The 71,821-nt window shown below is 42.3% G+C and overlaps 2 protein-coding genes across 4 annotated transcripts in view; one reads left to right on the top strand and one right to left on the bottom strand.

Moving 5' to 3' along the window:
* Window positions 1–6,988, bottom strand: part of CUNH18orf63 (chromosome unknown C18orf63 homolog) — a 45,045-nt gene extending 38,057 nt beyond the window's left edge. Inside the window, exons 1-3 of the mRNA XM_017527546.2 lie at window positions 6,916–6,988; window positions 3,737–3,901; window positions 1,160–1,238 (exon numbers count right to left, since the gene is read on the bottom strand). Of these exons, the coding sequence (XP_017383035.1) occupies window positions 1,160–1,238; window positions 3,737–3,870 (213 nt within the window). The 5' untranslated portion in view covers window positions 3,871–3,901; window positions 6,916–6,988. The remainder of the gene's footprint in view (window positions 1–1,159; window positions 1,239–3,736; window positions 3,902–6,915) is intronic.
* An 18,807-nt stretch (window positions 6,989–25,795) lies between these two features.
* On the top strand, window positions 25,796–62,582 carry LOC108303614 (cytochrome b5). 3 transcript variants are annotated; one of them, XM_017527545.2, is made up of 5 exons: window positions 25,796–26,060; window positions 52,746–52,874; window positions 55,251–55,280; window positions 60,439–60,473; window positions 62,216–62,582. In XM_017527545.2, the coding sequence occupies exons 1-5, from the start codon at window positions 25,932–25,934 to the stop codon at window positions 62,295–62,297; spliced, it is 405 nt and encodes a 134-aa protein (XP_017383034.1). In that variant the 5' UTR covers window positions 25,796–25,931; the 3' UTR covers window positions 62,298–62,582. The 3 variants fall into 3 exon arrangements, with proteins under 3 accessions (XP_017383034.1, XP_017383032.1, XP_017383033.1); XM_017527543.2 differs by lacking the exon at window positions 60,439–60,473 and having other exon boundaries at window positions 25,814–26,060; XM_017527544.2 differs by lacking the exons at window positions 25,796–26,060; window positions 60,439–60,473 and adding an exon at window positions 33,488–33,689.
* The last annotated feature ends 9,239 nt before the right edge of the window (window positions 62,583–71,821 follow it).

Genomic DNA, 71,821 nt, shown 5'->3' with positions numbered 1-71,821 from the left:
TGGCTGTGCATGTGGCTCACGCCTGTAATCCAAGCACTTTGAGAGGCCAAGGAGGATTGCTTGAGCTCAGGAGTTCAAGACCAGCCCAGGAAACACAGTGAAACCCTCTCTCTACAAAAAATACAAAAAAATTAACTGGGCATGGTGGTGTGCACCTGCAGTCCCAGATACTTGAGAGGCTGATATAGGAGGATTGCTTCAGCCTGGGAGGTGGAAGTTGCAGTAAGTCAAGATGGAGCAACTGCATTCCAGCCAGGGAAACAGAGTCAGACCCTATCTAAAAGAATAAAATAAAATAATATATAAAATAGAGGGAGGGAGGGAGAGTGGAAAAAATTGAGGAAGGGAGGGAGGAAGGAATGAAAGAAGGAAAGAAGGAGAGAGGAAGGGAGGGAGGAAGGAATGAAAGATGGAAAGAAGGAGAGAGAAAGGGAGAGGGAGACAGGGAGGGAGAGGAGAGGAGAAAATAAAAGAAAAAAGAAAAGAAAAAAAAAGACAAGATGGACATATAACCTAGACCCAGGAGAAAAATAAAAGAACTTTTAGATTATTTGTCAGCATTGTTAATAAATGTTGATTTCACTGGATTCTGGGGAATTAAAATATCAGAGAAACAGAGTTTCCAGAAAGATTGTTGATGAAAATCTCAGGATAATATATTTTTTTCAAAAGATTTTTGGCACTTCATTATATTCCCAGTTACATATAGAATTGGGAAATGTTTCTAATACTAATTTTAAATTTTTAAGTGTAAAAATATTTTTAAATAAAATGTTCTATTAGAAGAAACGTTGATTCAAGTTCTTTAAAAACAGGAGGAGATTCATTGAAACGTCAAACTTTTTCCTTTTAGTCTAAATAAAATATGATAAAATGTATCAAGCCCATGCTATTTTAAAAATCATATTGTAGCATGTTTTATTAATCACTAGTCTTTATCTTAGCATTAATAATGAGAAAAATAAATGTTAAATTAGAACCACAAAAATGGATTTTAAACATCAGGCATATCAATGTTAGTCAATAATCCAATTAACCTGTAACACATTGTGATTAATCAATTAATCCTCATAAACAACTTTAGCTATCATACCTAAATTATTATTTGTCAACATTGTTCTCAACTAGTAATATTTCAAAAAAATGTTAAAATACTAACCGACATCACCACCCAAATTTGGTTTAATATTCCAGACACAGGTGATGTAAGAATATCTTCATGCAAAAACAGCAACTGCCTGTGGAGATGAAATATATTACAAAGTGAACTTGCTCACGGATATGGATGGTTTGGTTCTATGTTCCCACCCAAATCTCATGTTGAATTATAATCCCCAGTGTTGGAGGAGATAACTGACAGGAGGTGATTGGATCATGGGGGTGGATTTACCCTCTGCTATTCTTGTGGTAGTGAGTTCTGATCAGATCTTGTTTAAAAGTATGTAGCACTTCCTACCCTCAACTCTCTCTCTTGCTGCCATTAGAAGAAGGTGCTTGCTTCTCCTTCAGACTTCCGCCATGAATGTAAGTTTCCTGAGTTCTCCAGCCATGCTTCCTGTTAAGCTTATGGAACTGTGAGTCTATTAAACCTCCTTTCTTCATAAATTATCCAGTCTCAGGTAATTCTTTATAGTGTCAAAACAGACAAATGTACTCACTGTCGGTTTTTACTTTATTGGAACATTTTAAACATTTGGTTAGTTAAAATGTTAAGTTTCTCCTAGGCAACAATCGTGTTAGAGACTTTCTTTCCCCATACTTAGCATAGCACCTTGAACAGTGTAGGTTTAGGTACGCAGCCAATATTTGAATTAAAATAATTAGGAAGTTTTAGATACTAATACTAATATGAGACCTTGTCCCTGCATCTAAATTTCCCAACCTCTTTCATCTGTTAATCTAATATTTTAGAATTCAATTTTTGCCCTATATACTTGAAGACATCTAAACACTCTCTCTTTTAACTCCTATTTCTTCCATTTTTCCTTGTAAAGAATCTCTCTTTTAACTCCTATTTCTTCCGTTTTTCCTTGTTAAAAAAAAAGGGCGGGGTGGGTAGGGGGAACTAGAGGCAAAAGTCTAAGGATTCACCTGTCAGTGAAGTTATCAACCACTTAAATATATAGAACCACTGACTAAATTCTTTTCCTTCAAAAAGGAAATTCTTCCCAAGCCAGAAAGAACTGGGTAGTGGTTTCAACAGCCAAATGAACAACAAACATCATCACAATCAAATTACCATTAATAATTAAATTTCAAGGTTCAAGGGAAAGATAGGAAAAACACACAAAGAATACAATTGGAAATCTGAAAACCTTCAATGGTACTAATCATCAAAGAAACAAAATAACCATTAGGATGTGTATGGGGTTACTTTAAAAAGCAACATGGGCCAATCTGTTTCTGGTGGCTTCATATTTGTTGGAACCCAGGTGGATCAGGTACTTGCTTTGGCAAGGCCTGCCGTTATCTGACACAGCCAGATGTTAACAGAGAGGGCTCTGCTCTCTTTATTCAAGACTGGCTGTCAATTACTGGGAGGGTGAGTTAAGATAACCCCACTCTGTGGGCATGGCCACCTTCAATTTGAGGGCAAACAGAAGAAAAACCTCACTTTAGGTTTTCCACCTAGTTTAGTATTTCCAAAAGGAGTCACAGATTGTCCTTAATAGGTATCAAATTATACTTTAGCAGGAAGGGTGATGCCCTTGGGTGGGAAGATATGCAATGGGGAAAAGAAAAACTTTGTAAATAAGAGGAAAATGAAGGACATCCCAAAAGTGGCTTTCTTATTCCTTGCCCCTGGCCATCTTCTAGTTGTTTGTTCTTCTCTAAGTAGTCCATTTAAATACATAATCTTCTCATGTATTCTATGACTCTTCCTTTGAGTGCCTCAAACAATTTAATCACAGAATCATGGAATTATACTTTAGGCTTCTCTAAGCTGTTTTTCTTTCTTTTTTCTTTTTTTCTTTTTTTGAGATGGCATCTTGCTCTGTTGCCCAGGCTGGAGTACAGTGGCACAGTCTCGGCTCACTGCAACCTCCAACTCCCAGGTTCAAGCGATTCTCCTGCCTCAGCCTTCCGACTAGCTGGGATTACAGGCGCCTGCCACCATGCCTGGCTAATTTTTTGTATTTTTAGTAGACAGGGTTTCACCATGTTGGCCAGGCTGGTCTCGAACTCCTGACCTCATGATCTGCCTGCCTTGGCCTTCCAAAGTGCTGGGATTACAGGCATGAGCCACTGCGCCCAGCCCTCTAAGCTGTTTTTCAAAGACTATGAGGGATCAGATATTTTGAGACAGATCCTAGAGAAATACTCCTCAGTGTCTCATACTGACTTGAGAATTAAGAAACTATACTAATCTAAAATGTTTATATTATTTCTAAGTGCCCCATAAACAGTAGGTATTCCATAAATATGGATTAATTAGGATCTCTAAGTTTTTGGGAGCCTGATTTAATTCATGAATGTCTGTGGAGATTTTAAACTTTTAAAAAGCATGTAAGAGGTCACAAATATAAAAACTCAAGAGGGAGATATTCTATTGCAAGTATTTTAAGTCCCTCCTTAAATGTAATCCAATATACCTGGTTAAAACAAAATTGACTGCCTTTATTTTAAAATTATAAACACAAATTGAGTGAGTATTTTGCTGTATAGAAAATTCCTCTAAGACAGCTTTTATAGGTCTTAAGTTTTAAAAGTCTTAGTTATAAGATATATTTTTTACCTGCACATCTTCATTTGTGTAGTCCTAATCTCAGTATCTGCCATTTTATTACTCAGTATTATTCGGACGGCACAGAGTTTGTTTAAATCTGGAAGTGTGATGAAGAACAGAGACTGCTGCCTAGAATTATTCATATTTTCCTCTTGACTGTCTCAGAAATCAGACCTTTAAAACTAAACAGCAAAAAAAAAAAAAAAAGGTAGTAAATTATCTTACCAATAGAGTTCTAATACCAAGTCAGCAAACAATATTTGATACTGTGTTAGAGTAGAATCATAGAAACAAGTTAGTTTGCAAACTTCAGCAGTTATGTATCACTGCTATTTACCTTTAAGATCTTCCAATGATTTTCTACGATTTTGGGTACAAGTTTTACCAAGATACAGTTCACATAACATAAAACCCATTTAATATGTACAATCCACTGTTTTTTACTGTATTCAGAGTTGTGCAACCATCACTGCAATACATTTTAGAATATTTTCATCACTCCCTTTTCTATAAAATAATTATTTTTTGGCTGGGTGTAGTGACTTACGTCTGTAATCCCAGCACTTTGGTAGGCCAAGGTGGGCAGATCAACTGAGGTCAAGACCAGCCAGACCAACATGGAGAAACCCCGTCTCTACTAAAAATACAAAACTAGCGGGGCATGGTGGCACATGCCTGTAATCCCAGCTACTAAGGAGGCTGAGGCAGGAGAATCACTTGAACTCAGGAGGCGGAGGTTGCAGTGAGCTGAGATCATGCCATCGCACTGCAGCCTGGGCAACAAGAGCAAAACTCTATCTTGAAAATCGAAATAACATTATTATTATTTTTTAAAAGTCAAAGTGTATAGCAAAGTCTTCTGTTGTTTCAGATTTTTCTGTAAAGCACTTCAAGGTTGAGGAATATATCATTTTTCATTGTACACAAAAGAAAGTGTTCACTGAAATCTCTAAATTGTTGTGTAGTTTTTGTTTCCACTAAGTTACCCAGCTTTAAAATTCTATTGGAGGCACAGTGCACAGTTGATAATTCACAAGGTATACCTTTGAAGTCTACATTATGTTTTACTACAGAAATGAAAACTGGAATATAAAAGCAAAGCAACCTAGGGAACCTTCAGTACTCTAGCATGTACAAACACATGGGGGAAAAGTAAGCTGGACTCTAGTTACTTCCAACTTTTCAACATCAATATGTTTTTTCTTTTTAAGAAGGAATAACATACTGGCCCAGGAATGTGCAGTGTGAGTAGCCTTCTAATCACTGAAATGAGTTTGTGGTGTCATCTGAGGAACACTGGTAATGCCCTTTGGCTCCAACATATCTTCCTCATTCTAGCATCACAGCGTTTGAAATTTTCATCATGAGAGAACAAGATGGTTCTTTTAAAAATGGAAGTACTCTTAAAATGGTTAACACAAATTCATACGAGATGTTGATGAATTAAGATGATTCCTGGTTTCATGAAAAATAAAAATACTCCCTTTCTTATTCTACGTTTTGAAAAGTGAAAAAAAAAAAAAAAAGGTACCAAGTTCCAAGGTAAACACTGCTGACTTCACACTTTTAATTCTCTTCACCTGAAGTTTTCTAGTAGATAGCATCAATAATGATCAGGGTAAAATATATGGCAAAAGGCTGATTATGGTTGGCTCAGGACAAATACATATTTTAAAGAAAATAGGACAAAGACGTGGGTGAAAGTTTGTGGGCTGTTACCTTCATTTCTAACACACATTTCCAACTAAAATTACTTTCTTTTTCTTTTGCTTTTTGAGACCAAGTTTTGCTCGGTCACCCTGGCTGGAGTGCAGTGAACGCTATCTTGGCTCATTGCAACCTCCGCCTCCGGGGTTCAAGAGGTTCTCATGCCTCAGCCTCCAGAGCAGCTGGGATTACAGGTGTGTGCCCCCACACACGGCTAATATTTGTGTTTTAGTAGAGACGGGATTTTGCCATGTTGGTCAGGCTGGTTTGAACTCCTGGGCTCAAACAATCCACCCACCTCTGCCTCCCAAAGTGCTGGGATTACAGGCGTGAGCCACTGCACCCAGCCGATTTCATTTTTCCTTTAAATTATAGTAGAAAGGTAAATTCCGGGTCACTGAAAAGTTCCTGGGTGCAAGTCCTCCCGTTTTGCCGATCTTCAAATACTCACGGATTGGAAAATTGTATGTAAACAAGAGTGATCTGATCAGGGATAAGCATGGATTTATTAGAATCACTACTATTTTTTAATTTTGTGAGTTCCTAGTTAGCAAAATTTTCAGATTCAAAAAGGGTGTAGTTTTCTTTGGCTAGGCTGTAAAGAAGTATATTGTGAAGCTCAAAGCCTGGCCAAGCCTTGTTAACATCTACGGATGCGCTATGAACATCCTGTCCAGAGGGTCGCTGCACTACGTTCCTGTCCCGGGATTTCATCCTTGTTCCGAATCCCCAGCAGGGCAAGGAACAAGTGCTAGGAGCGCACAACGGGAACCCACACAATTCCGCACGCGAGGACTCGCAGAACCCCCAAGGACCACGCCCTGGGAGCGCCCGGCGCGTGCAGTGCGGCGCGAAGCCTTGGGACCGTGGCCCCATCGGGAGCCCCACTGGCCTCTGCCCACGGGACCCTTCCTAAAAATCAGCCTGGGCGCGGGGTTCAGGGCGGCCCCCAGGCAAGCGCCCACCCTCTCCCGGCCTGGCTGTGTCCACAGTCACGGACATGAGTGGAAACGAATCTAAGGTCTTTGTTCTGCTAAATCCGTTTTAAAAGGTGATTCTATAAACTTCCAGTACATAAAATGCCAGAACAACTGGGGCTCATGGGTCTTTGGAGATGAAGACATTTTTTTCGTGATCCAAACCAACGCCCTCAGGGCACAGGTACTGGGATCCCGCGCTCAGAACAGCCCTGACCTGCGCCTCCCCAAGCGTGTGGAAGAGAATCGGGAAAACCGCCTGACAACTGGGAAGGCAACGCTTCCAACGCCCACTGGCTTCTCCTCAGGCGGAGGAAAGGGCGGGTGGGCGGCAGGGCCTCCGCGGCCTCCTTCGCTTCCACTCGGCCTCCTCCAAGCAGCTGCGGCCCCAGGCCAAGCCTCCTGGCCTCCGCGGGGCATCGACTGAGAACCCGCGTGCGGCAACTCCCTCCTCGCGGCCCTCGGGAAACGCCCCTGGCTCCCAGCTTGCCCAGCGTGCCCCACCTTCCTCAACGTGTCCCTCGCACCCTCCTCGCGGCCCTCAGGAGACAATCTCGGCGTGTCCCGTGCTCTCCCAGCGTGCCCCGTGCTCTCCCAGCGTGCCCTGCCTCTCCCAGCGTGCCCTGCGCTCTCCCAGCGTGCCCTGCGCTCTCTCAGCGTGTCCCGTGCTCTCCCAGCGTGCCCTGTGTTCTCCCAGCGTGCCCTGCGCTCTCCCAGCATCCCCGGTGGTATCCCAGCATGCCCTGCAAGCCTTGCGTCCTAGCACGCAATGAATGTCAACTTTTCCCGCCAACGCAGGAGTCCACCAAAGCCGGCCTTGTAGGACCCAGTGATTCCCTGAGAGCTTCTCTCAGCCCCAGCTAGCGTGGTTGGGACGGGGCACAAGGTTCTGGCCGCCCTCGAAGGCGGGAAAGCTGGATCAGCGAACACGAATGACTGCCGGGAAGCTGCCGGTGCTGAAGCCCGGACGGACTGCGTGCTGCTCAGGGGCGCCCTGGCCTCTCACCTCCGCACATTTCCCCTCAAATTCTCATGCCCGACTTGACAGCTTCTCCAGTTCCTTTAGTGGTGCGGAATCTCCATAACTGGAACATCTTAATGCCTGGTGTTGAGCAGAAGCATGGTGCAAGCTCGTGGGAGCAAATGCAGTAAGCGCCTACCGTGTACAGACGCATTTCTAGGGGCCGCTGCTAGAGCACTAAGCAAGCAGCATTCCCGGTCCGCCTGGGACGCACATTTTCCTAGGGAGTTTGAGAGAAACAGGTAAGCAAGATAAATGTGCAAAATCTTAGTGTGGCAGATGGTGATAGGTGCATTGGAGAAGAATTAAGTAGGTTAGGGAGACGGGCGTGCCAGGGAGAGGTCGTTACGTTTGATCGTGTGGTCAGGAAGGCCTCATGGAGAAGGGGACATTTGAGATAGACATGAAAACGATGACAGTGGGCAGCCTTGTGCGTGTCTCGGGGGAGAACGTGTGTTATGAGAGAGGGAATCGTACAAAGGCCAGGGCAGGAGGGGCACCAGCTGGCTGCAGCAGAGCAGGAAAGAGCTGGCTCCTTGAGGCCGAGGAGTTAAAGAGAGCCAGACAGGGTTAGGTCGGATAAGCTATGAAAGTGTTAAAGGTGCATCCAGTCTGCTGTGCTGAGAATGGACGGAAGGGGACCGGGAAAGGAAGAAAAGCAGTTAGGAGGCAATGGCAGTAAGGAGAGAGGTCGCTTGGATCATAGTAGTGGCAGTGGAGGGGGTGGGATGGGATTGGATTCTGGATATACTTTGAAATTAGATTTAATAGGATTTGGATACGGATGTGGGGTTTGAGAGAGAGAGAGAGGAATCAAGCATCACTCCAGGGTTTTTATACTAAGAATTCAGAAGGATGGATGGGATTGCCATTCATTGCAAAGGGGAAGTCTAAGAGGAGTAAGTTTGGGGATGAAGATCAGGAGGGTTCGTGTCAATTTGGGACTTGCTGACACTGAGACATGAAGAGGAAGAATAAGAGTTCTGGGGAAAGATTTGCATGTAATAGATGTTATTTAAAACCCGAGACCAGATTGGATCTCCAAGAGAGTGCGTGTAGGAAGAAAAGGAACCCTCACACTGGATCCTGGGACACCCCAATATAAGGTCAGGGAGATGATGAGGAACCTTATGGGTGGAATGTCAGGAAATTTTCAATGAGTCAGAGATTTGCTACTTTTCAATCTCACATCTTCCCAGCTCCCAGAAGTGGTATTGTCAAAGAATTAGATTTTATATTGTGTTTGAAGTCTAATCAGTTAGTCATTTACATATTTTATTTGCAAAATAATTTTTGGCAAAGAGGAATGTTTTCAATATCCACCTATTAATAAGAATATGTTCAATATTTACAATTGTTTGGTTACTTATGACCCCAGATGTGAGATCATAGTAAGTGATTATCACAAGATTGTTGAAAGAAGTCAGCCTCCTAAGACAAATATACTTTGTATTAATTGAACAAAACACAATCTTCTGAAATAGTCTAATGAATGTAATATCTCAAATTTAACATTTATGGTTTGAAGGTTTTATGTCACAGTCCTTGGAATTATTAAAACAAATCTTTCAATATTACAGAAAATCTCTTTGTCCTATTTGGTATATACACATGGGGAAAAAACCCTCTGTTTTGTGAAGACAGGTAGAAAGTAAATATAGATTCAATTTAAATTTTGTGGTAACAGTGGATATCCACTAGTCTTGCCTATCTATATAAACAAAGGGAAGCCAAGTGATCTTTATTTGAAAAGCACATGTATCAACCCTTTATGTTCTTAATATCTGTGCTATTGAACTTATAGCCTCTGGTTTCAACAATAATTTTAACCAAGGCAGAATTAAAGACATTTGAAGTTTTAAATTATGTTCACATTACCAAATACCCAAATACAAAATAGGCCATTTCTAATAACATAAAAGGTGCTTAACAAATATTTACTGAATGCTTTCACAAGTAGATCTCTCCCAAGCTTTTATATTATGCCTATGAGAAACTGGTATCATTTTATGTCATGAATTCTGAATCTTGTTACCATCTTTGATTTAGCCAATAAGAAGCAAATTTGAGATCCACTTTGAGCAATTGTGCAGGACTTAAGGAAATGCATCTTTATATGTGCATGAGAGGAGCTGTGGTTTAGTGGTTAGGAACATGGTCTTTGGGGCCAGACTGCCTGGATTTGAATCCTGGGTCTGCCAATTACTAGCTATGTGATGTTAAGGTAGGACACTTAACCTCCCTGTAGTGCAGTTTCATTACTTTAACAACAGGGATTATAATAGTACTGTTTAGGGTGATAATATACCCCTTAACATAATAAAGGAGTTAATGCACATTAAATACATAAAATACTTATATCAGTGCTTAATGTAAGGACAATTTAAGTGTCAGTTATAGTTAACATTAAAACCATAGGGAAGAAGTATAAAACAGGCTATGAAGTCTGTATCTTATACTAGTATGTTTTAATACTAGTCACGTTTACTATGTGTCCTTGGGCCTGATATTTTGCTTCTCTAAGATACTATTTGACCATATGACACATGGGAATGATAGTAACTAGCTCAGAGTCTTCTTGTTAGGATTAAATGAGATAACACATATGAAATGTTTGGAAATACTTCTAAAAAACAGACACTTACTGAATGTTAGTTCCTCTTTTTACAAACTTAACTCTTGTTTTAATTTACCGCCTTGGTTTTCCTTTGCTTTGGTTTTTATTTGCTATAGATTGAATCATGTCCCTCCCCCAATTCATATGTTGAAGCTTAAACCCCGATGTGACTATATTTGGAGACAGAGCCTACAAGGAGATAATTAAGATTAATGAAATCGTAAGGGTGGGGGCCTGATCTAAAAACAATAGTCTTCTCATTAGAAGAGACACTTGTGTGCATGTGCAAGCTCTCACGCACGCTCTCTCTCTCTCTCTCTCTGTCTCTCTTTCTCTCTTTCTCTTTCTCTCTCTCTTTCTCTGTGAGAAATTAGCAAGAAGGTGGCCATCTGTGAGCCAGGAAGAGAGCCTTCACCAGGAACAGAATCTGATGGCATCTTGATCTTGGACTTCTAGCATCCAAATAAATGTCAGCTGTGACAGATAAATGTCTATTGTTTAAGCCACGCAGTCTGTGGTACTTATGGCACCCCTAACAGACTAAGGCACTATATATTTTTTAAATTTTATTATACTACATGGATATCTAAGAACTATCTCAACATTTTTTTAGAAAAAAGATTTTAAATAAGTTAACTAATTAAAATTAATGAAAGCAAATCAATGAGGGCCATTGTTTTATTGAAACTTGATGATGGCTTATGAAAAGAATGACGTATCTATTTCCCAAGAGTTTGTGTACTAAAATAAAATGGTAAGAGAAATGGGAGATATACAAAAGTCTTAAAAGCTGTTTTCCCTAAAGGTTAAGAAATGGGGATACTCAATTTGCGTAACATCAGTGTTGTACCCATACTAATGGAAGAGTTGGGTGGTACAGTTCATTATTAAACATTTTAACTGTGTTAATGGAAAAACTAGAAAAGAATATACTTAGCAGGCATTGACTCAAGATACTATTTTCTAGTAGGATACACAAGGGAGTGGGATTTTAGAAATGGCTGCCTTTCCCTATTCAGTTTAATCACATCAGCATCCTGAACTGGTAGGAATTCTTTCATTTCAGCCCTGGGTGGGGGCTGTCCTTCCATTTCGGCTCTGGTTGGGGGCTGTCCTTCCATTTCGGCTCTGGGTGGGGGCTGCCCTTCCATTTCGGCTCTGGGTGGGGACTGTCCTTCCATTTCAGCTCTGGGGGCTGCTCAGAGGTCCACTCCTCTCTTGGTCACTAGATATCCAGAACCGGCCTCTTTCTTTCTCTGTTTAACCCCTCCCTACCCCCACTTCTTTCCTGAGTCTCCCAACGTTGATTTCCAGCAGGTTTTAGTCAGGAAGAATCTGGAGGATGGTTTAGTTCATACAATACAACATTTACAGGACACGCTACCTAGATAGGCACTCTCATAACAAATATATTGGGTATAATTTTGCAAAAAGAGGCTAGGTTTTTCTTGCTTTGAATTCATTTCTAATTATTCAGCATCTATTTATTGGTTACTTACTAGAGGATGACTTTTAGTACTGGGGATGGAGAAGTGAGCAAAACAACAAGGTCACTGCTATCCTAGTGTTTATACGTTAATGGAGGGGGAGCAGATAATTACTAAGTAAAAATAGAGTTTGCTGTGGAAAAAATGAAGGGCAAGGAGAGGGACAGTGATGAGAGGCCAAGGGGCTGTACTGGACAAGGAGGCAAGGGAAGTCCATTCTGATAAGATGGCTTTGGAGGAGAGATGCAGATGAGGTGCATGGGTAAGCATGTTCCTGGCAGAGAAATGAGAAAGTATAAAGGCCCCAAAGTGGAAGAATACTTGCCATGTTTGAAGGACTCCAGTGGGCCTGGGTGGGATAAGCAAGATAGAATTGGGAAAGGAGATCAGAGAAGTAACAAAGGCCCAGATCTGTGGGACTTTGTGAGCTGTGGTTTAAAACTTGAAGTGAGATAGGAAGCCAGCGGAGAGTACTGAGCTTAGGAGGAGCATGTTTTAATTTGTGTTCACTCTGACTCCAGTATTACACAGAGATACAGAGGCTTGAGATTGGAATCAAGGATACCAGTTGGAGACTCCCACAGTAGTTCAGGGACAGGGATGGCTTCAGGTTTTGTGAGGCCTCAACTTTGTGGGGCCTCAACTTTCAACAAGGGAAGCCCTTCTTGAAGAAAAGGAATATGAAATTACAAATGCGAAATTAGGTATGGGACCTTGAGGGGAGCCTGTGCAAGTGAGGGATCCTGAAGCTTGAGCTTTATTAGTGCCACAGTATGCTTATTAGATGGGAGGCAACTGTAGCTTGAATTAAAGTGGTAGAGGAAGAGGAAATGATTGAATTCGGGAAATATTCAGAAGGATGGCCTGATGGGTTTGTTGACAGATTGAATGTGAGTGAGAGACAAAAGGGGAGACAATACTAACGCTGAGGTTTGGGGCCTGAGAAAGTTATGAGACCGTCTGCAGAACATACAACCCATTTCTTCAAAAAAGAAATTTTAAAGGGGAAAAAGGGTAGTGATTAATGGAGACTTCAAAGATATTAGCCAATTAAAAGTATGAGCTTTATTTGGATCCTCATTTGAATAACCAAACTATAAAACAATGTATAGAACAGTCAGAAATATGAATACTGACTGTATATTTGATTGAACTAAGGAATTATTTATTTTCTAGATGGGGACTATTACATTGGTAACATCTATACCATACTTATATATACTGAAATATTAGTGATGAAATGGTATATCTGGGATTTGCTCTAGAATGATTCAGTAGATGAGGGTGACAATAAACCTAAGACAGAATTGGTCATCTGTTGATAATTGTTGAATATGAGTGAAGTTTCACACTATTATCTGTACTTTTGTGAATTTCATGTACTATCCTCTCTACTTTTGTGTATGTCTAAATGTTTCTATAATTAAAAGTTTTTAAAACTTAGTTTTTCAAAAGTAAAATAAAGAAAATGAAGATACAGGCCACGAATTGACAGTACATATCCATACGTGATTGGTTTCTAGATTATGTAAACAACTTTTACAAATAGATTGTAGTAAGACAGTTTTATAGAAAAAATTATATAAGTTATTAACAGGTGTTTTGCATAAAAAGGAAATGCACTGACTACAAAAGCATATGAAAAGATGTCAAACCTTATTAGGTATCAAATAAATGTAATTTTAGACCACAATGAGATAATATAATACTGGCAAAACACCAAGGGTAGGTAAAGATGCAGAATAGGATTTTAAATGTAGGAATGTAACTTGAAAATAACACCTTCTGATGTTGAACATTCATATATCCTTAAATGCAGCAATTCCTATTCCTTTGTATACCATTGCCCTAAATAAATCCTTGTATATTTGCACCAAGAAGTATATGTTTGTAGCAGCACTGTCTGTCAGAGAAAATAAAGTGCAAAAAACAAACAAAACCACTAAATGTTCAGTGACAGGAGAACAGATAAATTGAATTATATTTATGCCACATTTTCTTTATCTATTCATTCACTGATGGATACTTAGGTTTTTTCCAAGTCTTGGCTATTGTAAACAGAGTTGCAACAAACATGAGAGTGCACATATCTCTTCAGTATACCTATTTCCTTTCTTTTGGCTATGTACCCAGCAGTGGGATTCTGGATCATATAATAGGTCCATTTTTAGTTCTTTGAGGAACCTCCAAACTGTTCTTCATAGTGGTTGTACTAATTTAGATTCCCCTCTGAGGTGAGAGTTCTCTTTTCTCCACATCCTCACCAGCATTTGTTATCACCTGTCTTTTGGATAAAAGCCATTTTAACAGGGGTGAGATGATATTTCATTGAAGTTTTGATTTACATTTCTATGATGGTCATTGATGTTAAGCATCTTTTGCTATGCCTGTTTGCCATTTGTATGTCTTCTTTTGAGATATGTCTATTCAGATATTTGCCCATTTTTAAATCAGATTGTTAGACTTTTTCCTATAGAGTTGTTTGAGCTCCTTATGTATTCTGGTTATTAATCCTTTCTCAGGTGGGTAGCTTGCAAATATTTTCTCCCATTCTTTGGCTTGTCCCTTCAATTTATTTATTGTTTCCTTTGCTGTACAGAAGCTTTTTTACTTGATGTGATCCCATTTGTTCATTTTTGCTTTGGTTGCCTGTGCTTGTAGGTATTACTTAAGAAATCTTTGTCCGCTCTAATGTCCCAGATACTATCTTTTAATGGTTTCATAGTTTCAGGTCTTAATTTAGGTATTTAATCCATTTTGATTTGATTTTTTATATGGCATGAGATAGGGGTCTTGTTTCATTCTTCTGCATATGGATATTTTCCCAGCATTAGTTATTGAAGAGACTGTCCTTTCACCAGTGCATATTCTTGGCACCATTGTCCAAAGTGAGTTTACTGTAGATGTATGGGTTTATTTCTGGGTTCCCTATTCTGTTCCAATGGTCTGTGTGTCTGTTTTTATGCCAGTACCATACCATTTTGGTTACTATAGTTCTGTAGTGTAATTTAAAGTCAGGTAATGTGATTCCTCCAGTTTTATTCTTTTTGCTCAGGATAGCTTTTGCAATTCTGCATGTTTTGTGGTTCCACATAAATTTTAGGATTGTTTTTTCTATTGCTGTGAAGATTGTCATTGATATTTTGATAGGGATTATATTGAATCTGTAGATCACTTTGGGTAGTATGGACATTTTAACAATATTGATTTTTCCAATCCATGAACATGGAATATCTTTCCATTTTTTGTGTTCTTTTCAATTTCTTGTACCAGTGGTTTATAGTTTTCATTGAAGAGATCTTTCACTTCTTTGGTTAAGCTAATTCCGAGTTATTTTATTTTATTTGTAGCTATTGTAAATGGCATTGTTTTATTGATTTCTTTTTCAGATTGTTCACTGTTGGCATATAGAAATGCCACTGCACACTACAGAGCAGTGAGCTCCCCTCTGGCCTAGGGCAGGTCCAGAAATGCCATTCAAGAGCCAAGGCCTGGAACTGGGGACCCCAAGAGCCTGCTTGGTGCTATACTCCACTGTCACTGAGCTACTAACTGAAGCCAGCACATCTCTGAGTCTCACCCAAGGCCCATGGCATAATACTGGGGTATCACTGCTGGTTCTTTAGGGCCTAAGGGCTCTTTAGGCAGAAGCTAATCCTGCCAGGACTGGGTCTTTCCCTTCAAGGCAGTGGGTTCCCTTCAAGCCCAAGTTGTGTGCCTAGAAATGTTGTCTGGGAGCTAGAGCCTGGAATGGGGCCTCACAACCCTGACCAGTGCCCTGTCCTACTATGGCTGAGCTGGTATCCAAGATGAAAGACAAAATCATCTTTACTCTTCCCTCTCCTCTTTAGCAAAAGGAAGGTGACTCTTTTGGAGCTATGATTGTGCTGCCTGGGTCGGGGGAGGGATAATGAAAGCACTCCAGTAGCCACCCTACTTGGTGTCTCAGTAGGTTGTGTGCCCTGCCCCCCTTACACTGGCTCCAAGCCCAGCTCAGCACTGGGACATGCCTAAGAATTGCAGTCTTTGTGGTCTAGACTGCCCCTCACTCAAGGCTTCAGAGCACTTCAGCTTGTGATGACAAGGCTTGTTGGAACTCAAGCTCTCACCACTGGAATGGATGATTTCCCTCTGGCCAAGGCCGGTCTGTATGTTTCCTCTGTGGGTGGATGTCAGCTGACTGCTGTCAAGTTCTGCCCTCTGCTGTGAGAGGGCAGCACTGAGTTCAATGCAAAGCCTCACAATCATTACACTCTCCCTCTCGCAAGTACCCAGATTCTCTGTGCCATGCAGCCACTGCCAGGGTAAGGGACTGGGGAGGCCTGGTGTCAGTAGTTTAAGACTGTCTTTCCTCTTCTTTTCAGTGCCTCTTTCAGCAATATGAAGTCAAAATCAGGCACTGTGAGTGCTCACCTGATTGTTGGTGAAAAGCAAAATTACTTTTGCACCAACTTAAAATATGAAGGTGCTTCGTTTGTGTAGACAGTTTTCAAATTGGTGTTCATGCAGAGGAGGACGATTGGTGAAGCCCTCTATTCACCCATCTTGTTCTGCCCCTCAAGCTAAAATTTATTGATTGCTTTCTGTGTGCCAGGCCATGTACTAAGCATTTTATAAGTGAAGGGATTAGAAGAGTTAACTGACTAGTTCATAGTCATGTGTCTAATAAGTCATTAAATCAGAGTTAGGAACCAGGTCACTGGCACCAAAATTTTGCTTTTAAGCACTTCTGGAGCTGTTTGTAACGAGACTAACGTCTGAAGCAGTCTTGACCTTGGATTATAGACATTGGATTATGGTCTTAAGCATGCATTCAAGAGTCTGGTTGCTCTGAGAGAAGTCATGGGGAGATTCAGCAGTCTTGAGAATGGTTAGGAAAGAGTATAATCTGGTTCAATATTTTTTTAAAAGTCCAGGAAATTTATGACACTGAATACATGCATTTGAAAAAAGGAAGAATCTCAAATCAATAATCTAAACACCTACTTCAAGAAACTAGAAAAAAAGAGAAAAGTAAACCCAAAGCAAGCAGAAGTAATAAAGATAAAAGCAGAAAATTAATGAAATTAAAGAAAGAAAAATAGAAAAATCAGTGAAACAAAAAAACCTTCCCTTTTAAAAGATCAGTAAATCTCTAGAAATGTTGACAAATAAAGAGACAAAAGTCACAAATTACAAATATCAGGAATTAAACTGAAGATACCATTACAGACCCTGCAGACATGGAAAGGATAATAAAGGATTATGCTGAACAACTCTACACACAGAGATTTGGCAACTTCCATGAAGCAGACCAATTCTCTGAAAGAGAATAAATTGTTACAACTCACCACATATGAAATGGGTAATTTGAATAGTCCTATAACTACTAAAGAAACTGAAACTAGAGATTTCTCAAAAAGAAATCTCTAGACCCATATGGTCTCACTGGAGAATTCTACCAAACCTTTAAAGAAGTCTAACATTAATTTTACATAATCTTTTCCAGAAAAATTTAAAAAAATAGAAAAGAAGGTCCCAGTTTATTCTTTGAAACCACTATTAATCTAACATCAAAACCAGATGATTACAGTACATAAAAAGAAAACTATACACCAATATCTCTCATAAGTATAGATACAAAAATTCTTAACAAAACATTATAAATAGAATTCAGCAATATATAAAAAGAATTATATACCATAAAACAAGTGGACTTTATTCCAGAGATGCAGGCTATTTGAATATTTATAAATCAATCAATGTATTCCATCACATGAAAGTCTAGAAAAAAATTACATTATCACATTAACTGATGCAGAAAAAAATTAGATATAATTCATTCCAATTAACAATGAAAATTCTCAGAAAACTTAGTGGAGAGCTTCCTTAGTTTGATAAAGAACATCTAGAAAGATATACAACATCATACTTACTGGTGAAAGACTGAATGCTTTCTGTTTAAGAACAAGAACAAGACAAGGGTATACCTTCACCACTGCTATTTAACATAGTACTAGATGGTCTAGCCTGTATGAAAAGACAAGGAAAGGAAATAAAAGGCACATGTCATTTGTAGGTGACATAATGATGTATGTAGTAAATGCCAAGAAATTTACAAAAGAACTAAGTTCAGCAAGGTTGCAGGGTATAAAAAAAATAAATAAATTGTATTTTTATATATTATCAATTAACTCAACAAATAACTACAATACTATTTACAGTCACTCGAAAAATAAAACAGGAATGTTTAGCTGTAAATCTAACAAAACATGTACAGGACTTATATGCTGAAATTACAAAGTGCTGATAAAAATATTAAGGGAGATTTCTAAATAAATAGATACTCTGTGTGCAAGGATTGGAAAAGTCAACATAGTAATGACAGTAGTTCTTCCCAAATTGACATACAAGTTTAAAGCAATTCCTATCAAAATCTCAAGCACAATCAATAGATTCCGACAATATTATTCTAAAATTTATATGGATAGGCAAACAAACTAGAATAGCTAAAATAATTCTGGAAAAAAAAGTGGAAAGAATCATTCTACCTGATTTCAGGACTTACTGCCTAGTTACACTAATCAGACTGGATGATATTGGTGGAAGGATAGGTATATAGATCAATGGAACAGAATAGAGAACTCAGAAATAGCTTCATCCAAGTACAATGAACTAATTTTTGACAAAGGTGAAAGAGCAATTCAATGAAGGAAAGATAGTCTTTTTAAACAAATGGTGCTTGAGCAATTAGATACAAGACAAAAGAAACCCAGTGTAGGTGACTTAAAATAAATTACATAATGTAATACTATACAATTTTTAGAGGCTAGCATATGAGAAAATATAGGGATTGGTAAAGTTCTTGGAAATGACACCAAAAGCACAATGCATAAAAGAAAAAAGTGATTAATTGGACTTCTGCAAAATTAAAAACTTTTGCCTTGAGGAAGACTAAGAGGATGACGATACAAGCTACAAACTGGGATAAAATGTTCCCATATCTGTCAATGGATCCGTATCTACTATATAAAAAGAACTCTCAAAACTTAACATTTTAAAAATTAAAATGGGCACATTTTTAAATGGGCAAAAGACATGAAAAGACATTTTACTGAAGAGGATACCTAGGTGACAAATAAGTTCAGGTAAATGAAAAGATGGTCCAGATGTCCCAAATTCATACCACAATAAAATACCACCACATGCCTATTAGAAAGTCTAAAATAAAAAATAGTGACAATACCAGTGTTGACGAGGATATGGAAAAGCTGGATCTCTCATACACTGCTGGTAGGAATATAAACTGGTACCACGCTGGAAGACTCTTCAGCAGTTTCTTAAAAAACTAAACATACACTTATCATATGTCCCAACAGTCACACTTCTGGGCATTTATCCTAGAGAAAATAAAAACTTATGTTCACATAAAAACCTGTGCACTAATTGTTCATTGCAACTTTGCTGTAATAGCCAAACACTAGAAGCAACCGAAATGACCATCAAGAAGGGAATGGCTAAATAAACTGTGATACGCTTGTATGTCCATACCATGCAATAATACTCAGTAATGAGAAGGCACCGACTATCGATACATGTTAAATCTTGGATGAATGTCGGAGGCATCATGTTAAGTGAAAAAAGCCAATCTAAAAAATTGTATTTTGTATGGTTCCATTTATATAACATTTTTTAAATGACAAAATTATATAGATGGGAAACATTGCTGGTTATGAGGGGTAGGGGTGGTACGGGAAAGGCAGTGCGTATAACTATAAAGTGGTAGCAATAGGGAGACCTTCCTGGTGATAGAACAGTCTGTATCTTGTTTGTGGTGGTTGTTACGAATCTACGGAACTCCTAAGACAGGATGGAACTAACATAGTCCTCCTTATCCACAGTTTCATTTTCCATGATTTCATTTACCAACGGTCAACCACAGTCCAAAAATATCTAGTAAAAAATTCTAGAAATAAACAATTCATAAGTTTTAAATTGTGCACCATTCTGAGTAGCACTATGAAATCTGGCACCTTCCTGCTTTGTCCTCACATCCCAGCATGTGAGTCATCCCTTTATCCAGAATACCCACATTGTAAGCATTCCACACCCATTAGCCACTTAGTAGCCTTCTTGGCTATCAGATTGACTGTTGGGGTATTACAGTGTATGTTCCAGTGACCTTTCTTTTGCTTATTCATGGCCCCAAAGTGCAACAGTAGTGATGCTGGCAATTCAGATATGCTAAAGAGAGGCTGTGAAGTGCTGCCTTTAAATGAAAAAATGAAAGTTCTCAACTTAAGGAAAGAAAAAAAATAGGCTGAGATTGCTAAGATCTAAGGTAGGAATGATCTTCGATCTGTGCAATTGTGAAGAAAAAAAAAATTCCTGTTAGTTTTGCCGTTGCACCAAAAACTACAAAAGTTATGGCCACAGTGTGTGATAAGTGCTTAGTTAAGATGGAAAAGGTATTACATTTCTCAGTGGAAGACATGAATAGAAACATGTTTTTATTGATAATGTTGAAGTCAAAATATAGAGATGAATCTCTAAATTTAAAACACTTTATTTGGGAAGCAAGAATTGCAATTCTGGCCTCATACAGAGAATACTTTATTTCAGTCTTCAGTCTTTAGTATGTCTGAAGAACAAACCAGGTTGGAAGTTTTAGAAATGTTATGTATTACTCTGAAAGTTCATTGGCATCAGAAAGTTTGGTGAGTGATAGTAGTGGGTAAAACTGGTCTTAGAGTTGCAGCAGGTTGTTTCAGTAGTTACTAGATAAAACAGATTTCAGATTACAACAGGCAATTTCTGAAGCCAGCCTCGCAGAGAATTACATTCTTAGTGCAATGTTACTATATTATGTGCTCTGCGTGCTTTTTCCCCCTGGACTCTCAACTTTGTTTTAGTTGAATATGAAAATGACCCAATTTGTATGATTAACTTTCACATTTCCCTTTTCTGATAAAGATTTTTTCTCTGAAAACATCAGGGATCAACCATTGTGTAGTAAGGCTTAATTGTTCCTCAGTGATGGGATCAACCTATCTAATATGTCTAACGTATTAGATTTCTGTGAATTTATGTAATTTTTGAAACATGATTATCAACAACATACCCATAAATATAACTAAAAGATCTAGTATCACTTATTTGACAATGTTTCCTACACAGTTTACCAAATAAGCCTAACTAATATCTCTACAATATGAGATATATCTTTGGAGGCTTTTCACAGGCTCATCTGAAAAATCCTAAAATTAATTCTAGGTCAAAAAGGCCTAACTTAGGATTTGATTTTAGGTAAATTTATCAAAGATGTTAAAATACTCAAACCACTTAAAACAGAGTAACAGGTCACTGTAAAATAACAGTCATTTATTTAAAAAGAATGATAGTCAAAAGACTCCAGAAAGTGACATAGACATAAAAACCTTAACCCTTTTAAAGCTTAGTTTTCCTAAGTAATCAAAAATCTAATAAAGGTGACATAGAAAGTTATCTTGACAAAATGTAAAATTTTTGTTTCTTGGATCTGCTACCAAAAAGGGAAAGAAAAACCTTCGGCAGGGTGATTGTTTCTCCTTATGGAAGCTCATTTAGATAATCTGGATGCCAGGCCTGATGCAAAAGGGTATTTAAATTTAATCAGACATCTGAAGACTATGTCCAAAGTTATAAGATAATAATTCATATACAACAAGAAAAGCTAAGAGTACAGAATTAAGTTACACTGAAGGAAAATATTGCTTTTTAGGCCTTTTAGATAAATATTTCAGTCTCAGGCCAAAAAAGCAGAGTTAGAACTGGAAAAAAAAGTTATAGGAACTGATAACAAAGTTGGAGAAGAGCACTGTTACCCCAGGCCTTCACAAGGGGAAGAAAAAGGTGAGGGCAGGGATGTTGGACCTGCAAGTCAAGGTCACGAGATACAGTAAAAGTTGAATCTCTGAGATGTGAATCTGAGAAATTTCAAAAGGAAACTTTACCTCAGGAAATGAAATTACCATGTTCAATGAAAAGGACAACACTTTAAACCTGAAACTAGAGAAATTAAATAGATCTTAGGAAGAAATGGCAGCAGCAAAAATTGTGCAGTTCAGAACATCGGTATTAAACAGGTTTTAGAATTAAAAATCTAAACCTCTTGCAGTTTTATTAAGAACAGATCAGTACTTCAGGAAATCCTTGTTATTTTAAATATAGAGGTCCTGTGTCAGCAACTCCTGACACCAGTGTTTTAATTTTTAGAAAAACACATAAACAATTTCTTTCTAAATCCTAGCCAATCCAATCACACATAAAACTTCCCTCACAAAGCCCATCTTCTATAAATCCTTTTCAACTTGTTTAGAACTTTCATTATTTTCCCAAACTCCCATTCTTAGTCCTATAATTTTTCTGTTTGTAAATTTTGGAAAAAGTAATCATTTTATCTCAGGACAAAAATTTACCGCTGAAGATTTTTTTCTCATATAAAATTATGTTTCACTAAATTCATATTTTGATCAATAGACCTAAACATATTTAGTATTTTTATAAAATTTAAGAAGCCAAGAAAGAAACTTTTATGTAGTTAGCAATTTGTTTCCATTTTGGATATAACTTGGTCATTTAATGAGTATTTATTACTTTATATAACTTTAAAAGTTTAAATTACATAAAAATTTCATTTATAATTGTTTATTTCATTTCTAATTACCTAATTTAAGTAATTTACCTAAATTGCTTATGGAAAATTAAAATATTAGAGCTAGTCACTATTTTATTTTTTATTACAATTCCATAGCCTGTTAATATCAAGTGTTTACCTATGGTAGAACCTTAAAATTTAATATTTGGTTATCCTGTTGGTAACTCAGAAAATACAGCTGTTTTTATTAAATCAACAATATTAAATTAATCTTATCCATCAAAGAATTGCATACACAAACCTTATTTTGTTTTAGGCTGGGTTTATAGCTTTATAACATTGAGAACTCTAGCAGAGACAAATATAAAACTGACCAGTAAACCCAGGCAAATATTAATGTTGACAATTTTGAAGACTTTTCTAATTTTATCAACAATTTAAAAACCAATTAATTTATCAATGATTTGCTTAAGTAAGGCAAAGTAAAAAAATTTGAGGTTGTTACATGTTTTATATGAGTATGCATGTTATCTAAATAGAATTCCTTAAGGGATTTCTGGCTGACTGTACCAGATTTTATCATGCAGATGCAACAGAACACGTAATACATGTACATATACATAAACTTACCTAAACACATACACATACATAGAAAGATGTTACAGATTTTATTTTAGAATTGTAGTCACGAGATAGTGAAACATATACACTCACTAGTTTCTTAAAAATCAGTTGAATTGAAATTGAAATTTCTGACAAAATGGGAGAAGGCTAAGCTTTTAAGTTTTTTTGCAATCCTGTAAAGGCTGTGAAACAAATTTTGAGTAAAGCAGTTTGAGGCAGTTACCAATATAGTGGATTTGATAAAAAATAACTGTGGAAATATGTCTGAATTACATGATGAGGGGTAGAAGATAAGAGTTACCCTAACAAGGTCTGTACAGTGTTTTCTTGTTCCCAATTCTTTGTCCTTGAAGATAAGAATGCCACCATTCCTTATAGTATAGTGTTTTACATAAGAATTTAATCTTTAGCTTTTACGAAAAAGCACCAAGGTCAAAACAATTTTATTTTATATCTGCTGGTTTCAAGTATTTTTACTTAAATAATTCATATACCAGAATAACTTTAGTGTTTTAGAAAAAAGAAAGTTTAGGTTATAAAAGGGTGAAGAGGAGGAATTGCAAGAAGGGGAGAAGCTTCCAGAGAGGAAAGCCTCTCAGCTAGCTTTGAGACAGTATTTTGTAATTAGACAATCTTTGAGTACTGATTTTTTTTTTTTCTTTGCCTCCAGGTATCAATTGAAATCTAAGTCTTATTTGAGGTATATGATTTTATAGCTGTGGTCTTTTAGTTTAAAGAACAATTGACTGTTTGATCTCTGTAATGTTTAAACATGTTACCGGCTGGAGTTTAAAAAAATATCTTGCCATGCCTCTAAACTTTGAGAGCCCATTTGTAACTAAATTTTTCTAGGTGATTTGGTTTAATGTCAAATACACAAAGCCAATTAGATGCAAATGCTAATAAAGGCCAAGTAAATGCAAGAACTGACAGAAAATAAAGTACATACTCATGAAGAAAGATGATAGCCTTCTCCAAATAAAGAGGAAAATTCCCTCATCCAAACCCCACAGCCAAGATGAGTCAGCTTTGGAATCCCACTTTTGATACCAAGTATGTCCAAGTCAAATACAATACAGAGGTGAATCTAAAATGTTTTATTTGGGAAGCAAGAATTGCAAGTCCAAGCATACACGGGTGGTCTTTGGTATGTCCAACGAACAAAGAGAAAGTTTGAGGCTTTATAAAAAGGAGACACATGTATTGTTCTGAAAGTTCACTAGCACTAGTAAAGTTTTGGGGAACATCAAGTTCTAATTAGTGAGTGTTGGTGGTGGGTAAAACCTCTTATAGTAGAGGCAGGTTATTTCAATAGCTATTAGATAAAACTGGTTTTAAGTTAACAGTAGGCAGTTTCTTTGGCTAGGATTGCAGATAATTACATTCTTAGAGTTATATACGTTGTTTCCTGAGTGCTTTTTCCCCCTGGCCTCTTGCCTTTGTTTTAATTGGGCATGATAAGAATGACCCCATTTGTATGATCAACTTTCACAGTGGTAATCAGGTTTGGTACTATTGGTGAGTTCAGGCATCTCCTAGAGTCTTAGAACTATCCCCTGAGGATAAGGGGGGACTACTGCAGGCACATACATTGTACCAATGCCAATTTCCTGGCTTTGATATTGTACTACAGTTACAAAAAGATGTAACCATTGGGGAAAACAGCACCTCTACTATATTTGCAACTTCCTGTGAACCTACAGTTATTTCACAATTAAAAATTGGAAATCATTTCAACATTATATTTTTGTTGGTTAATGTGAAATAAAACATTTCTATATTATATATGAACCACGACTGATTAGTATATTATAGTACAAATAATTTACCTTCTTAACACTACTTAACCTTTAGAAATATCTCTGAATAACAAAGTGTTACACTTGGAAATGTTTGCTTGACATGGAAAAGCAATGGATCATTTTGGAATACTTAAAAAATATGTGTGTGTGGGTTTTCTTTTTTCTGGGTAGGTATGCATTCCTATGGAGGAGATAAGCAGGGGGAAAGGGAGCTCACATTCATCAGACACCTAGTACGTATAGGAGCCTTCTGAGTCCCTAGAAGGATGGATGACCCCACATGTGTAACCTCTCATGTTGTTCCTTTTGGAATTAACTAACATTGCTCAAAAGGACTAAATAAAATATCAAATTTTAACATACTGGATTTTTTTTTCTCTTCTTTTCCTCCTTCAAATATTTGTAGCTCTTTATATGTGGTATTTCCCTTGTGTCACAAGGGAAAGAGGGTGCCCTTTGGGGAGGTTCTCTTCCAGGCTCCTAGAAAACAATCTGATTTACCTTGAACGTACATAGCCTGTACGTATACAGCATGGCCTTGCCGTGTCATTGGATAACTGCAGAGAAACTACTTCAGAGCCACAGAAATAATTTGGACACTTTTACTTTTTATGGAAAAGATGAATTCCCTGGATTTTTTTCCTGTGAGGATGAGGCATTCCAAAGCCCCAGCGAGGTCAGGCAGAGTTCGTCGTTTATTTTTGGTGGGCAGCGCATCTGCTTCCAGAGGTGAGTTGCGAAACCGTTTTCTAGCGCGCACGAGGCTTTCATCTCTCTGGTGCCTGCGAACGGCTCCCCGAGACGCCCCCTTAATGGACTTGGACACAGCTACTTTTGTTACAAATTAACTTCTGGGACTCAGGCTGCCGCGATTAGGAAAGTCTCGCGATTCGCGGCCGAGGTCACTACCCTCACAAGAATGTACTCTGCACCGGGCCCATCGATGCCCGCTGGTGCCCCTCGCCCTCTCGCACGCAAGGACGCCTCCGACCTTCCACCTCTGCCCTAGCCCCCTTTTGTACGTGGAGTCCCGTGGCGGCCTTCGCGCGCTGCGGCAGCCGGGATATTGTGATGGGCACCTCCGGCAGCCAATTAACATCCCCACGCTGGGCGGGACCACGCTTGGGCTGGCCGAGAGTGGGGGGGGGGTCGGCCCTAGGCGGGGACTTTTGAGTGACAAAGATGCTGGCCAACCCTCGGAGGTCCTTCTATGGCGCCCCGCCCCTGAGCCGGCCGCCCAGCCCTTGGTGCGGTGACCGGCGCGGGGAATGTCCCGGGTGGAGCTGGCCGAGTCGCCCGTTCTGCTCCACCCGACGCTGCTGTGTGTGCTGGGCCTGGCTCGCGGCGCACAGAGATGGCCGAGCAGTCTGACGAGCCCGTGAAGTACTACACTCTCGAGGAGATTAAGAAGCACAACCACAGCAAGAGCACCTGGCTGATCCTGCACCACAAGGTGTACGATTTGACCAAATTTCTGGAAGAGGTGAGTTGGTGATGAGCGGTTTGGGGCGCAGGGAGCGTGGGCCGGGTTTGGGGGTTCCCTGGCATGACCTGTCGTTCGCGGACCGGAGTCCGCACACGTACGCCTGGGCGACCCCCCGAGTTCGCTCACTTGCCTGTACACACCTGGGAGCCCTCCCCGAGTCCGCTTACCTGCGCGTGTACCCCTGGCAGCGCCCCTCCGAGTCCGCACACCTGCGCGTACGCACCTGGGAGCGCTCCCTGAATCCGCACACCGGCGCACGCAGTGTCCCTGGGAGCGCCCGGGATCGGCGGCATCCTCGCAGCATGGGCCGAGGGCGCACTGGGCAGGAGCCGGCGCCCGGGCCCTGCGGCGGTGCTGGAGCGTCTTACCGGGAGAGCGCGCAGCTACGCCGGGGTTTTAAAGGATCCCTTTCACCGTCGGGTTTGAATAGAAGGGTGTCCATCCAGGACCGGCGGCATTCCCGGAGTGGCGGGCTGGAGACCACCCACCCCGAGAGCCGCGGATCCTGCCTGAGGGGACCTCGAGTGCGGAGGTCGGGTGTGGTCCGAGCCCTCGCTTCCCCTGGCACCCACGGGCCAACCTTGCGGTCCATGCCCACTCGCGTTCGCATTCACCTGGAGGAGGGCAGGTGTTAATTAACCTCTGCCAGTCACGCTTTGGCAGCCAGGTGTAGTGCTTGACTCCTGAGACCGCGGGGTGTGTGGCTCAAGCAAGTCCAGAGGACAAGGCCAGGCAGAGTAACGCACGTTCTGCTTTGGGGCTCGCCCCTCGCAGCTTTGGAAGGTGTAAAATGACGTCGTTAACTTAAAGGAAGACATTCCTTTGATAAGATTTTTGCTTTCATTATAATTTTTGCCGCACACACTAAGGCGTTTTTGGTTATTGTCTTAGACCCTCTGGAAGTGTTTTACCACTTTGTGGGAGTCTGAATCATAAATCTTAACAGGTACACAAGCCCCTCTCCCAGTAATGAGAAAGTTTAATGATGGGAATTTTTTACATAGTGGGGAAGCAGGGAGACAGAGGCCTGGTCTGAGCTGGATCACAGTTTACATCAGAGGACTTTGGTTTTGCAGAAAATATTAAAATCAAAAGGCCTGTTTTAAAAAATAAGGCTGGGCCAAGTACCTGGCTCACACCTGTAATCACAGCACTTTGGGAGGCCGAGGCAGGCGGATCGTTTGAGTCTAGGAGTTCGAGACCAGCCTGACCAACATGGCGAAGCGCCTAACCCCCAAAACACAAAAATTAGCCACGTGTGGTGGCGCACACCTGTAGTCAGGAGGATCCCTTGAACCTGGGAGGCGGAGGTTGCAGTGAGCCAAGATCACGCCACTGCACTCTAGCTTGGGCAACACAGTGAGACCCTGTCTCTAAATAAATACAACTACATAAAAAATACGGCTGGAGTTGATATTTATTGGTAAGATATTTCGATCCTGTTTCCATTTAGTTAGGAGGGGCTTATGTTAGGGAATCAGCTGACCTGCCCTCTCCCTCCTGCCCAGCTGTAGATCCTGCCAGATGACATCAGTTATCATTGATTCTAAATGTCTACCTACAACCCATGGTATATGTAATTGTGGAATTTTAAGATACAATGTGTGCTTTGTCTATTCATGTCTATAAAAAAAAGTAACATTTATAAGAGAATATTAGGATTTTTATATTATGAACTTTTTCTTTTCTTCTTGTTTACTCCTAAAAGGAGATTTTTCAACCTTGGCACTGTTGGCATTTTGGGCCAGCTGATCTTTGTTGTGCTGTCTGTCCTGGTCATTGCAGGATGTTGAGCTGCCTCCCTGCCTTCTACTCACTAGATGACTGGATGACTGATACCACCACCTCTCCTTTTTTTTTTGTTTTTTTTAATACAGTTTCGCTCTTGTTGCCCAGGCTAGAGTGCGATGGTGCAGTCTCCGCTCACTGTAACCTCTGCCTCTTGGGTTCAAGCAATTCTCCTGCCTCAGCCTCCCAAGTAGCTGGGATTACAGGCACCCACCAGCATGGCCAGCTAATTTTGTATTTTTAGTAGAGACGTGGTTTCACCATGTTGGCCAGGCTGTTCTTGAACTCCTGACCTCTGGTGATCCACTCGCCTTGGCCTCCCAAAGTGCTGGGATTACAGGTGTGAGTCACCGCCTCCCCTATCTCCTACCAGCCCTACTTCTCCTATTTATAGCAACCAGAAATGTCTCCAGATATTGTCAGAGGTCCCCTAGGGCATATAATCTCTTCTTGAGAATTACTGAGGTTATTGTACATGACTTTTAGGGGTAGATTTTCAGAAGGAGATAGTAAGGAAGAGAAGATTATTGTTAAAATGTACTTGAAACCATTTACTTTCACATTTCATTCCCGTGAGTCAGGAAAGGAGGGATTGTGCACAAATTTTCTGAGAAAAGCTGAGAGATAAGAAGTTCTTGAGTAAGTAAATTCGCTGAAAACAAATTCCTTTATTCTTAAAGATTTTGTGGAGACTGCATTTCAAATAAAATGAACAGGAAGGTAGCTAACCCCCTGAATGAAGAGGAGGATGGCCTGAGTGAGGAGGCTAGGGTCTGGGAGAAACGAGGGAGTTAGGTTTTGGTCCTGCTGAGTCTAGGCCGTTGGAGGGATTTTCAGGCGTCGGGAGAACTACACGCCTTCTGCCTCCACTGTCTGCCAGCCTGTGGTTCTGGGAAAACGCACGTGGAACTTAGAACAAGCAAGGCCTCCGGATTCGACCTTTTATGGACATGTCTTTATTATTTGCTTTGACTTTCTGTGACCATCTCTTCTTACTGCATGTACTAGTCATTGGCTTCCCAGCCCCCAGCAAGGCCTTTGGGAGCCTCTCTCTGGGTTCGCCCCAGGATTCCTTGCCGGCGACTTCCTGCGTTCCTGGGGTTACCTCTCAAATAAGCTCACATCTCCTCACTCAGAGGTCTTCAGCACGCTGCTCTGCCAGGTGGTTTTACTTCTTCCTACATTCCTCTCATTTCCATTGTTTTATGAGGCCAGTCTGTTTGTCTTATACCTACTTTTAAAACAGAAATGAGTACAGAATGTCTCTGTCTCTCTTCCCCGCTTGCCAGGTCCTCTTTCCTGTCTTCTGTTGTTGAAAGGCTCCGGAATTTCATGAAGCCTTTGCGTGGCAACTTAAAAATATTTCATCTCACCTAATTTACCTAAATATGAAAGATTTCTCTTCCCCTCCTAATTCTCAAGTGAACTTTCAGTCATTATGGGCTAGACTGTTTACTCTAAGTTCCCACATCTGTGTGGACAAGATTTCTCATGGCTGAATATTTCCCCTTCTTGTAGAGTATCCTAGAATGATGTACACGTCTGCGTTCATGTTGAGAAGGTATGCGGTGCGGTGGTGGCAGGATCCTGCGCTGCTGGCTGGTACAAGCCAAGAACTCAGGTTGAAGCTCAGTTGTGCAACCTGTGCTCCGACCTCCTGGAATAATGGCCTCTAAAGCTGTTTTTGTTCAGGAGGAGGGGTAGAAACCTAAGAGGGAAGACTGGCTGATTATTAACGGCAATCTACATAGCAGCAGGTGCTTAGTCACTGTCTGATACTTAAAAGATTTTGAGCTTTATTGCCTACATATTTTGAACTAGATTTTTTTTTCTCAATCCTGAGTTCTAGTTTTTGAGCTTATATTTGTGAAATTGAGTCTTTGCTTGATCATAGAACTTTAAAGGACAGTTATTTGAAATGAAAACAGGCATTTAGGGCCAGGGGAAAAATGTTTGCTTTTCCCTTTCTGTGATTTGGGCAGCAGCATTTATTCAGTTTTTAAAAGAGCTGTGGAAGGGAGAAAAAAGGTATCCTGTAATTAATAAGTTACATTAGCTGTTGCTTTTGGTTCAAATCAGTGGGTGTTTAATTTGTGAAACAGATATTGTCCTGGAAAAGTTTATAAAGCAGGATGTCTTTTTGTCAAGTTGTCTCTTCTCCCTTTGCATCATAAAAACGGAATCTTGTTTCTATGGAGCATTTTCTAGTGATCCTGGGATTCTGATAGTCTTGGACCTGAGCCTTAGATGTTTTTACAGCATTCTGCCTCGTAGAAGCTGTTGGCTCCTGACTCACTTTGATTTTTGGAGTCTTAAGAGTGTCCTTTCTAGCAGGTTTTGTTGTAGGGACTTGCTGTTTGCTATTTTCCGTTGAACATGGCTGCCTACATTGCATAGTCCTTGTTAAAGCTGCCATATTTAGGGAGAAAATACAAAATGCCTTTGCTTTTTACAAAAAAATTTGATTATATTTTGAATCTCTTGCAACAGGCTGCAATTGGAAAATGTGTCTTTGAAGTATATAAAATGGGAACATTATTATTATTATTTAATATATACTGTTAGGTAAATAAAACTTAGAAATTCTGAAGTTCATAGGCGGAAACTACAAAGGTATCGTTGGTAGTGTTGGTGGCTTAGGCATCTTGGGTAAAGTGATAGCAAAACCACATCTTAGAACGCCACCTGGGGCATGTGAACCCATGGGTCTTTTATATATTTCTACATATATCTCTTTATTTTTTGATAACCTGCTGCTACTTTTGAAAAGAGGTTCCAAGAGGCAACTTCGTTTTGAAACAGCAAAGAAACAGCGAATTAACTTTTGCTTTTTGATTATCTTTAAGGTGGATGAAAATTATAAATAAGGAAGGGAGAACACAGGCAGGCCAGCTTTGGTAAATCAAGGAATAAATAATACGCTCAATTCTACTTAATGTGAATATCTGGTATTCTGAAAAGTCCTCCTGTGGAAGATGGCTGATAAGCGCCTTTGTAGTTGAGTGGAGTCCGAACAACCCGGGTCCCTCTGGGCACTCATGGGAAAGCACTGGGCTGGGGTTAGGAAACTGGACCTGGTTATAGACCTATCAAGGAGGTGACCCTGGGCAAGTCAAGTAGTTCAGTCACTTTGCTTGTTCCGAAGTGGGGACTACTCTGTCACTGGCATCTACATTGAGAGAAATAATATGTGTGAAAACATTGGAAAAAGTATGTAAAGAGAAGGCATTTAAATGACTATATTTTGATTGAATTAAAAATTTAAAATAAATTGTTATAATTTTTTATGTGGAGGGTACATCAGTGGGAACATATCTGAGAAATTATGTTAGTAAACAAAATGATTCAAAATACAAATATTCACTTGAAATATGATTTTCCAGGAGTGTGTGCTTTGCATGATTGGAAATCATTCCATTTTGGGAGCTTTTAAATATAACTTTAAGGGGAAAATGATACATGATCATGTTAAGGAATTGGACAGTGTGGAAAACTGCAAAGAAGAAAATCAAAGCTGCCTGGAGCTCTGCTACCTGAAGGTGGCTGCATGAGCAGTTTGCACACTTGCCACGCAACGCCCTGCTTGTGGGTGTGCTTCACAGCCATGGATATGTGCTCTGCATCCTGCTCTGTAATCTGCCATTTTCCCGCTAAATAGATGTTGAGGGAGCAGTTCTGAGTTTTAGTAACTCCTGTTCCCAGGCTGCCTCCTGATTGGATAGAGGGATCCTAACCTACAGAATCCTCTCTCCTTGCTCTGTTGCCCAGGCTGGAGTGCAGTGGTGCGATCTCAGCTCACTGCAGCCTCAGTCTTCAAGGCGCAAGCATTCTTCCCTCTTAAATAGCTGGGAACAGAGGTGTGAGCCACCATGTGCAGCTGATTTTTGTATTTTTTTGTAGAGATGGAGTCTTGTGTTGCCCAGGCTGGTCTCAAGCACCTGTGCTCAAGTGATCTGCCCCCTTTGGCCTCCCAAAGTGCTGGGATTACAGACATGAGCCACTCTACATTTTGTTGTGTGCTACCAGAGCACCCTGGGTGGTTTGTCCCATTGGGACTCTGAGGGCTGGCACAGCAGTGTGTGCATTTCTCAGTTCCTAGGAGCTGAGGAACTTGGTGGCACCTTACTTGTCTCGCTTCCTGAATTATTTGGCTGTGTATTTCTGTCAGAAGGGTAAATGTATGGAATAATTTTTTAGCACCTTTAGCTTGCAAATTCTCTTAAAAGTGCAGCTGTGGCGATAATACCTGTGTATTCTATGAAAGAATTTCATTGTCTGAAGGCTCAGAGCATCAGAAGAGTGATGGGAGGCCGCAGCTGACTACTAAGCTGAGTAGCAGGCTCAGAGCCATTCCCTACGTGTTAATCCAGTGCGCTTTCTTCCATGTGACTCTTGGACCTAGTTTTCTTGGGAACATAGTCTTGAGTGTAGGTAGTAACTGGATAACTATAGTAACAGAGAAACTGTCATTTCTCTGTTCAGTGCCTCTTCAGAATTCTAACATGGGGACCGGGAGGGTGAGCTGAAGACTGGGTGGGGACATCTCAGTTCTTGCTGTTGAATAGAATCTGGCCTGTGCTGCCTGTTGGCTTAGGGAGAGCTGACATCTCTGTGGCTGGTGGCTAGAAGTTGCTTTTTTACATCTGTAGAATTGTGTCTCTAGACAGGCCCATGCCAAAATGATGTCATGTGAACCAGCACTGATGCTGGGGAGGCTCTGGAGGGTGCAGAGGATAAGGGATGCGGACTTTGGGGAAGGGTAGGGTGATTAATAGCCTCTAGGCTCAGTTAAGGGTCCCCTCTGCCTGGCTGGTGGGCACGGGAGCCTGTTTGAAATGGAATCACTTGAACTCTTCTGTAGCTGAAGGCCTTGGGAATATCCGTTTCTAGCTTGATTCTTTTAGTGCCTGCTATTGTTTGTTCTTGGCAGACCTATTCATCAAGCTTTGTGCAGCTGTGTCCAGAATTAGCTGGGTCGAAAAATATATTCAGCCTTCTTTCCCTCTTCTCAGAAAGTGTTAAGTAAATGCTATTCTTTAATCCTCCCATCCTCAGCAGTCCCTAGTGAGCTAATAAGAAAAGTGATAGCAGTGGACATTGGCTCTATGTTTATGGACATAGAGTGTTTTTTGCACATAAAAGCTTTGTGTTTTTGCTTTTATTTATTTATTTTTTTTGAGCTGGAGTTTTGCTTTTGTCCAGGCTGGAGTTCAATGGTGCAATCTCCGCTCACTACAACCTTCCACCTACTGGGTTCAAGCGATTCTTTTTCCTCAGCCTCTGAAGTAGCTGGGATTACAGGCATGCGCCACCATGGTGACTAATTTTGTATTTTCAGTAGAGATGGGGTTTCATCATGTTGGTCAGGTTGATCTCGAACTCCTGATCTCAGGTGATCCACCAGCCTTGGCCTCCCAAAGTGCTGAGATTACAGGTGTGAGCCACTGTGCCTGGCCTGTGCTTTTAACCTTCAAAACAACCCTGTGGGATTGGTGGTGACAGTGTCCTCCCTTTTAAAGGTTAGATAGTGTGGCTTAGGGAGATTTTGCAACTTGCTCAGCAAGTCCCATAGCCAATAAGGAGCAAAGGCAGGGCTTCAATCCAGGCTGTGGGCGCTGCGGCCCAGTGTCTTCAGTGCTGAGTCTGCTGCTGAGGCTTGAGACCCAAGGAGTACCGAAGAGAACTAGTATAGCTTTGAAAGCAAAAGTCCATCCCACTGATAGAGTTGCTGTCATTTGCTGGAGACTTCCATCACTGAGGAATTCTCTCTAGGAACCAGGGAGAAAGCAAAGGGAATTTGTGATGCAAAGATCTGAACAAAGTCAAAACCCTTGGAAGGTTAATGGGCAAAAATCTGCTTTTCTTTCCATCTGTTGTCAGTTTACTATGTTGCCTTCTAGGAGGTGAAGGAAACAGCCATTCTTGTTTCTTGTAGAGGAGTTTTTAAATAGAGTCGGGTGGAGTCTGTACGGTCTCTGTTCCTGACCTGGATGCTGCTGTCACCAGGCAGGGGCTGAAGCATTGGTGTGGTTTTGGTTAGGAAGCTGATCGCTTACTCGTGTGGTGGGTGGGTGTGACGAGGCCAGTGTTGTTTTGGAAAAGGCCTCTTAAATGACTGCCCTGGGAGGTATTGATTAAATGGAAATCAGAGGAGGTTCCTGCTCTGATAAATTCTAATTCTAATAACTAATCTCTCCCCCACCCCTTCTGGGTCCACATTCCCTCTGCATTTGCCATGTAGTTGGCTGCAGGGTGTTAGAACATCTTTCTCCTCCAAGCTGAGAGCAGATGCCCTGGCATGGCCTCTTTTGTGTCTTTGCCACCTCTCATGGTGGCCCCTGGACAGGAAATTCTCAGTATTTCATTAGTTCCATCAAATGGGTGGCGGTTTTATGAGTTTTCAGCTTGAGTAATATATGCTATTTATTGCATTAAAAAGTGAGATTTCTAGAAGAAACGCACCAAAAAAGCCTTTATCTTTTGGAAACAGATTGTCATTTCTCCGTTCAGTTCCTTTCAATGGCCTCCTGTTGCATTGAGAATAAAATCTTATCTCTTTGCCCTGGTTTAGAAAGCTCTGAGTGATCAGACCCTTACCTACCTCCCCCACCTCAGCAGATAACACACCCCTCCCTGCTAATGCCCACACCTGATCACATTGACCCTCTCTCTGCTTCTCAAACAAGCCAAACTTGTTTCTGCCTTAAAACCTTTGCCCTGGTTTCTCCTCAGTCCCGTTTAGGTCTCAGCACAGTGTCCCATCCTGTTTTGTGCCTCTGCTCACAGTTAGACCAACCGGTTGTGATACGCTGCCTGTCTGTCTACTGCGTTCTCCACGCGATGAGGGCTCCTGCTTGCCTGGCTGCTGTGCACCCGGCCCCTGTCGGGTGCCAGGAAGTGACTCTTGCCGGGATGGAAAAGGAGAGCCTGGTGGAGGAACAGACACAAGCCCCTGTTCTGTGACTATCTTATTTTTTCTCCCTTTCTCCACACACGGCACATACGCGTGTGATTCTTCTTACTCTGTAGACCTTGGCCTGAGATTTTGGCCCTGAGGATTGCGCACTTAGAAGCTAGTGGGAATTTATTGTGAAAGTCTGGATTGTGACATTGTCTCAGAGCTTAGAACACAAGGCATAGAGGAAGGCTCCCATGAAGTCACTAGAAAGAAAGGGGAGAATTAAAGGGAAGGGAGCACATTTGTCTGCATTTTCCAATCTCTTCCTGCCTGAGCCCACCTGAGATCCAGTTCCCCTTCTCCTCACAGAAGTCCCCTAAGTCACCTGCTGATCCTTGGAGGATGATTCCAGGTATAAACCAGGCCCCTAGGGGCCTACACCCTGCTGGATTATGCTCATTAGTGTTCCTGCTGTTTTTTTTCTCCTCTCCTACAAAGCACACACTCCCTTCTCCCCTGAAAAACACACACACAGACATACACACACACACACACACACAAATACACACTCTCTTCTGCAAAGCGCACAGAGTCCCTTCTCCCCTGAAACACACACACACACACACACACACACACACCACACACACACACACACACACGGCCTCCCTTGACTCTCCTGCCCTCTCCAGGATTTTTTCTGCTCCCCTATGTAGTAGAACCCTCTGAAAGGGTTAGGCTGGGATTCCAGTCCACCTCCTCCGTTCCCTTTTATACCACACCTGCTCACTGCAAGGGCTGTGGTTGCCAAGGTCTCCCGAGGTGCCTTGTCAGTTCTCAGTTCTCAACACAGTGGCTCAGCAGACTCTGACGTGGATGCTTGCCCCCTTGGGTTGCCGTTTCCTCCTCCCTCCACCTTCTGTCTCCTTTTCTGAATCTCTGGTTTGACCTCCTTATTGGAGGGTTCCCTGGGGCCTGGGCTTTTCCACTTTGGCAGGCTTACACAGTAGCATGGCTGTAATGTGCTAATGACATCCTGGCCAGAAAGACCTCTGTCTTGAACTGGTTCTTGTATCCCTGAGGCCAGGCTTCTCACCACAAAGTGTGAAACACTTCCTGTCCCACACTTGCTCCCTCACACATCCCATCTCAGCAGATGGCAGTTCCATCCTCCCAGTTGTTCAGGCCCAAATCCTAGGGGTCGTACTCCTCTCTTCTCTTGTTCTCATCTTCACATCCAGTCCACCAGGATGTTCTGTGGGCTTAACTTTCATAATGTCAGAATCTCACCATTCTTTACCATCTCTGATGCTGTTCTCCTGGTTGGTCTCCTCCTGCCCCCAACAGCATATTCTCGCCATAACAGAGTGATATTTTTGAAGTCAGATCGGGTCAGTATACTGTTTAAGCCCTTCAAGGGCTGATCACACTGCCCAATTTTAGAACTTAGGATTTGGCTGCAGTTGTAAGGAAAGTGTAGTTCTGGCAGAGAGACAACGTGCATATGTCCATGCAGCAGAATAGAGAGGCCAGAGATGGACTCACACAAAGATTTCTACCTCATTGTTGACAGAAATGGAAAAGCAATTTGATGGAGGAAGGATAGCCTTTTCAGCACATAATTCTGGAACAACTGGACATCAATATCCAAAAATATAAACCTTGACATAAACTTCACATCTTAAGCCAAAATTAACTCAGAATGAATCACAGATCATAAACTTTTTTTTTTTTTTTGAGACATGGTCTCACTCAGTCACTCAGGCTAGAGTGCAGTGGTGTGATCATGGTTCACTGCAGCCTTCACCACCTGGACTCAGGTGATTCTCCAACCTCAGCCTCCCAAGTAGCTGGGGCTACAGGCATGCACCACCATGTCCAGCTTATATATATATATATATTTTTTTTTTTTTTTGGTAGAGATGGGGTTTTGCCATGTTGTCCAGGCCATCTCAAACTTCTCAGGCTCAAGTGGCCTACCTGCCTTGGCCTTCCAAAATGCTGGAATTACAGGCATGAGCCACTGTACCTGGCCGAAATGTAAAACTTTTTAAAGTGACTTAGGATGAGGCAAAGAATTCCTAGACATAGTTGAAGCGTGATCCATTTTCCATTCTTTGCACTGGAAGGTTTTTCTCCCCAAATAACTTATGGCTTCCTGCCTCACCTCCTTTAAGTACTCACTCGCTATCACCTCGTGTCCTGACCACTGTATTTAAACCTGGACGTTACCCCAGCCCCTGCACTCCTGAGCCCAGGTACGCTGCTGAGTTTTCCCCCTGTAGCGTGTATAACATACGGTGTTTATTAGTTTATTACTCATTTATTAGTTATTGCTTGTCTGTGTCCTTCCACTAGAAACGTATGCTCTGTGAATGCAGGACTTTTTCTCTTTTATGCTCTGATAAATCCAGGTCTTAGAACAATGCTGGCACATAGAAAGGATTAAATAAGTATTTTTTGATTGAATGAAGAATGAAAAGTTTATCAGTATTAGCAAACTGATACGGAATGGCTGTTGGGTGAGATTTAATCATTTTCTGCTACCTTGTTTTATCTCCTTTGTTTCACCTGCATGTTTCCACCAGTTTATCATGATTAATACTAAACACAAAAGGAAGGAGAGGCCTAGTTATTTGGTATGGAGAGGGAAAAACAAAACAAAAGAGAGAGATGGGTACATGCCACTGTTAGTCCTCCTTTCTTTCCACCTCTGGGCTCAGCGTAGGCTATTCTGTTATCTCATCTTTTGTATTTATTTATTTTTGAGATGGGGTCTCACTCTGTCCAGGCTGGAGTGACTGGTGTGATCTTGGCTCTCTGCCTCCTGGGTTCAAGCACTTATCCCTGTCTCAGCCTCCCGAGTAGCTGGGATTATAGGTGCCCAACACCTCGCCTGGCTAATTTTTGTATTTTTTAGCAGAGATGGAGTTTTGCCATGTTGGCCAGGCTGGTCTTGAACTCCTGACCTCAGGTGATCCGCCCACCTTGGACTCCCAAAGTGCTGGGTTTATAGGCGTGAGCCACTGCACCTGACCTTATCTCATCTTTTGGCCATTCCAGCTCAAGACAGATCATAGTTAGAGTAACAGCTTCTCTTAAGTCATCACTCGTCTACCACTGGGCCCCCAGTTTGGGTGGCTTGTGTATTCCTCTAAGGACATTGGGTTGCATTGGGTTATAAAGCAGGAGGTATGCTGTGGCAGCTCTGGGCCTGGCAGGTCTGGCGCCACAGCGCCCTCCCGCTTTGTCCCTCAGAAGCAGGCCTGGCCCTGGCCCTTCCCTGTCCCCCAAGGTCATTGTGTCAAAATTGGTGGCTTATGTACCCTTCAGAGATTAGAGGAAGAGTTAGGTCTCCAGTCAGCACACCTGCTTTATTTTACCCAATGAGACAAGTGTGGTAATGGTAGAAGTTAAAATATTGGTCAGGGCATAGTGACCAAAATTTGGTTCACGGTACATTTTAGACCAAATATTTACTATTTCAGTTCTAAAAGTAATTAAAAATTTTGTTTCTCTTTTTCAAGAAGAGGAAATTATAACAGCATTCTGCAAGATTATTGCCAGCTCCTAGGCTGTCTGAAAGACCTATCTGCCCTTGGCCTAACTAACTTTTAAGAACTATCTTATGTACAAATGTCTATTATTATTGTCATAGGATGTTTCTATGAATGCATGCCCTTTGGTTCTGTGGTTCAGTAGCATCCGGCCAGTTGATTAAATCCATAGAAACCTTTTAAAGAAGGAGAGGGGATGAGAAGGGGGTCCCTTGGTTTTGGTGAAGAAGGAGAGGTGGTGAGAAGGGGGTCCCTTGGGTTTGGTGAAGAAGGAGAGGTGGTGAGAAGGGGGTCCCTTGGGTTTGGTGCTGGAATTGGCCTTCAGCACTTTCCAAAGGCCAGGAACAGTGCCAGGGACTATACACTGTCTCCGTGGCAATATAAAATGGGGATGGGGAAGAAAGGAAAGTGAATTGATCTTTCTCAAACGTCTCTTACTTGCCAAAGAGGCTACTAATGAATTATATCACATAATCTTGCAGGTGGGTAGCTGCCAGATGGACTGTGCCTGAGGGACGCAGAATCATCTGGACTTAGAACCCTGTTAGCAGATCTCAGGGAAGTGGCTCTTCTCTCAGTACACACAGCGTTAAGAGACCCGGTGTGGAGTCAGGCGGCCTTTGTTCATTCCCCAGGGCCTCCCCTAATGGGCTCTGTCACCTGGTGCTGCTTCTCCATCTGTAAAGTGGGGTAGTAATGGTAATGCCTGCCTCTTGGGCTTGTGAGCTTTGGAAGGGTCCACACAAGTACTCAGAACACTTCCCTGTACACGGTGAGCATTTGTTAAACGTTACCCACTGATGTTTGTCATTATTTGTCCCTAGACTTTTTCGCTAGCTGCTAGAGTGGAAAGGAGAGAAATTGAAGGCATTTGTTCAGGCTCTGAAATGCAGAGATCTTTGGCAAAAACTCCAGGTGCTCTCTTCCAGTCTGGCCTTTCTGGGTTAATTTCTCACTGGAGACCCAAGCCGTCACCCGAGCCATGTAAAGTTACCCCCGTATCCTCCATGACACCATTGTGTTCTGCCTCAGAGCCTCCATGTGTCTGTGTCCTGGGCTTGGGATGCCTCTCCTTGCTCACCTCGCAAACTCCTGCTGAAATGTTCACATGCAGTTCGAGCATTGCCTCCTGAGTGACCCCTCCTGGGTCCTTTCTCTGCCTCACACTCCTGGGAGAGTTAATCCCTCCATCTTTTGTGCCATAACTCCCACACCTGGTGCTTGCCACATCTAGCTATTTGTCTACATGTCAGTTTCCTTATTAGATTCTAACTTCTTGAGGGTGGGACCATGACTTTGCCATTTTGGTAGCAACAGAGCATGGCTTGGCATTTATCAGATGTTTGAATGAGTTTGTGGGTCCCATAGGCAAGCTGGGTGACTGCCGGAGGGGCCTCTTTAGTTTCATGCCGTGACCTTCGAGGTGAAATGGGAAGTAATTCCAACAATGCTTGTGAGGATGAATATGAAGTGCCAAGTCTGTGCCCCATGCAGACGCCGGCCCCTCAACAGAGTCCAGAATGGAGCAGGACAGAAGTCTCATAAATTCAAATCAACTTTGAGGCCACCACACTTTGCCATCTTAGAAAAACAGCATCCAGAAATGGTAGGAAACATTTGGTCAGACCATCTTGTTATCTTATTCTAAATCTTGCATCAATTGTTCATTCTCCAAAGTCTTTTGAATTGTTTTCATTTTTGGGTTAACTATTGCAGATAAGCTCTTTAAATACTTTTTTTTTTTTTTTGCCTAGTCATTGTTTATGGACAATCTCTTTACTCCACCTTTTTTGGCAGTGTTAAGTGTTTGGAATGAAAGATCCTGTTTAAAACTCCAGCATTGATGGACTTTGGTCACATAGCGTTGCTTTTAGGTGAAAAGGGTTTTTTTCTGGTTGTCGTTGACTTTTTGCTTGGTTATGCAGACCCTTGGAAGGCATGACTTTGACGTGCTGCAGATTGTCATATTGTAGTGTCACTCTGCATATGCTTTGACTGTTTAATAGGGACAACCTTGTAGTCAGGTGGAGCCCTGACAGAAGGTGGTGTTTGTGTGTGCGTGTGTGTGTGTTTGTCTTCTGAATCTTTTGTACTTGCTAAGGCCCAGAAAGGCAAGGCAAATGACAACATTTCCTGAAGTTTAGACGTGTGTGGAATTTTCTCCCAAATTCTCAAAAGGGAAATTTATGAAGAAAATTTATTTTTAAGACATCTTTTTATATTTAAAGACACTTTATTCAGAAATGTAGAAATGGTCATTTTATTTGCATGTTCAGGAAAAAAGGTGGGGCAAGCTGAACTCTCAAAGTCAGAAAGCAGGGTTCCTGTCCCACCTCCCTCCTGAGCTATCAGTGTGGCACTGGGCTTCTTTCTCTGCGTCCCATGTTCTCCATCTGACAATTTAGTTTGTTGGTTTTCTGAAGGTCCTTTGCAACTCTGAGCCTCTGGGATTTTTCACCTTCACTCCACTGCATTGAGTCAAGATCTCTAGCTCAGTTGCCTGCTTTTGATGCCGGGCTCACAGAGCAGGTGGAGGTTAGTGGACTGTGCAGGAAGCTGAGGGGAGTTAAGTATTAAGGCTGGGTGGGTGGAGGGGGAGACGGGGTTGGAGAAGCCTCCAGGCTGGTCAGATCCCGGTACTGCGCTGGTGTTGGGGTGCCTGGTCTGCGCACCACGGAGTCCTACCAGCCTGCCCTTCTCTGTGGTGATGGTTCCTCCAGCATGTTCTTCAAGCCTTTCCTTCTCAGCTTCTTCATCTTATCTGTTCTGTTGATCCACATCCTAACTATTCTAAAGGGGCCAAGGTTATTTTTTAATAGCTCCCAGTTTTCCAGACTCTGCTGTGTTCAGGCAGCAATTCAGATGCCCCTTCATGTTCCTCTTGGTGTTTGGTGCATGTCAAGCCCTGACTGGTAGAAAGCTTCTCAAGGCTTGCAACTGTGTATTCGTGCGTTTCAGGTGCTTCTGCATGTTCAGGTCATGTTTCTTGACTAAATGATTGCTGTAGTAATTAGGATTGGGCTCAGGAGATCACCTAATAACTGGCTTAAGCAGGATAGGAATTTATTTGCCCTCAGGAAGTGAGCTTTGCGTCCAGAACTGTGCGATAGCTGCATCCCGCTCCCTTCTGGCCAGTCCTGGGACAGCCGTCATCCAGGTGCTCAGAAACAGCGTCTCCACTCCAGGCAGTGGGATTAAGGAAGGGATGAAGAGAGGGCACAGGAGGTCTACCGCTCTGGAGGGAAGACTTCTGGAAGCGGCTTCCATTCCATGAGCCAGAGTTTAACCACATGGGATACGCAGCTGCAGGGAGGCTGGGTAGTATCTCTAACATCTTTCTTTAGTGGCCGTTCCCAGCTCAGAGTTTTAAGTATTAAGGAGGAAAGGAGAAACAAACGTTGGAGCAATAAGCAGTCCCCCTCCCCCTCCCCCTTCCCCTCCCCCTTCCTTCCTCCCCCCAACTGATTTGTTCAGCTGAGGCACCTCCTGTGCTGCATAGGTGTTGAAGCTTACTGAGAAGTTCCAGAGGCATTTGATTTGGCTGCAGAAATTCACCACCATAGGTTTTTGAGGAGGGTACAAGAAATGGTCAAAACAGTGTTTAAGGATGAGATCCCAGCAGCAATATACACAAGGGACAAGAGTGCGTTAGGGATCCGAGTGAGGAAGACCAACTGGCCGCTGCAGTGAGAGGCCCACCCTAGTTTCCTTTACAGGAACAGAAGCCTCTGCTGTTGACTGAGTCAGACTGTTAACCTTTGACTTTGAGGTTTTATAACTTGCTTTTCCAAGGCCACTATAATGTAGCAATTTTAGGAGTTAAGGACAGCACTAAATACAAATATTATGGTGTGTCAAGCTAAAGGCAGTCATTTGATCCAACTATTTGTGTTAAAGAGGAATATAGCTGGCAAAGATAATTCCAAAAATGTCGTATATACCCATTTTTACTTTCTGAGTAAAGTAAGCAACTATAAAATGGCCCTAGAAACAACAGGAATGAAGAATGGAGCTGGTAATTGTTTTCACCTGGTGACTAGCTTCTGACTAAGAGACAGGTATAGACTGCATATTGAAACCTAGAGTACTGAGTTTCCTAGCAGCGTTTTCTTTCTCCTTAAGATTATTGCCTTCACACTAAGTATTTATTAAAATCATCTGTATTGAGTAGCATCTAAATTTATTTAATCTTGCCAGTTTTTATAGATCCATTATTAGTGTACACTCTTAAGTAGAAAATATAATTTTCTTGCAGTTTTAAAAATCCTATATACTGTGGAATCTCTAATAATACATTTATTTTATTTAGCATTTCTCTTTGGCCTCATTCTAAAAAGAAAGGGAAACATCACTCATGTATATTTTCTCATTCTTGGCCTCTTAACATACAAAGTCATCCCAAGATCATGTCTGCATTGATTGTACTTATTTTACAGCTGACTTGTGACATATTTGCACTATTGTGCTTTTCTAAAGCATCTTCTGTTACTTTACTCTTCTTTTCATTTTAATTGGACTCCTTATTTTCATTTGGAAGCAGGCACGTGTGCACCATCTCACTGCTACTTATTACCGAAGTAGAGAGCATTTGGGAGCTGGAGAATGGCATGCAGATGAAGGCAGCCTTCTAGGGACTGGCTGTGCCATGTGAACAATTGTGGGTGTGCCATCCATGGGGCATGCCAGCATTGCCCAGAAGGTTTGATGAGGTTCCTTTTTGTATCACCTTGGGTGGAAACCACTGAGCTCTCTGGTGTTAAGCAGGCCACGTGTCTTCTCAGTGAGGTTCTTACAACATAATTATGAAGGAAGACGGTTGTCCCTGAGGGAGCTGTGAGTGAAGAGCTGACCCTGAGGGCCTTGCCATCTCTGCTGCAGGAAGAATCCAGGAGCAGGTGAACACCGCCTGCACAGAGTGTCTTTCAGTTTAAAGTAAATCCTTACTGCTGGAGTATATTAAGAAAGAGGCAGGACTGGGGCCATAGCTAGGCTGGCTTCGGCTTTGTAGGTGATGAGCTATATGTTGGCCATCAGCTTTAAGTGTGTTGATTTTTCACAGCAGGTCACTCAACAGTGTTTATCTGAAAATACTGGCTTGGCACCATTAATTAAGGATGAAATGAAAAGCTGCTTCTGTTCGTTAGCATTGTCCAAAGGACTGCGCTTAATTCATTATGGATATTTGGTGCCCAGTGAAGAATAATTTACCAAGTTTGTGAAAACAGTATTTTCTTCCTTTTTAAACTCTTTTGTTTATTAGGAAACCAGGGCTGAACCTCTTAGATCATTGAATACTGCAGAGGTGCAGGAAGTGCCGTTCATTGGGATAACTTGCGTTAGGCAGAGGGGTCACCTTACCCTCTAGTCGATCACTCGGCACACAGGGGCTTCTTCCCTTGACTGTCCTCCTAGCTAAGACGACCTGGCCTTTCCTTGAAGTTACTGATGCCGTTCAGCTAACACTTCACTTTCTGCCATATTTGCATTCCTTTCATTTTTGTGTGTAGGTATTTGGTGGACCCTTGACCTTGTTGAATCCTCAGCTTTACAAGTACAATTACAACTGTGTTTCTCACATTACGTAAAGTGTAACGGAAAAGGTTAAGACACCAGATTGTTAGTGATGGTAAAAACAAGGACTAAAGCCACACAACTCTTTTTTCTTTTTTTGAGACAGAGCCTCGCTTTTGTCACCCAGGATGGAGTGCAGTGGCGCAGTCTCTGCTCACTGCAACCACTGTCTCCTGAATTCAAGCAGCTCTCCTGCCTCAGCCTTCCAAATAGCTGAGATTACAGGCACCTGTCAGCATACCTGGCTAGTATTTTTATATTTTTAGTAGAGATGGGGTTTCCCCATGTTGGCCAGGCTGGTCTGGAACTCCTGACCTCAGGTGATCCGCACACCTTGGCCTCCCAAAGTGTTGGGATTACAGGAATGAGCCACTGCACCCGGATACCATAAAACTCTTAATTTATATTAAATTAATGTAAGTAAAAGAAACTCTATTGTGCAACCCTTTTTTGCCTTGTCATTATCCAGACGGGAACTTGTTCACTTTACCTCTTTATGCCTCAGGGTGGGCAAGATGGTGAAACAGGTCAAGCTTGATCCTAAAACCTGCCGCAGCATCATAGAAGACTCATTTGGTCCTTGGCCATCTTCATCTTTTATGTTGGCCTCTCCTTGCATGAGTCAGTTGGCAGCAGCACATTCTGCCAGAGTAGTTCCGTTTGTGCCAAACTCTTGTTCTGGAGATGGTTTGCACACAAGGTGACTACAGTTAATGTATTGTTGAAGATTGCTGGGAAAATACATCTTAAGTGTTCTTGACACACACACATACACAAAAGATAAGTACCTGAGGTGATGGACATGGTGATTAGCTTGATTGAATCATTTCACAATGTATATGTGTATCGAAGTTTCACACCGTATACCTTACGTATATATAATTTTTATTTCTCAGGTATACCTTGATCGATCTGGGAACATTATTAAAAATTTAAAAAGATGAGGTGAGAATCATCAAACTGCACTGTGGGATGAGGGTTGGAGAGCCAGAGAGGTACCTGTGGTAGCCACAGGGCTCATTCATTCCTACCCTCAGGGAAGGTCACTCAAGACCACACTTCAGTGATATTTCAGTTACTGCGAGTTTAGGACCCACTAGGTCATTTGTAGATCATCAGAACTATGAGGCTATCTCAGGGAAGGCCAGAAGTCTCTTCTGTGCTCTTTCTTTATCCCCAAATGAACTGCATGCTTCTTCAAGATTGGATCACACTGATTTTTCGTGTACTTTTTCTGTCCCACACAATGCCTTGCACATAGTAGGCAGTAAAATATTCTGATGAACTGAATCAGACAGCAGTTAAGTACAGAATCACATGATTTGAATGGGAAGAACTGTTATAGCTCAGGAAAAGTGAGTGCTATGAACTGCAGGAGTTGGAATGAGAGGGAAAGTTCCCATCAGCTGCTGAACTGGTTATATATAATAGTTACAAAACCAATGTGTAATGAATGATCTTCATATATTTATCCAACAAATACTTATGGATATTGAACTAAGAGTTAGAGAAACAGTGATGAACAAGACAGATCCGTGAATCTTAGAAACAAGTTGATATGAATTGTAGCTGTCACTAGGTATGCTCCAGGGAGTAGCTCTAGGACCTCCCTAGATACCAAACCCTGAGGGTGCTCAAGTCCCTGATATAGAATGATGTAGTTATTTGCATATAAGCTATGCACATCCTCCTGAGTATTTTAAATCCAGATGACTTACAGTACCTATTAATGCAATGTAAATGTTAGATAAACAGTTATTATACTGTATTATTTAGAAAGTATTGACAAGAAGCCTGTTCCTGTTCAGTACAGAAGCAGTTTTTTTCCTGGGTATTTTCCATCCCATGGTTGGTGGAATCTACAGATAAGGAACCCATGGATATGGAGGGCTGACAATAATTGTAGGTAGTGACAAGTACTGAGAGGAAAATAAAGCAGTAAAAGATAATAGTGTGGGGACACAGGCAGGCTGCTTTAATGAATTATTTAGCTTAATGAATAAATGACAGTGTCTTGCTTTGTTGCTCAGGCTGGAGTGCAATTATGCAATTATAGCACTGCAAGCTTGAACTTCTTGCCTCAGGCAGTCCTCCCACATTGGTCTCCCAAAGTGTTGGGATTACAGGCGTGAGCCACCACACCCAGGCAGGCTACTTTAGATAGGAAAAGCAGGGGAGGACTCTGAGGTGTTGACATTTGAGCAGCGCATAAGTGAGATGACGGATGAAATCTGATAAAGTTCTGGGAGACCAGCATCCCAAGCAGAAGGCAGATGTCAGGTTCTGAGATGGGGACCGAGTGTGGCCAGCTTGAGGGCTGTGTGGCCATACCCATGAGCAAGGGCCTTGCAGGACATGGCAAAGACTGGATGTTTGTTAACAGCAGTGGGAACCTGTCACCATTGGAATATCACTGAAGGCGTCTGTTTCATCTCTGAAACTCCCCTACTTTACCTGTTACCTCTGTGCCGCCATGACTGCCACTCCCTAGACTACGCCAGCATGATCCCTTTCCCAGGGTACTGTAATCAGCTTCTAAAAGTCTTCATGGCATGATGATCTCAGGGAGTTGATAGAGAACATGGGAGGCCAGCTAGGTGACAATTGCTGTTGTCCCTGTTGTCTAGCCAGGTGGTTTGATTCTCAGTCTGTTTTGAAGGTTGCCAACTGGATTGGCTGTTGGAGGAGATTAAGAAAGAAAGGAATAAAGCTTGATATCTAGGCTTTTGGCTGCAGCAACTGGGTGTGTGGTGGCAGCATTTACCGAAAATGGAAAGACTGGGAGTGTATTTTGGGGGAGAAAGTGTGAGACATGCAGTTTGGTCCTGTTACAATGGGATGTGCGTTAACTATGGAGTGAAGGGGCTGAGCGTGGGAGGGGCCTGAGCTCTTCCACTGCTTTCCTTGGCTGACAGATGATATTCTAAGCAGGAAGACTTGATAAGATCACCAGGAGAGGCAACACAGTTGGAGGAGGGGTGGGGGCCAGGGACTGAGCCCCAGGGTGCTCCTGTGTTCAGACTTGTGTATGATCAGGAGACTGTGGTGGCCGAGAAGGTTGGAAGAACACTAGCAGAGCCTGTTCTTCTGGAAGTCAAGTAAAGAAGCCAGTTCAAGGAGAAGAGAACCACTGTGCCAATTTCTGCTGTGAACTTTTATGTGTGAACCATATAAAGCCATGGAGTATTAGGAGCTGGGAGCCGACATTACGTTTACAATGCAGGGATGAACTGTGTCTTCCCGAAAGTCCCTTATTATTGGGTAGGGGTATGGCAGTTAATGTCTTCTGAATTTAGACTGTGCCGACCTTCAATCTTTTAAAGCATATTTCCTGTTTGTTTTCCCATAGCTAACCTTTAAAGTATAGGTGTAAAAAGTGAAAGGCATTTCCATTGTATTTGTATTCCCTGGGTCATACCTGGGGATTTTCATATGCTGTTGAGAACAAAGTATATCTGGGTAACTTACAAAGTAGAGATTTCACAAAAGTATGTGGGAGGTATTAGGAGCCACAAGATACGTGGGCACGCTGAGCACGTTTCAGTAACTGGTTCACGCCTAAACTTGGTCTCTGTCCCCGACACCTGTTCTCAGCATTTGGCTCCATCTTCCATTTAGTTGTGCAAACCAAACATTGGCTCCCATGGTGCCTCCTGTCTCGCCCACCATCCTCGCTGTCTGGAAGCCCTCTTGTGCACGCTGCCTCACGCTGTGCACACCCTTGCACCCGCAGCTGCCCCCACCTTACCCTCTGGAATGGCTGTGGAGAACAGCTTTCCCTCTCTTGCCCTTTTGTCTGCTGTCTACTCTGAAGCCTGGGTTATATTTTACAATTCAGTCTGATTGTGTTACCTCCCCCACTTAGGTCCTTACCATGGCCTCTCATTGCTCAGAGGACAAAGACCAGAATCCTTGGAGAGGCCCAGAAGCAGTGCAGGGCCTGGCCCCATCACACCCCTGCCTGGCTGTCTCCTTCCCTGGGGCCTGATTGGGCCTTCTCTCACAGGTCCTGAACTTGCCGCGCCCCGCCCCTGCGATGCCTTCCCCATGCACCCCTTGGCCCTTGTTGACTGCAGCTCCTGGCTTGTGGGACAGCTCAGCAGGGCCCATCCTGATCCGTTTGTGCAGGACATTTACTTTCCCTTGCTGTTGCATACTCATAGTTATTCATGTTTCATCTCTCTCAGGCTGTGAACTCCCTGAGGGCGGGAGCCTTGGCTATCTTGGCTGTGGCTGCCACATGGAGACCTTCACCTGTGTTTACAGAGTGAATTAACTCAAGTGCAGAATAACAGAAACAAATGGAAATCTTCCTCTGGAAAGATGGAAGACTGTTGGGGGCAGCTCACGTGGAAGCGGCTTTGCATCTCCATCCCATCCCCACTTCTGGGTCCCCCTTACCCTCAGCGCAACATCCTCTCCCCACCTTTCTCACGCTCTCTGGGCTCTGCAGCTGGTCACTGCAGCCACAGTGTCGTGGGAGTGGAGGCTTAGCAAGGAGTGCGTTATGGAGGACAGATTTCTGCCACAGACTTCACCAAAGTGGAACCATAGCTTCCATTTGGCTCAGGCTCTTTGGGAGAATTTGACGTCTTTTGTTACCTCTAAACTTACCTATGTGTAACCACACATTTTGATCTTTTCCTTAAATCTTTTAGATAATTATCAGATAATTTTACTTACCTGTTATTCTACCACTTTCTACCTTGCCTTTTCTTCAGGCCACCCCCAAGCGCTATAACCTGCCTAAAGGTTAGAACATAAACCACTTCCACACGTTGATCTCTGGGCATAACCCAGATGGCACAAACACCAGCATACCCAGTTTTCCTTTGTCACTTCAGAATGCTGACAGGCAGAGAAGAGCATTTTCTTTAGTCTGAAAATGTGATGTGTGCTTATTAAAACTGCTGCGTGTATTTGCTAACAAGAGTAAGATTGACAAGATTAATTGACAAGTTTCAAAATATGATTTAGATTCAGTTTACTTGGCTAAGTGTCTCTCTCCATAATACATATATTTCAAGGAAAATATTAGATATTACAAAAGGTCACCCTTATCTTTTACTATATTATCAAGATGAGCTGTTTTTTCCAAATATCAATTTTTAGTCTGTAATTTTCCTACTAGTTATTAAGACAGACCTTTAGGATAGAGTGAAAACATTTTAATGTCAGTTTATTCTAAGCTATGTTTTTTTTCTTAGTTTTTAAAATCTACTTTAAAATTTTACATGAGTTGTCAGTGAAACCAATATAATCCAAGATAGTTCTCTTTCTCTCTTTTTTTTTTGTCTTTGGAAAATTGCCCCTCAAATGGTTTAGGCAAAGTAAAAACCAGAGGTAGGTGGGTAGATTCATACATACCTATCCCTCGGTGCTGTTCTTGCTCAGAAATGGAGGTGAGGAGTTGCCCTTGTACTTGTGTTTCACATTAAGACTGTTGAATTACCCCATGAAATCAAACGTTTATTTTCTCAATTTTAGCACTTTAAAGATGAGAATTCTGTATCTAAAAACTTGTCTGTGATTCCGTTTTTTTTTTCTTTTTCTTTTTCTTTTTTTTTTTGAGATGGAGTCTTGTTCTGTCATGCCCAGGCTGGAGTGCAGTGGCGCAGTCTCAGCTCGCTGCAATCTCTACCTCCCAGGCTCAAGTGATTCTCCTGCCTCAGCCTCCCGAGTAGCTGAGCTGGGACTACAGGCATGTGCCACCACACCTGGCTAGTTTTTTGTATCTTTAGTAGAGACAGGGTTTCACCATGTCAGCCGGGATGGTCTCCATCTCCTGACCTTGTGATCTGCCCGCCTCAGCCTCCCAAAGTGCTGGGATTACAGGCATGAGCCACCATGCCCTGCTGTTTGTGATTCTTTATAAAGGTCCAGATCTATGTTTTTAACCTCACTTGATGTCTTCCTTTGAACATCGGCTGTCCCTGGAAAATAATGATTGACTCTGGGAGATTTGTCTCCACTGACATATCCTCGACAGGAATCAAAAGTTCCAGCAGCTCCTGAGTGAAGCCGTCCCCATGCAAGTAACAGCAGCCTGTGAGTTTACATAGTTGTGGGTGCTGCCTGAATCGTTTTCTATCTCGCCTTGTGGCTTCTCTGCTGCTCGGTAGGAGAATGGAAGTGCCCAACCTTACACAGACTTTTCCAGAATCAACAAAACCATGCTTTTATTGCTGCAGCCTTGGAGATGAATCCAGAAGCTTCGGGTTGGCTTTGAGTTAGCCACTCTGTTGCCTGCACATATAGCATGCGTTCCCATGCCTGTTTTAGGTGGACTTTTATCTAAATGGCCCCTGTAGAAGACATTTCAGTAACTTGGGGAATGCCTACACAATGTAACATCGGGTAGCCGTGTCAAAGCCATGTTGAGGAATAATACTTAGTGACTGACGTGGTTTGGATGTGTTCCCTCCAAACCTCATGCTGAAATGGCCTCCAGCATTGGAGGTGGGGCTAGCAGGCATGTTTGGGTCATTGGGGGGGACCCCTTATGAATGGCTTAGTGCCATCCTGGCAGTAGTGAGTGACTTCTCACTGTTAGTTGAGCTGGTTGTTTGAAAGAGCCTGGGACCACCTCCTCTCTCGGCATGAGATGCACGGACTTCCCCGTGCCTTCCCCTGTACGTATAAGCTTCCCGAGGTCTCACCAGAGGCTGAGCAGATGATGGTGCCATGCTGATACAGGCTGCAGAACTGAGAGCCAAATTAATCTCTTTTTTCTTTGTAAATGATCCAGTCTCAGGTATTTCTTTATCACAGCAGCGCAATACAAAACAGACTACAATCGTGACACTGGAAAGTATTTAATAAAAATGCTGGGTAATATTTATTGAGCATAAATTATGTGCCAGACACATATGTTAACATATTTCATCCTCAAAAACTATATAAGTATTTCCCCAAGTTCACAGAGTGAGTGGTAACCACTAGGCAACCCTGCCTCTCTACCATGTATTATCTCCTTTTTTATTTACTAAACAATTCATAAGATAGTGATCACAGTTTCTAGTAAACATTATTCATACCTCTGTGTGTGTGTGTGTGTGTGTGTGTGTGTCTGTCTAGCACTCTCTGGAGGCCAGATGATAGGTGATTTAAATTTTTTTCATTGTATTTCCAATTTTTCTGCAACATAGATGGATAAATGTTACAAAAGAAAAAGAAGAACAGATTTCCTTAGCACTAGTAGCCATGTTTAGATGAAGTAGGAAGAGAAACAGGCTTCCAAACAGAATCATGATCCACCTTCCTACAGTGTTATATGCCCTTATGTCTTCCATTATTGGGAGAAATTAAGGACTGACCATAGTCGACTCTGCAAGGGAGACCAGTTTTTGTCCAGTTGTTGGACACTTGCAGGTGACTTGCTCAAGGTCGGAATGAATCTAAGATATCATTCAAGCTCAGTTAAAGAAGGTTTTTGTCCTAGAAAAGTACGCACTTAGGATGATTTGCCCAAGCTCCACTTTCTTTTTTATTAGTCTGCTTCCCTTGCCTGAGAATCTCCAGACCTCCTTACCTCTATCCTGTGATCAAGCCCCACTTGTCAATCATCTTGGAGAAAAAATTTCCCTCTCTGCGTCATGACCATCTGTGTTTCACTAATGAATGCAGCTGAAATCACTAAAACTCTTATTCCACAAAAGACCCTTCCCGCCTCTCCCCAGTGTGGAGTCCCTGCCTCTGTGCCTCCACTGTGTCCTGGTGGCAGCATCTTCAGCAAGTTAATTGCTTTGCTTTGCTTTTTTCCTAGTAGGATGTGAGTTCTGCAAAGGCAGGGACTTCTCTGTCTGGCAGGTTGCCTGTACGTTGCTGGCACGCAGGGTGCTTTCCAAAGGAAAGCGACACACCACGTGCCTCTCGTCATCATCTCAGACATGCCAGCTCTTGCAGCCACACTTAGACCGAAGAAGTCAGAGGAGTCAGTCACAGGTGCTGGAGTCGAGAAAAAACAGATTGGGTACCAATTAAGAGTAATTTTGAGAGCCTTATGGAAGAACAAAACAAACATTACCAAAGGATGAAAGACACCAGCCTCAGGCTTTTACTCAGCTGTATGAATGACATGGGGAAGCAACTGCTGCTGTTAGTGAAAGGTTCTTTTTTTTTAAATTTTTTTGAGACAGAGTCTTGCTTTGTTGCCCAGCCTGCTGGAGTGCTGTGGTGCAATCTTGGCTCACTGCAGCCTCCGCCTCCCAGATTCAAGTGATTCTCAAGACTCAGCCTCCTGAATAGCTGGGACTACAGGCACGTGCCACCATGCCTGGCTAATTTTTGTATGTTTTGGTAGAGACGGGGTTTCGCTATGTTGGCCAGGTTGGTGTCAAACTCCTGAACTCAAGTGATCTGCCTTCCTCAGCCTCTCAAAGTGCTGGGATTATAGGCCCAAGCCACCATGTCTGGCCAGGGAAGGTTATTTTTAAAATTTTTATACTTATGTCTTTCTGAGGGTCTCCCTCTGTTACCTAGTCTGGAGTACAGTGGCATAGCCGCTGCTCATGGAAGCCTCAGCCTCTTGAGGTTACGCCACCCTCCCGCCTCAGCATCTCATGTAGCTGGGACCAGCTAAATTTCTGAAATTGTATTTTATAGTTATGGTGTCTCACAGTGTTGCTCGGGTTGGTCTTGAACTTGGCCTCAAGCAATTCTACTCCCTAGGCCTCTTGTACTTGCATGATGGAAATTGAATACAAAGGCAGGTGTTGTTTTAATTCACATTTATGGACACGTTGCCGTCTCCCATTGTCATCTGTGTCTTCTGAGGAGTAGCCTGTTTGGCTAAATAAATTCTGGCCATTTGCCTTTAATTCATTTGCCTGAAAAAAAGCCATGTTTTCTTTCTACCTGTCCTTTGAACAGCATCCTGGTGGGGAAGAAGTCTTAAGGGAACAGGCTGGAGGTGACGCTACTGAGAACTTTGAGGATGTCGGGCACTCTACAGATGCCAGGGAATTATCCAAAACATATATCATTGGGGAGCTCCATCCAGTAAGTACATTTTGGGGGGGCCTTTCTTATTTGTCTTTAAGGCTATCAGATGACCCTACCCAAATCTGTAAGCTTGCATGTATACACATTTAAAAAGGAGTAAAGAAAAAAACCTCCTGATTTTTAGGACACCATTTTTGTCATAGATACATTGACCAAAAATGTCTTTGCATTTCACTGCTCACTGTTTATTGTCTGTTTGTTTGTTTGTTTTGTTTCTTGCTCTGTCGCCCAGGCTGGAATGCAGTGGCATGATCATGGCTCACTGCAGCCTCGACTTACTGGGCTCAAGTGATCCTCCCGCCTCAGCCTTTTGGTAGCTAGGACTACAGGTGCACACCAGCACACCTGATAATTTTCGTATTTTTTATAGAGACGGGGTTTCACCGTGTTACCTAGGCTGGTCTCAAATTGGGCTCATGCGATCCAGCTGCCTCTGTCTCCCAAGTGCTGGAATTACAGGTCTGAGCCTCCATGCGCAGCCTGGTTGCACTGTTTACTGGCACTTCATTTTAGTTGGCATCCCCACCCCAAGGCCATGCACTGGGGAGTGCTTCTCAGTCCTAGAAATGCCATGCGGCAGCGCATGTGAAAAAGTGGGAGAAGCAACCCAGCATTGTTCTCTTTCCTTTTCTGACCAAAATATTTTTGTTAAGAAACCCACTTCTACTTTCATTAGACCAAGGATATTTTAGTTCCAAAAAATGACTTAAAAAATATAAAAGCTGAGCTATCTGAAATGAATAAGCTCTGTGTTCTGTAGAACTAGCACACTGTCCGTATTCTGCTCACTTTACCCCAGACGTTTGGGAATGTCAGCTCCGGACCAGTCCATTGACCATGGCCTAATTTTTTTTTTTTTTTTTTTTTTTTTGAGACAGAGTCTCATGCGGTCACCCTGGCTGGAGTGCAATGGTGTGATCTCGGCTCACTGTAACCTCCACCTCCCGGGTTCAAGCAATTCTCCTGCCTCAGCCTCCCAAGTAGCTGGGATTACAGGCACCCGCCTCCATGCCTGGCCATTTTTTTTTGTATTTTTAATGGAGACAGGGTTTCACCATGTTGGCCAGGTTGGTCTCAAACTTCTGACCTCAGGTGATCCACCCGCCTCGGCCTCCCAAAGTGCTGGGATTACAGGTGTGAATGGCCATGCCTGACCCTAATTTGGCTTTTCTGTAAACACTGGGCTGTGTTATGATTTTAGACCCTTCGGTGGAAGTCATAAATGACCACGTTAAATATCATTAGTGTGTCATATGAGTTATCAGGAAAATAGCTGAAAACTTGGAAAGAAGTATCTGAGGGGTCTGAGCATCTGGAGTGGGTCCCAGGGCCACTCACTCAGCCGCCTTCCCCCTCTCTGGGAGCGCCTGGCTCCATCCTGCCCTCCCACTTGTGAGCCTGGTGAGCAGCCCACCAGAAGGGGACTGAGGCCTGCTGGGAGCTGGCTCTGCTCTCATAAAAAAACATAGAGGCAAATAGCCTCATTCCAAGCGAGCAGACTGAGAAACTCTTTAAAAATATAGGAGAAGTCTTAACATATACCACGGATGCTTCCTATAATGACTGAATGAAGGAGAGGTTACATTAGGCTCTTTGTAGAAGGCTTGAAAGTAGGAGACCCATTTGAGAACAACTTCCAATGAGTGGGGAGGTTTGTTTGATTTTGTTTTTGATGGTAGGAGATATGTGCTTTGAGGGAGTAAGCTTCATTTATCTGGCAAGTTTATTTGCCCCTATATTTTCATCCCATACTTCACAAAGGCGAAGTTGTTTTAGGGTCATCAGGGAGGCCTGCCTTTACAAGTGCCTGATCCCAACCTGTTCTCTCCAGCTGTAGGGTAGGTTTAGGCCCTGGCTAAGGCATTTCTGCTCCACCTGCCCCCTGAACTTCCCCCTGGCCAGCCTTTAAACACACTGTATTTTTGACAGCTTCAGCCTGAAGTTTAAATAGTTTATGCCTCTAAAACTGAGAGATTGCAGGAGTTAACTGAAGATATCACACACAAGAGATACTGCACGATCTCAAATGGAATTTGAGAGGACAGAAGGGAAGAATCAGTCTTCAGCTGCTCCCTGAATTGCATATCGCAACCCGAGTCTAATAAATGTATGTGCACATCAGCATGTACAGAGGACCGGCATGGCTGCTGTTCTAAACTTTGGGACTCAGATAGAAAATATCTCTTGGCACTTAATCTGCTACTAATTTTTGCTGTTAAATCAGATGGATCAAACTTTGTGTCTAATAGCTGAATGTTGAATCTGAAATGCTAATTGCCGAATTATATTTTTTTAAAAAAAATCTCAAAGTGAGCATTTTGGAGGTAGTTCTTTTGTAGATTTTCCATAACGTGCCTTATTTTTTCATTGCAGGATGACAGACCAAAGTTAAACAAGCCTTCGGTAAGTGTGACCATTTCTAATGTCTCTGGATGTTTTCATTGTATTTAATTCTTGTCAAGCTGAAGGCAGAGGTCTTTTATTTACTTGACTGAGGCCAGCACAGGTCTTTCTAGATAAATGAGTATATAACCTACGGGCTCAGCAAATATTTTTTATTTATGGAAACCTGTCAGTATGATTTGTTAGGATGGCTTGTGTGTAATTTTTTAAGGCTACCAATATTTAAACTACTTTTTTCATCATAATTATCAATATGTACCCTTTGAAGAGTTACTTTTCATAGTAGCCCTGTGCTTCTAATCTAAAAGATTTGACATAAGCCTTATTTTCAGAGAACTTAAAATCTGAATGGATAGTGGTTTTATTACTTAGATTTTTAAGGATGCATCTTATGTTTTCTTCAAGTCTCTTGGGCATAGTAGGTGTTCAATAAATACTTGTCAGATGAATTTAATGAAATTAAATAATATTCTTTTGACTTATTTTTCCTTGGGAAAGGAAAATAGCTCTGGTAATATACTGGTTTTATGTTCTGATGCCCTAGCCTTTCTCTCTGAATTGACCGTCTCACTTACATTTGAAGATAAACGTAGGGTGAGAACCAATGTGCACATCCTAAGTTCCTGAAAAGTACAGGTCGGCAAAATCGTTTCTAGCATCTAATTAAAGGACTATGGGGGAAAGTTTTGCTTAAAACAAATGACAAAAAAGAAGGTATGATTTTTCATTTTGGTGTAAACTCTTGGTTTCATTGGAGAAAGTGCCACAGCAAACCTCACTGGGCTTGTGTCGAGAACTGGTAAGCTGATTTTTCGAGCTGTTGCTGCCTAGGCAGTGTCTTTAATCTGCAGCAGGATCGAAGCCGTTAATCCAATAGTATGAGCATAAAGGCCACAGTTGCCTCGCCAACCCTGGTGGTACAATAAAAGTCTTGTGTAATACTGTTTAGTACAAAGCAATTTCATTTCTATTCTCTCCTTATTCAAGACAGGTTTAAGTTCAATGTTAATGATATGAGTACTTCCAGAAGATAAAAAATGGACTTCAGAATTTGAATGGCCTCTGTGACAATTGCTTGGAATCCTTGCTGTGAGCTCATTTGACTTTAGCACCTTTTTTGAGGCTACTTTTTGGACAGCCGAAATTCTGTGATGCATCCAGTTTTTCCTTTTTCTCTGAAGTCTCTTAAGGGAAGAGTATATATACTTTTATCACGTGTTTAGTTTGTTAATCATTTTGGTGTATGTTATTTAGCTATAGTAAAACAAAGGTTTAAGATGCATTCGATGAACTTCGACGACCACAGGGCCAGTAGTTTCCCTAAACCGTAAAGACTACAAGCAGAAAACACTTTAGGTGTGGATTGTAAACATGTCTCCTGCCATCACTGCTTTCTGTTTGAAGGACAGAACCTTTCCTTCTTTATTTGCTTTTAGAACATGTGTATTACATACAACCTATGTATACTCTGTTGGATTAATTGCCCATTACTATTTGTTATTCTTATTTTTCTATTTTAAAGTGGCAGTTACTTTGATACTGAGAGGATTTTGGGAACAGAGGAAGTTTACATGCTAAATTCCAGGACTTTAGCTTTTAGTATCAAAGAAAGCTTTTCTGACAACATTATGATAGAGTGACAGCTCTCTGTGTGTTAAGACATGGCTTACTTCATTGCAGCATTACCAGTTGATATTTGATCAGCTTGTTACCGGTAGAGGGTCTTACTGAAGTTTGAGAATCACACTCACTTTTAAAAGCAGATGTCTTTTTTTGTTTGTTAGTTGGTTTTTTTGAGACAGAATTTCTCTCTTGTCGCCCAGGCTGGAGTGTAATGGCGTGATCTCGGCTCACTGCAACCTCTGTCTCCTGGGTTCAAGCGATTCTCCTGCCTTAGCCTCCTGAGTAGCTGGGATTACAGGCATCTGCCACCATGCCCAGCTAATTTTTGTATTTTTAGTAGAGAAGGGGTTTCACCTTGTTGGCCAGGCGGGTCTCAAACTCCTGACCTCAGGTGATCTGCCCGCCTCAGCCTCCCAAAGTGCTGGGATTACAGATGTGAGCCGCCTGAGCCATGGTGCCCAGTCTAAAGTAGATGTTTTTACTCTTTTCAGAGACTTTATAGATTAATCAACTTTTGAGTATTTTTTTTAAAACAACTCTTCTTTATTGTAACTTTGCTTCAATGAGAGCTGAACCAGAAGAATGTGGGACAAGAACTTGCTGGCTTTTTTTGAGACGCCATAAGCCGATGAAACGAAAGGAAATACATGAGCACTTTTTTGGCTTGGTCTCTCTGTGCGTTCAGTTGAGCAGAAGGAAAGAGTACCCTTAGGTGTTTCTTTTGTCATGTGTCTGTATAACCGTCTACCTGTCTCCAGATTGAAAAATGTACACTGTGTTCTGAATTCTTGAAATGTTGCCTGCTTGAAATACCTAATTGAATAGTGCAATAAAATGCAGTAAAGATTATTAGCTTGAACCTACCCTAATGAAATCATAGTGTTAAGTTGCCAAATTATTTGTAGACTTACAGATTATGCATTTGAATCAAACATAAACCTTTCTATCACATTTGATTACATAGAGAAGATTAGTAGGAGCAATAACTCTTCTTGGTTATAGTTTTCAAAACATTCTTATAGAAAGTATTTGGTCCTCACAGTATCTCCGTGTTAGACCTGCCAGGGGAGGTGAGTACATTGCAATGGGGGTGTTAGGCACCTGGCTCACAGTACATGCTCCAGAACCATCTAGCACCCGTCTCAGGCCGGTCAGCTGCAGTCTCTTAAACTTCTGCTCTAGGTCGTGGGCTTGCCACATTAGGCATCACTCTGTCAGTATCGTAAGGGAAAAAGGCTTCCAACTAAAGAGTGGGCTACGTTAGATGAACTTACAAATGAGATGATTCTGATTTACAAAGGCTTGTTGGGCTTTGCATGCTTTTCATAATTTATGGAGCTTATCATAATTTACACTGATTCACATGACTTTTATAAGTCATTATGCATGAAATACTTATTTTTATTTATTTATTTATTTTTTGAGATGGGGTCTCACTCTTGCCCAGGCTGGAGTGCAGTGGCATGGATCCCGACTCACTGCAACATCCACCCCCCGGGGTCAAGCAGTCCTCCCACCTCAGCCTCCCTAGTAGCTGGACCATAGGCACACACCACTGTGCCCAGCTAATTTTTGTATTTTTTTGTAGAGACAGGCTTCGCCATGTTGCCCAGACTGGTGTCAAACTGCTGGACTCAAGCATTCCACCAGTCTCAGCCTCCCAAAGTGCTGTGATAACAGACATGAGTCGCCATGCCTGGCCGTTGACATACTGATTTAATTGCTAACCTCTTTTTACTGAACTTGAACCCTCAAAGTCATGGAGTGAACAGGTGGCAGAGCTGATCGTAAACACCGGTCTTTCCCTCCTTTGTTGCTATGATACTTTGATAGTCACGTCCATAAGCGAGGCCCTCAGCGTTGACCACTAAAGACCAATTACTTTTTCATCAAAGTGCAAAGTAGTAATTCAGATTTCCTTTAACTGTCAAGCATCCTGGGCTACAGAGCCAAGAAGATCTCAACAATCAAAAGGTGATAGAATCATTTCAGGTTCTGCTCTTTCGAGTTCATGGCTGTTGCTGGTGGTGCTGACTTGAGAGCAGTGTTTTAACCTTAGCACTCACCCATGGTGACCATGAAGGCGGCAGGAGGGTAGGTGGGAGGTTCCAGAGTTATCAGTGCGTGGGTGAAATGCCTGCGCTCAGGGCTCAGGTTAACAACGCCGTGGATGTTTGTGTTTGCCTTCCTTCCTGACTGTTGAAGCTTCACTTTCTAGTTTGACAATCATATGTTACCTTCAGTGATTCTTTTGTTTCAGAACGGATTGTGTCCTCTAATAGCTAATTATTTTTGTATATTTTGATTATTTCTAGTAATCTTTGCTAATTTTATTCATATATGCAAATTTTGGAAAATCAACTTGCTATAGTTATGAATACTTTTTATAGATGCTGAGATTTTAAAATTGCTGGAATAGATGATAAATTTGCAATTTTATTTTTAAATGACTTACCTTTCTTCCCCTACTGTGTCAGGAACCTTAAAGGCGATGGTTCAAGGTTGGTGGGTGTCATGACTGCTTTGCTGGCTTTCCCCTGACAGCTGTCTGTCGGGAGTTTCTCTAATATGCTTTGCAGAGTGATGCTTTGCCTCAGGCCGCTGATTGTTTTGCTAATGCTTTATCTGTGCTTTGGGAAACTGCAGATCTGAAGCTGCCTTATTTATTGCAACTTCTGTTTGAGACACTAATACTTTTGCTGGTGTGGAACATCAAAATAATGCTTCTTAACACATGAAGTCCAGGAAAGTTTTTATTTCACCAGACCGTAGCTTTTCAGCTGTTTGGAGAAGTATGCGTTTTTCCAGAGTCATTGTCAGTTCACTTTAGTGCTACTCAAAAGACCCTGGAGAATAAAAACAGGGCTTCCTTATTTGGGGATTTGCTGTTAGGGTGACAGTGACCAGTGGCTGGTGACAAGTGTGACACTAGGCACAGCAGTCCTGTGAGGCAGATCTGGTGTCTTGCTGGTACTATCTGGTCAGAATTAAAGCAGCCCAGGAAAAGTTGGCCTGGAATATAAAACTTCAAATGGCAGTTCTTACGTTTTCTTTTTGGTTGACATGCATTTAATGTAATTTAGGTATACTTTTTCACATCTGTCAGATTTGGATGAAATAACTCATTTTTAAAAATTGAACATTGTGTCCATGCTTTTGAAGAATTAAACTGCTTTTCCTAAAGGTGACGTGGGATTGTGTGTATATGGACATGAGTATCTGTTCTCAGTTTTTGCATTAATGCATTTAGATGCCTGTTGTGTGTAAGATATTTTATGTAGCGTATTAATTTTGAGTGTTTTTAAATTATTGAGGTTATGTCCTTAAGTAAATATAGATAATGCTTAAAATGTTTTATTTTGGAAAAAAAGTTAGGCACTTTAGTGAAAAGAAGTTTATGATGTAATTTTCCCTTTCAACATCTTCTGAAGAATGCATTGCATACAATATTGTGCCCTTATTTTCAAACAAGTTTTTAGTTAGTGGAGTAAGTTCAGCATTCTCTTGAACTTTACTTTTTCCTCTTGTGTTTCAGGAAACTCTTATCACTACTGTTGATTCTAGTTCCAGGTATGTGGTTGCTTTCTTTTAAAGCAGTGGCAGATGGGAATGCGCATGCATCCAGGTTGGGCACGGTGCTTCCGGCACCTGCTGGCTCCCTGGGCCTGACACTGTGCTGTCTCAGCGACTTTCCACTGAAGGCCAGAGTGTTCAGAGCACTCATCCCCAAACTTTCAGGCAGCCGACTGGACACCATCCACATCCACAGCCGTGTGATCTCGCCCAAGGGCTGCATCCACCCCAAGGAACATATAGAACAATGGCATTTCCTTCCCCCGCCACCCCCAACCTGGGCAGCAGCTCAGGCAGCCAGTCCCACAGCTGCTTTCTGGCTTAGCCGGGCAGAATTCCACTTCCTTCCTTTCAATACATGTCTGCTTCTTAAACGCTAATGATTACATTTCCCTAAGCTTGGCTTAGTTTTTCTTGGTCATTGTTATTAGTTAGCTGTAAAGTTGCAGCTGGTAATCTATGTGTAGCATGACTTGATTGTTCTAGGGACCAGATTTGTTTATTATAGTCCAAGGGCTTATTAACATTTTTGGCCGCTCTACCATACTGACTTCTGTCATTGCCACTTTTTTGGACCCAAGCTCAAAAGCAAACATATGTATTTCATCCTGTCAAACTGAACTGCCTCAGTCTGTTGGTATTCTGGAGCATTCCCCGTCTGCAGGCGGTAGGCAGTAATTCACTTTACTCGTCATTAACAAGTCACTTTCTTTCTAAAGTGAAATTGAAAAACCCCACCAAATCCCACTAAGATGAAAGTTACACTTGTAATCCTTATGAAAGGATTATACTTATAATTCATATGAAACACATATGTATACCTACTCTATATTCTAAAGCCTACACATTAATTTGTTTCATAAGAAATTAAAATCTAAATCGAAGATTGAAATCTAAAGATTCAAATAGAAATTATAGCTCATTCCCTCCTTTGTCCCTCATTTCATTTATAATCTGTAATTTATAGGTCAAACTTCTATGCATCAGGACTGTAAATTAGGCATTTTTTGTGTGTGAATTTAGACCTGTGGACCACACACAAAAAATAGTTTGGTCATTCTGTTTCTTAACCTTTAAATCCACTTCAGCACAGGCTGTAACAGATTTTTCCAAAACTAAGCTTAAATCTGCGGTGTTAATGGCAGCCTTAACAATCACAGGGTCCATACTCTTCAACTTTACAGCTGGTGGGACGTTAGTTTTTTTGTTTGTTTATTCTTGTTGGTTTGTTTTTGAGACAGAGTCTCACTCTGCCGCCCAGCCTGGAATGCAGCGGCACAGTCTTGACTCATTGCAACCTCTGCCTCCCAGGTTCAAGTGATTCTCCTGCCTCAGCCTCCCGAACAGCTGGGATTACAATTAGCTCCTGCCACCACGCCCAGCTAATTTTTGTATTTTTGGTAGAGAGAGGGTTTCCTTTTGGCCAGGCTGGTCTTGAACTCCTGACCTCAAGTAGTCCATCCGCCTTGGCCTCCCAAGTGCTGGGATTATAGGCCTGAGCCAACGCTCCCAGCCAGGTGGGGCATGAGTTTTCTCATAAAGCCAGCAGGGCAGTGATTGCTGGTACTCCAGGGCATCCCCTGCGCTCATGTCACTGTTACAAATCCAGGTTGTCCTTTCAGTGAAATTGGTTACAGAGTTAAGAAAAACATGCCTGGTAATTTTCTGTTAAAAGGAGCAAAGATTTCAAGTTCCCACAGTGAACGTCATGCCAACATCCTAGCTTTTTGTCTTTCTAGCTGGTGGACCAACTGGGTGATCCCTGGCATCTCAGCAGTGGCCGTCGCTTTGATGTATCGCCTGTACATGGCGGAAGACTGAACACCTCCTCAGAAGCCAGTGCACGAAAAGCCTGCTTTGGACACAGGAGGAAAGAAGCCAACGCTAACTACTTCACTGACAGAAACCTTCACTTGAAAAGATTAATTTTAATGTATTTTTTTCTCTTTCTTCCAATACTAGAAACAAAACAGAACTGTCCTTTCTGCTCTCGAATTTTTAATTTTTCGAGTGTGCCTTTTTATTCATCTACTTTGATGTTTCTTTACTATGTAATTTACTTATTATAAGTATGATCTTTTCAAAATATATCTGGCTTTTAAAGTATGCACTGTTTGCCTGTCTGTTTGGTGTATGATTATCTTTAATGTTTAGAATCTCTGATTATTTAGAGGAATCCTTCAGTGTGTAAATCATTCAGATCCAGGGAGGCCATGTGACTGGAGGTGGGGAAATAGGTCTGAGTGCCTCCTTCCACGAATTGTATGCCTTCAATATAGTATGTTTCTTCAAGGAAATTAAGAAAGGCCAGAAATTATAGCTTAAGGATTTCTAATATTGTTCTACTTGAATAGATAATAAAAAGAGAAAGTAGTGACCAGGCATGGTGGTTCACACCTGGAATCCCAGCACTTTGGGAGGCTGAGGTGGGTGGATCACTTGAGGTCAGGAGTTCAAGACCAGCCTGACCAACATGGTGAAACCCCTGTCTCAACTAAAAATACAAAATTGGCCAGGCATAGTGGCACATGCCTGATATCCCAGCTACTTGGGAAGCCTAGTCAGGAGAATTGCTTGAACCCGGGAGGCAGAGGTTGCAGTGAGCCAAGATCACGCCATTGCACTCCAGCCTGCTCAACAAGAGTGAAACTCCATCTCAAAAAAGAAATAGACAAAAGAAGAAAGTAGCCTACAGGGCCAATAAAAGTGATTTCTTATCTTCACTGATAGAAAAACATCAGTGACTTAAAAACACTTGGACCACGAGAGGGCATCTCAACTAGCCGCTCTCTCAGCTTAAACATGTCATTGCAAAGACACGCTCAGCTTCATAGGCTCTCAAGTTTTAAGAATTCCTCATTCAGAGGGGAGAATTGTTTATATACTCTTCTAAGGAAAGGCTGGTTTTCTAGTTTGTAAGGAGACTGTGGGACACTGGAATCTGAACTTTCAAGAAATTTAGCCACTAGTGTTGAGCTGTGAGTTCTGGTGTGGCTCTGTCTCCTCGTTGGGGCTCTTAAGGGGCTGATTCAGTCATCATACTTCCCATTTATTCTCTGCCTTATGTGACATTCTTTTAAATGTAGAAACTTAAAGGATGCTTTTGTCAAACCCCAGTACCTGTGTCGTTGGCTGTGAGTGCGTTTGCATTGGTGTGAGCTGACAGACCACAAGGTTCTTCAGAGCACATTGGAAAGGACTTGTGTTGTTCTTACAGAGTGCAACCTTTATAATCAAAGAGCATGCACCGCCTTTGCCTTCTTTACTCAGCGAAAGTTGACAAGCTAGTTTGTTTCAAAATAAATTACAACATTTGTTAAGGGACTTGTGTAAATATGTCAGTATTTTTGGTTGTGAGTTTTAGCTATAAACCCTCACATTTTAGTGCTTTTTAAAACATTCCACCTAAATCACCCATGAAGTGAATCGGAGTGGGTTTGTCATACTTTAGATGACATTAAAGGGTTAACTTGTAAATCATTTTGAAGACGTTGGCTGATAGCAGCTGTTTATCATTAAGAACCACAGCACTTGAACTTTGACATTTTTATCAATGACTCAGCAATTTGCTGCCAGGGCTGGCAATTTTTCTTGTGTTTTGGGAACAACGTGTGGAGTAAAGGAGAGCGAGTTTACTTTTTTACGTTTACAGTTCGTGCAGCCAGAATCTCAAATCTCAAGGTGATATTTCACACCTTTTTCTCTTGCTTTCCCTTCAGAGAGGTGAGAGACTTCACAAGGCTGTCCTTTCTTTTCATCTGCTGGTTGTGAAAGGAAAATATCTTGGGCCCCCAAAATCACTAAGGAAAAATTAAGCTGGAAACTGCTTAGGACAAACCTGCCTCCCATTCCATTCAGTCACCTCTCTACTCGCTGAGATAGGTGCATATCTGATTGCCTCCTTTGGAGAGGCTCATCAGAAACTCAAAGCAACCCTTTGTGTCTCACCTATCTGTACCTGAAAGCTGGCTCCCCACTTTCAGTCTTCCTGCCTTACTTCAAGATGTCCTGCCTTTCCAAACCGAACCAATGTACTTCTTACATATGTTGATTGATGTCTCATGTCCCCCTAAAATGTATTAAAACCAAGCTGTGCCTGACCACCTTGGGCACATGTTAGGACCTCCTGACATGCTTTGTCTCGGGCATGTCCTCAACCCTGGCAAAATAAACTTTTTTTCTTTTTTGAGATGGTGTCTTGCTCTGTTGCCCAGACTGGAGTGCAGTAGCACGATCTCCACAATCTTGGCGCACTGCAGCCTCCACCTCCCAGGTTCAAGCGATTCTCCTGCCTCAGCCTCCCCAGTAGCTGGGATTACAGACATGTGTCACAACCCCTGGCTGATTTTTGTATTTTTAGTAGAGACAGGGTTTCACTATGTTGGCTAGGCTGGTCTCAAACTCCCCACCTCAAGCAATCCACCTGCCTTGGCCTCCCAAAGTGCTGGGATTACAGGCATGAGCCACTGCACCTAGCTGGCAAAATAAGCTTCCTAAATTGAGACCTGTCTGATTTTTTGGGGTTCACATGGTTCTTAGCATCTGTGTGCAAGGGAGTCACTGAGGTGCTCTGGCAACCTCCCTACTCCTGGGATCACACCCCAGGTATCAAAGTCATGTGAACCAGAGCAACACCATCTTAAGTAAGAGCTGGGTAATAGGAGGCTAAAACCTACTGGGCTGCCTTCCCAGACAGTTAAGGCATTCTAAGTCACAGGATGAGATAGGAGGTCGGCACAAAATACAGATCATAAAGACCTTGCTGATAAAACAGGTTGCAGTAAAGGAGCCAGCCAAAACCCACTAAAACCAAGATGGCCACGAGAGTGACCTCTGGTCGTCCTCACTGCGACACTCCTGCCAGCGCCACGACCATTTACAAATGCCATGGCAATGTCAGGAAGTTACCCAATATGGCCTATAAAGGAGAGGCGTGAATAATCCACCCGTTGTTTAGCATGTCAAGAAATAACCATAAAAATGGGCAACCAGCAGCCCTTGGGACTGCTCTGCCTATGAAGTAGCCATTCTTTTATTCCTTGACTTTCCCTTTTTTTTTTTTTTTTTTTTTTTTGAGACGGAGTCTTGCTCCATTGTCCAGGCTGGAATGCAGTGGTGCGATCTTGGCTCACTGCAATCTCTGACTCCCAGGTTCAAGGGATTCTCCTGTATTAGTCTCTGGAGTAGCTAAGATTACAGGCACACACCACCATGCCCGTCGAAGTTTTTTGTATTTTTAGTGGAGACAGGGTTTCACCATGCTAGCCAAGCTGATCTTGAACTACTGACCTCAGGCAATCCGCCTGCCTTGGCCTCCCAAAGTGCTGGAATTACAGGTGTGAGACACCATACCTGGCCTATTCTTTTACTTTCTTAATAAAATTGTTTTCACTTTGCACTGCACACTCACCCCAAATTCTTTCTTGCGTGAGATCCAAGAACCCTCTCTTGGGGTCTGGATCAGGACTGCATTCCTGTAACACAGGGACTGTGTTGGGTGCACGTGTGTCAGTTGCTCGCCTCTTGGGTTTGAGGTGATGATTAGGGCTCTGGCTGGAACAGGCATCTGCCTTCCTCTGGAGGTGTCTAGGCGATGGCGAGTGGAAGTTCTGGAAGCAGATTCTCGTTGTAGGGCAGCCTTTCCAAGGGGTGTGCAGACACAGATGGTGTTAGGGAACCGGTTTCCGGATCCTCAGCTTCGATCTAGATCATGGTGTAACCAAGTACCACAACTGGGTGGCTTAGAACAACAGAAATTTGTTCTCATCACGCAGAGGCCAGACGCTGTAAATGGTTTCATCAGGGTGGCACTCCCCCCAACACTCGGGGTGGAATCCTTCCTCACCTCTTGCAGCTGCCACCGGTGGCTGGCAGTCCTCACCTGGCGATCGTCGCCTGGCGGTCCCCACCTCGTGGTCCTCATCTGGCAGTCTTCACCTCAGTCTTCGCCTTGCAGTCCTTGGCTTGCTGCCGCATCTCCCCAGGCTCTGCCTCTGTTGTCACTGACATTCTTTCTCCCTCTGTGTCTCTGTCACAAGGACACATTGGATTACCTACCCCAGCATGACCTCATCTTAACTGATTACATCTTCATGATCCTGTTTCCAAATAGTCACACTCTGAGGGGCTGGGGTTAGGACTTCAACATATCTTTCTGGGGGACACAGGTCAAACCATACCACATTCTTTTCTAAAAGGGACCTGATGTTCATGCTGGTGCTTCTTTCTTTACTCTCTTTCAACTCAATTCCTCATCTCCCTCTTTTCAGGAAAGAGGAGATCTTAGCTCAGGCCGTTCTAACAAAATACCTTGGACTGGGTGGCCTTAAAAGCAAACGTTCGTTTCTCATGGTTCTGGAGGCTGGCAGTCCAAGATCAAGGTCCCAGCAGCTTCGGCATAGTCACGTGGTAGGGAGAGGAGGCAAGCTGTCTCAGGACCCTTACGATGGCACGATGCCACCCCACCTCCTAATACCGACCGGCACATTAGGGGACAGGGTTTCCATATAGGAATTTGGGGGGCCATTCCATCCATGACAGAGACCTATTTCTCACCCATCCTGAATTGTAATATTGGATGTGAAAGCTGCTGTCAAACGTGGTACATGGTGGGGTCTGTGAGACTGTAATCAAGACACTTCTTTAATCAAAGTACCCCGCCCTGTGCTTTCCTTTTCTGGCGTGCGCTCTGTTGGCGGTGAAACGTAGAGCAGGAATGGGGGATTCAGCCTACTGGAGGGTGATTGGGGTTCAGATGGACAGTCAGCAGCAGAGGTGGTGACACTGCATTGAGCAGTATCTGTTCTACCTCTGCCTCCACCACCTTCGATGAAAGCCTCCCTCCTGAGGGAGCACCCTGGGGGACTGGTCAGGTAACATATGAACTCATGTTGTGATCTGGGTCCACAGAAAATCAAAATCAAATTTTTAATTTCACTGGAATATATACATTTCTATTATAGACAATGTGATTGCGAGGCAAAAGAGTTTCATAACTATTTTTTATTAGGATAAAACTGGAGAGAAGAAATAGATCTATGAGGTTAAGGAGAAAAAGGAACAACGTACAGTTTCTGCTAAGAAAGAGTGTTTCAGCATTTTTTACAAAAGGGAAATGAGGGCAAATTGCATTGATATTTAAATTCTACTTAGTCTATTTTAAAGAGCAATATTTCAGCTTTATTTTAAAATGTCAGTATTTTAAATGTTGTATAACGATGCCCTTCGTAAATATTTAAACTCATGATGAAAATTTTAAAGGGCAGCTGAAGGTGTTTTTCAAAACTCTTGTAAGGGTAATTTAAGTAGAATGTGTGAAAAGCCGGGGCCCTCGGCTGGTTCTCACTTGTCTCTCCCCGCCGCCCCGGGCGCCTGTCCCCACATCCCTTCTCCGTGGCTTGGCTGCACTGTGAAATCAGAACATAAGTTTCAAGCCTCAATAGTCTATGTTGAGTGAAGTTATGCACTACATGCTTAGTTTTGATATCAGGCTGCCTGAATGTTTTTGTTTCAAAATAGTAAATAAAAATCTTTAAACATTGCTTTTTATTTGTAGTTAGCTCGTCAGTCCAAGGCCTCAGCATGTAGCCTCGCTCACGGAAACATTTGTGGTTTGGAGTTGAATCTAAATTGGGAATTGTTTAATATTTTCCATGGCTTAGAAGTCTTTGACTTGATTTTTTAAGACCCTCTACTCTTGACTCTTAAGTTGGAATCACTGAATCGGAAAGTGTTAAAGGTAAGGCATCTTTGATACTATAAAGCAGGGACAGAATGAAAACACCTCCTCTTTCAGGAGGATGTCTGTTGCACTGAAGTCTGCAGTCACTCTCGGGCAGAAAGAAACGCTTGGGAGGCTTAGAGACCGAGGCTGGAAACCTGGCACTCCTGCTTGCTAGCTGCATTGCTTTGAGTAAATTATTGTCCTTGTGGAATCTTACTTTCCTATTGATATAATTCATGAGCAGTACTTCCCTTAGACCTTGACTAGAGGGGACCCTGCCCACTCGGAGGACCCCATCTGGCCCCTGGCTATGGGCCTCCCCTGGGCCAAGGATGTGCCCACCTGGAGCCTGTTCCCCTCCAACCCCCAGTACCCCGCACGCACGTCCCAGTCCTGCCTGCAGGTCTGTAGTCTCCCCAGCTCATCCTCCCGAGGGTCACCAGGCTGTAGGGGTGCACATCAGGGCTGAAAGGGTAGCCAAGGGCCTGTGGTCTTCAGACAGGATGGACACCCTGGATGAAGAGGTGGCATCTGGAAGTGCAGCCTTCATGAGTGCACTTTGACTCCGCATGCCGGTGGACCGGCACTGGGAAGGCAAGCGGGGAGCCAGGAGCTGACTCTTCCAATGCCACCACCAACTGGCACAGAACTTTGATGAATCTGATAATCCTAACTTCAAATGTGGCCTTCCTGGCCATTTGTCAAGGCAGGTGGATGGGGGTATTTTAAGACTGGTCAGTGGCTACACAATGTTAAAACACTTGGACACACTCCTGCCCCACAGATGCTGGGGACGGTGACTTCTCAGCGGGTGAGGATTGAAATGACCACCCCACTGCAGGCCAGCTCTCTCCATACCTCTTAAACTTTGCTTTATGCTAAGATGAGGTGTTTGGTGTATAAAATTTGAACAAAACGAAGCTGATTGCAGTAACTGCAGTTGCTAATCACATTCACGTCCGGAAGGCTGGGCTGGCAGAGTGTACAAAGCTCCCCTTTCCCTCTCCTATGAGCACTTTGTCCGCTCTGTCACCTTATCTGGAGGCACCATTTGGTTTGGCTCCACATCAGGGTGGGGAGCACTGGCATTTGGGGTCATGCAGTCACCCTGGAAGATCAGTGTCGCTCCTCGGTCATCAGCATTGCCAGGGACAAGGGAAGAGGAATGGCAGGGCCCCTGCTGAGAACTCTGCCATCTCCTGGAAGGAGTGGACACAGAGGCCAGGAGACAATGGCGGACAATGGGAGGATGGGGGATAGTGGGAGGATGGGGAGATAGGAGATGGGAAGATAGTGGGGAACAGGGAGGTAGTGGGGGATGGGGAGATAATGGGGAGGTGAGGAGATAGTGGGGGATGGGGAGATAGCAGGGGAGATGGGGAGATCGTGGGGGGATGGGGAGATAGTTGGGGGATGGGGGACAATAGGGAGGTTGGAAGACAATGGGGGCACGGATCGATGTAGGTCTGATGCTCAGCTGCTTGGCGGAGGCATGGCCAGCAGAGGCCAGCAGGAAGAAGCATGCTGGCACTCAGCACCTGCCAGGGAAGCTCAGAAGCAAGAGAGAAGGGCATGGGGTTATCAAATAGGGATGGGGGTGTCTAAGGGGTTCTGTGAAGACTCACAATGTGTACTCAATCAATAATATCTGGGTAGTAAGAGATCACTAAATCATTACATTAATCCTGAAATATAAATCACAGTCTTCCTTGTTTTTTGACCGAAATTTGAACATTTTCATCAAGATAGAAAACACAACCCAAGTTCTGGGTGGGAAGGGGACATCTGTCAGGAAAAGGCCTTGAAAATGAAGAATTAGTGAAGCTTTTTTCTCTACTCTTCTCTCTAGCCTGGGTATCCTTCTGGTCACGCCTCCTTCCTTCTGAATGTGATGGCACAGGGTCCAGTAAGCCACGGAGTCGGACATGAACCAAAGCCTCATGAAGACCGGGAGTATAATTTCTAGCTTGAGGGTAGTGGGTGTTCCCAGGCACGGTCTCCATTGTCATGCAGCCAGCTCTGTGTCCGGTTGTATTTGGGATCTGTCGGACCAGGCTGAAGTTGACCAAGGGCTTCGGGATTGGCCTAGAAACAAAAATACAACCAGAGTGGGACAGCCACCGTGCGCTCCACCACCTCCACTCCCTAGAAAGAAGAAGCAAGTGAAACCAATTTGCTTTTTGAAAACCTTAGGTCTCCTGAAAAAACAATGCAAAACGTGCAACTGCAAGAATTTTACCTCTAGTCCAGATAATTTAAGGAAACATTAAAATGGCATGTTGTCAGTTTTACATTAGAAAGTTTGGCTTGTTTTAATCTTCTTGTAGCCATGAGGGAATTCTGTAAATAAAGGAACACTTCCAAGTTGTAGCACAAATAATTTGAAATTCACACGATAATTTTAAGTGATATCATATGGAAAACCTTCACCAATCTTTAAAAATTATTGTTTCATTATCTTAATATGCTATTGCTAAACTGAATTTATTTTACCATTACGATTATGCTTGCCATTTTTATAAGTCAATAGCAGTTTAAGGAGAGATCACTTGAGAATTTTCACACAGAAACATTTAACATTGGCCAGGACAGTGGCTCACACCTGTCATCCCAGCACTTTGAGAGGCCAAGGCAGGCTGATCATCTGAGGTCAAGAGTTCGAGACCAGCCTGACCAACATGGTGAAAACCCATCTTTACTAAAAACACAAAAATTATCTGGGCATGGTGGCACATGCCTATAATCCCAGCTACTTGAGAGACTGAGACAGGAGAATCGCTTGAACCTGGGAGGCAGAGATTACAGTGAGCTGAGGTCACGTAACTGTACTCCAGACTGGGCAACAGAGTGAGATCCATCTCAAAACAAAAGAAAAAGAAAAATTTAACATCGTTATAAGTAATGATAGCATTACCTTCACATTTCTTTTCTTAGTTTGCCAGTTCATGAACATACAACCAAAAATCCGTATTTTTCTTGGAAGAAAACATAGGCATAAATCTTAATGACTTTGGATTAGGTAATGGTTTCTTAGATAACAAAAGCACACATAGCAAAAGATGAAATAGATAAACTGAACATCACAATTAAAACTTGTTTCAAAGGACATCATCAAGTAACCTAAGATGACAGAGAAAGTGAGAAAATACTTGCAAATCATGTATCTGAGGGGCTTGTATCTAGGATATATAAAGAACCCTTAGAACTCAACAAAACACAACTCAATTTAAAAATGGGCAAAAGATCTGAATGGATAGTTCTCCAGATGAAAACGCATGAACAGCAGATAAGCATGATTAGCATGCTCAGTATCATTAGTCATTAGGGAAGTGCGAATCAAAACCACAAGATGCCACTTCACACCCGTGGGGAAGGTTATAATCAAAAAGTCAGACACTAACAAGTTTTGACAAAGGTGGAGAAATTGTAACCCTTGCACGTTGCTGCTGAGAATGTAAAATGGTGCAACCTCTGTGGAAAACAGTATGGCGTTTCCTCAAAAAGTTAAACAGAATTACCACATGACCTAACAATTCCACTGCTAGGTATACATCTAGAAGAAGAAAAACCAGGTGTTTAGGCAAAAACTTGTTATGTGAATGCTCATAGCATTATTTATAAT

Source organism: Cebus imitator, unplaced genomic scaffold, assembly GCF_001604975.1.
Source record: "Cebus imitator isolate Cc_AM_T3 unplaced genomic scaffold, Cebus_imitator-1.0 Scaffold49, whole genome shotgun sequence".
NCBI classification, from domain to species: Eukaryota; Metazoa; Chordata; class Mammalia; order Primates; family Cebidae; genus Cebus; species Cebus imitator.
The sequence above is the reverse complement of the archived record's forward strand: the minus strand, read 5'-3'. Positions and strand labels throughout refer to the sequence as shown.

Excerpts from the sequence above, each read along its gene's own strand:
- LOC108303614 (XM_017527543.2), top strand. The coding sequence starts at position 25,932 with ATGGCCGAGCAGTCTGACGAGCCCGTGAAGTACTACACTCTCGAGGAG. Across the intron at positions 52,875-55,250 it reads TCATTGGGGAGCTCCATCCA|GATGACAGACCAAAGTTAAA; the intron begins GTAAGTACATTT and ends TTTTCATTGCAG. Across the intron at positions 55,281-62,215 it reads CAAAGTTAAACAAGCCTTCG|CTGGTGGACCAACTGGGTGA; the intron begins GTAAGTGTGACC and ends TTGTCTTTCTAG.